Genomic DNA, 72089 nt, shown 5'->3' on the forward strand with positions numbered 1-72089 from the left:
CAATTATAACTCTACCGTATACTTTTCCTGGTATACTCAGTAAACTTATTCCTCTATAATTTTTACAATCTCTTTTGTCCCCTTTCCCTTTATATAAAGGGACTATACATGCTCTCCGCCAATCCCTAGGTACCTTCCCCTCTTTCATACATTTATTAAACAAAAGTACCAACCACTCCAACACTATATCCCCCCCTGCTTTTAACATTTCTGTCATGATCCCATCAGTTCCAGCTGCTTTATATATATATAATATATATATATATATATATATATATAATATAAATATATATATATATATAATATAAATATATATATATATAATATAAATATATACATAAAAAGACTTCAAGGAAGAATATTTGGATATATATATATATATTTTATTTTTTTTTTTTTCAACAAGTCGGCCGTCTCCCACCGAGGCAGGGTGACCCAAAAAAGAAAGAAAATCCTCAAAAAGAAAATACTTTCATCATCATTCAACACTTTCACCACACTCGCACATTATCACTGTTTTTGCAGAGGTGCTCAGAATACAACAGTCTAGAAGCATACACATATAAAGATACACAACATATCCCTCCAAACTGCCAATATCCCAAACCCCTCCTTTAAAGTGCAGGCATTGTACTTCCCATTTCCAGGACTCAAGTCCGACTATATGAATATATATATATATATGAATATATATATATATATATATATATATATATATATATATATATATATATATATATATATATATATATATATATATATATATATATATATATTTGTCTCAGATATGCAAGATTTGACCTTAATGGGTTTAGTGCTTTCCCTTGATTACAGTGAATAAGTTTACTCAGTGGAGCAGTTCTCTAGGGACTGCCCTGTGTTGGATGTCTAAGTGGTCATGCTAACCATATTTCAAATAGCTTTTTTTTTTACACCAGTATGGACTACTGGAAGTGTCGAGACTCAATAACTGAACCTAACATATTCCTCATTACCCCTGAAGTGAGGCACTTCTGATCTAAGGAACTGAAACTATCCTCCTTATTACTTTTCTGCAATATACAGATGATATAGTTTACATGTAATAAAATAGTTAGGCACAAGCACTTGGTTTTGATTATAATAATAATAATAATTGTTAGATCACTAGAATGTGGTGCATTTCAGGCAGACTTATTAGGCATTGTATAACCTTATGAGTTTAGTGCTTCTCCGTAAGTATAACAATAATAGATAATTGAGAGACCATAAGGCTTCTCTAGAAATTGCCTTGGTGTTGGTGGAAGCCACATAACATCCATCAAGTGATTCAGGGAGACAAGTTACCATAATCACACACTAAGGTGGAAAGTATGTCCGTATATATATATAATGTTAGTGCTATGTGTTAAACACTCCCCATTACTGTAATAATAGCAACAGTGCACATTAAAAGCCATTAACTATGTCAGTGTGTGTGATCATGAATCACAGCTTAACCTTGGTTTACTGTAGCAAATCATATACTCGGCTTTCACTTATTTCTGCATGCTGTATGACCCTTTCAGGTTTATCACTTAATAATAACAAATCTTAGGTTAATGTAGTCCTTGACACTGAGTGATTTGTGTGATAGAGCATGTATGTAATTAATGCACCCTAATCTAAATAAGTCACTTTGATGTTTTGGGTTATTCTAGGCAATTTACATATATTATGTAAGATAATTGTAAGCATCCAAATTTCATGTAATTGTACCTGAATAAACTTAATGTATTAATGTAGACCTACAAGCTGTCTTGTAGATGTGCAATTTCATTTCTGCATAAGGTCATTGTTTTTTCAACTGGGCAAATGTTTATTTTCCATTGTGTGCTGCTGTAATCTTGTGGCTACATGGAGTCTACGTGGAGAGTGTTCCGAGGGTTAACGCTCCTGCAGCCCAGTCCATGACCAAGCCTCATAGTGGATCAGGGCCTGATCAACCAGGCTGTTACTGCTGAACACACACAAACCAAGGTGTTTGTGTGTGCTGACCACACAAACAGAATGTCAGTACCTGATCAGCCTGACTGATCAGGTACTGACATTAGGTGCCTGTCCAGCTCCCTCTTGAAGACAGTCAGGGGTCTATTGGCTATCCCCCTTATGTATACTAAGTAAGTGAGAGGCAGTTGAACAGTCTTGGGTCCCTGACACTTATTGTATTATCTCTTAGTGTGCTCATAGCACCCCTCCAGCAGCGCTGTATAGCCCTTGTGGCTTAGCGCTTCTTTTTGATTATAATAATAATAATAATCATGTGCACCCCTGCTTTTCATTTGGGGGATGTTGCTCAGCTTGCAGAGTTCCACAGGATGGGCATAAAGATATTAAACTAAAATTACAAATGTTTATTTTTCATATAAGAAGGATTCACAGCAACATTATGCTGCTGCACTCATTTATCTGACATTTTATAATGTCAAGTCACGATCTAGCTATGTTTATCTAACCCAAAAATGATGTTTTTTTCCCACCATTATGAATCACAGGATAGTTTTTCTGCCATTTTTCATGTCATAGTCCCTGTAGGATGGTCTTTCCCTGTCATACTCCATCAAACAGGATGACTGTCATGTCATTGTCCCTGTAAGTAAGTTTATTCAGGTATACACAAATACAGTTACATAAATTATCATACATAGCAGCATATGTGTAGAGAACCTGGGATAACCCAGAAAAGTCAGACTGAGTAACTTATTTCCATTGGGGTCCTTTTATTACCCTATTGTTATAATATAAAGGAGATATAATGGGAATAAGGTAAATTGAGCTATATTTCTGTGTGTGTTAGCTAAAAATATAAAAAAACCATTCTTACTTTCTGTTGCTACATTCATTAGGATGTAGGATGATCTTCCTGTCATACTGCATCTCTGAGTGTCTGTGGTTCGATCCCCGGTACGGGTGGAAAGGCTGGGAGCATGTTACTTTAAGACACCTGCTGTCACTGTTCACCTAGCAGTAAGTAGGTACCTGGATGTTAGTCACCTTACACCTGCTGTCCCTATTCACCTAGCATGTTAGTCGATTGCATAATCAGGCACTTACTATACAGTATGTCATTGGTGTCAGCTATGGTCTGTATAAGTTGTATCATGTACTTGTAGCAATAAAGATTATTATTATTATGTATTATAAGTTACTGTATCAAGGCATCCTCTTTGAAGGAATATGGATATGTAAATCCTGGTTTAAGTTAAACAAGATAAAAAAAAAACATTTTTTTTATTTATGCAGTACCAAAAACAACACTAGTATGCAGATTCAGTTCTGGCAAACTAATCCTAATGCCTAAATATAACTTGAAATTTATACATGGACTATTAAATAGGCCTCCATGTGAAGGCAGTTAACTACAATCAGTGATGACCCTAGAGGGTTCAGCGCTTGGTTTTGATTATAATACAAAAAGAATTATGAGGCCTATGCAGCCAGGAGAAAAACCCAGAGGCTGGGCCAGGAGCTAAGATGCAACCGAATCTTCTAATTAGCTGGGCTGACTGATAAGATAAGGAGATAGTATATTTATCTCGGGAGTTTACAGGTGTTCCCACGAGCCGCAGCGCTGCACAACCCTTGTGGTTTAGCGCTTCTTTCTGGTTATAATAATAATCCCACGAGCCACAGCTGCTCATATACAAAATTAACTCCTGTCCCGATTAATTTGCATACTATTGTATATTACATTGGTTTCTTAATTACCTAAAAACTCGGTAAAAAAAATCTACATTGAATCCACAGCTCATTTGCCAGCTAAGAGCTGTCACTCTCAGCAGTAGCAACAGCAGTAACAGCAACGGTATTAACAACAGTAATAACAGTAGCAGTAGCAGCATCAACAGTAGCAGTAGCAGCAACAACAGTAGTAGAATTAGTAACAGTAGCAGCAACAACAGCAGCAGTAACAACAGTAGCAGCAACAACAGTAGTAGCAGCAACAGTAATGACAGTAGTAGTAACAGTAGCAGCAACAACAGTAGCAATAGCAGCAACAACAGTAACAACAGTAGCAGCAACAACAGTAGCAGCAACAACAGTAGCAGCAACAACAGTAGCAGCAACAACAGGAACACCAGTGCTAACAGAGTATTAAAAAAAGAAATAACCCAAGGAGGATGGAAATACCACTGTAAACCATCATTTTTTCCGTTTAAATGATCATTTTAATATCCATATCACAGATGGGACATTGATTAACACGCCTTCATTTAACACGGTTCGTTCCCGTGTGAAACCTTCTTCAGTAATTAGAATGGCAGGCTAGAATCGAAATATATAGCTACTTGCTGGTCCAGGTTTCACTGGTCCAGGTTTCACTGGTCCAGGACTCACTGATCTGAGTGTTACTGTGGTGGACCATGGTACCAGTGACTTCTGGCTTACTGGTCCAGGACTCACTGGTCTGAGTTACTGTAGTGGACCATGGTACCAGTGACTTCTGGCTTACTGGTCCAAGATTTACTGGTCTGTGTTACTGTGGTGGACCACGGTACCAGTGACTCCTGACTTGCTGCTATGACTCAACCCCTGCAACCACTCACTTCTTCGTGATTGCAGGGGTTGAGTCATAGCTCCTGGTCCCGCATCTTCGGTGAGTGGTAGCTGCTTTGATCAGTAACAAAATATTTTTCCAGCACAAGAGTTTAGACAGGCTCTAGATCGAAGGAATTAGAGCTTCTCTCCCCTTCCTTGGATCATACCTCATTACCTCCCATTTCCCAGGTGATGTATGGCCCTTACGGACCTAGTGCTTCCCCCATAAATATAATAACATAGAATTTTGACTAGGCAGATAGCTTCCACAGGCGCCTCAATGGCTGTATGGCACCTGTACACCACATAAAGAATAATTTTATACCCATTATTAGGGTTTTTGTAAACAAAATGTAAACAGGGAATAGCTGACGCAAACTTTTTTTTCCCCAACTGATTAATTTTCACAGTATTGTATTGACTTGTGGCCACGTAAGCATGATAGGTTAGGAAATTTAACACACTGGAAATCCTGTTTTTTAGAAGAGAGTTTCTTTATTTTCTTTCTGCATTTTGTGATTTTTAACATCCCACCCCAAAGACTGACACCCTGGCTGCAACACATATTGGTTGCTTGGTTAATTGAGGTTAAAATCTATCTACTACACGAGGGTCATTAACCCAGAAAGAAAAAGGCACAATACCACGATACGTACAATATACAAATACTCGCACATAGAGATACTTAACACGATGTTTCGGTCAGACTTGGACCATTAACAAGTCACACACTAACACAAAAAGGTAAGGGAGACAGTATATATATATATATATATATATATATATATATATATATATATATATATATATATATATATATATATATATATATATATATATATATATATATATATGTCTTTAAGTTTCTTTCTCCTATTAACCCAGAGTAACCCAGGCAAACCACTATGGCTTATTTCTATTGGGGTCCTTGAATCTTCTTCCCCAGGATTCCACCCACAACGAACAGCTAACACCTGGTTACCTATTTGTTGTTAAATTATCATAACCAGGCGCTAAACCCGTAAGGGTCATACACCGCTGCTGCTGTTGTTAGATGAGCAGGGACATACAGTGTAAGGAATCACTACCCGCGTTGCAGCTTGTGCGGAGTTCGAACCTAGGTCCTTTCAGATGTGAGCCGAAGGTGATACCTCCTGGGCCACGAGAAGCCACAGGCATATAACATACCAGTGAGATAAGTAGTGATGTACCCTTGTCCCATAGCTCGGTCGCTAGCGCACTCAATTCACACACTGTTGACCGCGGTTCGATCCACGGTACGGGTGGAAACTTTAGGACGTGTTTCCTTAAGACACCTGCTGTCCCAGTTCACCTATCAGTAAAATAGGTACCCAGGTGTTAGTCGACTGGTGTGGGTAAGTAAGTTTATTCAGGTATACACAAATACAGTTACATAGATTATCATACATAGCATATGTGTAGAGAACCTGGGATAACCCAAAAAAGTCAGTGTTGAGAAATGGCATTACCAGTTAAGTTTAAATATAGGGAAACTTAACTTAGAAAGACAGCTCATCGCCTGCACAGCCGCCCCTGCAGACGAGGTCTTGAGAAGCTGTCGAAGTCATCTCTCAACGGGCTGTAAAGAGTTATAATTTGTAAGATTATAAATTACCCCTAGGGGGTGTTATGTCAGCATATTTCATTCACTGATTGCTGACAAATTACATACTTGTTTGGACTTAAAAGTCCGCACCTTACTGCCTACTATAGGTTGATTACAAACTCCTTGCGACTCAAGAACTGCGCAGTCCCCCGTACTACAAGAAATTCGTAACCTACCTTGCTCTTGTAGCATGAGCTATGGTGTTCTTCACACCTTCGACAGATATCGGTGACTTGATAGAAGCTGAAATGTCCTTGGATGTCCACGTCTTCCATAGTCTAGGAATACGCACACTGGTACACTATGTTCCACAAGATTTGTCTTTATTGTTCACAGTCTTATCACTAAAGAAGTTGATCACACTTCTCTTAAGTGTATTGTGTTTTGTGAGACACTTTGTTCACACTAACCCACAGATCAGTGTTCTTTGTTGGTTATCCTGGCATCAGTGTCACTCTCAGTATAGTCAAAAGTAATCTGAAAACGCCACAACGCCCCACGCCGTCACTGCCCCCAGCACAAAGGAAAAGCTGACATAGTACTTTTGCTTCCTTGCCACTTCCTCGATAAAGCAAAGCAGAATGTTTGATTCTTGCTGTCTTAAGCATAGACAACAATGTCCACTATCTTTACTATGGTAATAAAGTGGGAGCAGGATTTTCCTTAATTGTCCTGCTAAGGTAAGAGATGTACTGTCTCTTATTAAAATACACTCTGCAACACTGGACTGCAAGGAGCGGCGGTCGCTTGACCACAGGTCGTATACTGGTACTGCATCTGGGATCAATTACTTGCTGTAACAGTAAACAAGATATTTGCCCCTTCTGAGAGGGCTGGGCCCCTCAGGGCTGAAAGGGGCTGAAGGGGGCTGATACCCCCCTCCTGGAGAAAATTTCTCCACACTGGGGGGCAGCGGAGGTTTGCTGCAGGTGAACTATTCATCGCTTAACATTAATTTGATTTTCTCACTCGCCACCACTGCTGCTTGTCTTTTCTGAACAGCTTTAGTCTGTGTGGTTTCTGGAGAATCACTAATTTTGTTTTCAACACTGTGTAATTCTCACGGTACTAGTTTATTTATTGTCCGCTTATTCACTGCACCTTTGCTCAAAACATCAACTGTCCTGATGATTCCATTTGCATCACATAGTGACTTATTTCCATTGTCGCTTCTTGTTGATTCTCCGGTATTCTCCCGGCCCGGGCCTTTTCCAAGTGGTGGCCCGGCCTTGGCTCCCTGTCTTCGGAGTGTCTGAGATCTAAGTCTCCCATGGGAGGAGGGACAAGTACCCCCTCATCTTTGGGACCAACTGTCCCCAGGCCTAGCCACAAGCTAGGCCTCTCTGGTCTGCCATCCCCGCCCCAAGGGGACTAATGGGAATGACAGTCTTGTGAGCTACAAGCTCTGGCTCAGGCACCTACCCTACTCGAGAAGGGTTGGGTATGGTGTCGATTTGTGGGTCGCATCCTGGGACAAAACTGACCTAATATGCGGGAAATATTCTGCATAACAAGCAGCTTTCTATAGTAATATGTCATTGATGTCAACTATGGTCGTATATCTTGTACATGTACTTGTAGAAATAAAGATTATTATTATTATTATCAACTGTAGCCAGTGTTGAGGTATGTACTAGGCAAGAACTGAGAGACTACGAGTTTCTCTGTAATTATCTGCTGAATTGTGCGAGTTTCAGCAATTACTGTTATTACTGGGGTGGTTCACCAAGTTACCTAGTGTATGTATAAGTTTTGAGGAGTATGTATCCTCGTGTACATATGTCCTGATTAGTATTAATATGGGGGAGCTCTAAACTCGTAGGGATTATGCAGCGCCTGTGGGGAAAGGGGATGGAAGGCAGTCAGGCTTAATTCAGGGAACTGGAGCACAGATCCAATTCCCTAGATCAAGAGCCCCTCACCAGCGTCAAGGAACCTCCGTCGAGGGGTCTTCATGTATATATCCTGAGCAGTATATATACACATAGGGGATGTATAACACAATGTATATTGTGTATATGTATACATCTGGCTGTCTTCAAGAAGGCACTGGACAGGTACCTGAAGTCAGTACCTGACCAACCGGGCTGTGGTTTGCACGTCAGTTTGCGTGCAGCCAACAGTAACAGCCTGGTTGACCAGACCCTGATCCACCACTAGGCCTGGTCCCGGACCGGGCCACGGGGGCGCTGACCCCCCAACCCCTCTCCAGGTATAGCTCACTACATAGGTACAATTACTGGTGCTCACGTATCCTTCAAGGCTATGTGCCTGGGTGCCCATGATGGGCTCTTGAGCCAAAGAATTGAAGCTACTCTTCCATTACTTGGATCGAATGTGACTGCCTCACATTCCATTGTTTTCTGACGTGTTTTAGTTTATGAAATGATAATGCGGATAAACTTCGTAAAATTATATTTTGAGAGGCATCGGAACCTGACCAGCCGGGCTGTGGCTCGTACGTTGGATTGCGTGCAGCCAGCAGTAGCAGCCTGGTTGATCAGGCTCTGATCCACCAGGAGGACTGGTCACAGACCGGGACGCGGGGTCGTTGACCCCCGGAACTCTCTCCAGGTAAAACTCCAGGAACTGTTGTATGGGCGCGCCTATGGCAAGACAGTGATGGAGTGAGCAATGGTTGAAGTGTTTTTTCTTTTTTGGGTCACCTTGCTTCGGTGGAGAACGGCCGTATATATTATATATATATATATATATATATATATATATATATATATATATATATATATATATATATATATATATATATATATATATATATATATATATATATATATATATATATATCAGGTAACTGCTGCAAATAAAACATGTATTACCCATTTTAAAAACCTTTAATGAATTGTGATTATAACTTGATACACCAGAATGTCATAGGCCTATGTATGAATAGACAGGAAATATTGCACCCAGTCCTTTACCACTAAAACCATTTGTTTAATATTGTATAAGGTATACACACCAATTCAGATGTAATTTTTATTTTCTGCTTCAAGGGAGAATATAACGACTTGATAAGATACGGAAGTTACAATGTCATTGTTACTGGTGTGAATTTAATGTGTATTATTATTGTTTTCTTAATTTATTGCTCAATCCGCTGGGGAATGGAAAGCAATGAAGTTTGATCCAAGGGTAAATTATTCCTTGGAAAATACATTTATTAGTTTCTGCCAAAGCTATGGGTAACTTTAGGCCTATCTACACGGTACATGAACTCCGCCACGTTGTAAAACCCCTGATATTCCACAGTTTCTGGGGTGGTATCGTAGTGGTAATGTCCTCCATATTCCTTGCCATAGCCGTGAGAATGCTCCAGGCGGAGGTCCATCCCAGGATCTCTGGACACTAAGGTAGACAGGAACACCATCGGGGAAGGCAATTCAAAGAAACGGAGCCATTGATTGAGCTCATCTTCGCAGCTGATAGGTGAGGAGGAGAAGTCAGGCATTACGTGGCACTTAGCTGATCCTTGTACCATACGAAATGTCCCTCCTAGACCCACTGCTTTATCGCCATAATGGTCAGTCAGTGCTTGTCGCAGACACGTCACAAAATTGAGGCTCCCGGTACGTTTCTTGGCCAAAATCCGAAGAACCTGACCAGTACGGCCCTCACAAGCAAACATGTTCAGCATGAGAGAACATCCAGTTTCACTTTCAGGTAACTTAAGCAGTTCGTTGTTTCCTGAAGAGTCAATCTTCGCAACACGGGAACCATTCGAAGCTGTCTTCCCAGTTAAAGTGTTCGCCATTAACTCGCTGTTGACACCAATATACTCGTGTGGACCTGCGCCCGCGCCTATCACGAAGGCCTCCGGTAGGTCTACAGATGCAGCAAGTTCCTTTATGTTATACACTTTATCCTTGAGTGGACTTGGAAGGAGATGTGGAACACCACCTACGTCACTCAGCCTAGGTGAACCACACAGTCCCTTTCCTTCCAAACAGAACGGTTCCTGAGACAAATCAGGACATTCAACCACAGACACATGCACTTCAGCAAAATTCTTCTTCAAGCCATTCTGTAAAACAGAAGCCACCTCCTCCAGCGGTGGAACATAAAGGGGCTTTGCTTCAACTGAGATAGACATAGCTGCACCTCTCCACTCTCTCTCTTCCCGTAAGCTACTGAGAGAGTAACACCAGTGTAGCTGAGGTAGCACTCACAAACTAGGACAGCAGCCACATACTTGTGGCTAAATAACAAACAAGAAAGGAAACTTATAATGTAGTGTTACCAGCCAACCATCCAATACTTGAAAGAAAATGATCCACATTGACCGGTAACTATATTATACTTGTATGTGAGTTTTATTCAAATTCAAATTCAAATTCAAAGTTTATTCTCTATAAGGATTACAATGCTGAGTTTACATTATTATTATTATAATAAAAAAAGAAGCGCTAAGCCACAAGGACTATACAGCTCTGAGTTTACACCCCTCAAGGAAGGTTCCTTGATGTTGGTGAGGGGCTCTTGATTTAGGGAATTGGATCTGTGCTCCAGTTCCCCGAATTAAGCCTGAATGCCTTCCACATCCCCCCCCCAGGCGCTGTATAATCCTCCGGGTTTAGCGCTTCCCCCTTGATTATAATAATAATCTGAGTTTACAGAAATTTGGTTATTGTTTGGTTTACATGTAGTAAAATTGTGATTACAGAGTGTACCACTAGAACGCTTAGCATGGCTAGGCATTTCGGGCATACTTAGTTTTATTCTTAATTGTAAAATATTACAAATTATGAGGTAAGTTGGACTCGTTTGCCTTGGGTTCAACCCCCCACTGTTCCATGGTTTATTTTGGGTAAGTTTATTTAGGTATAGGTACACATAAGCACAGTTATCAAGGACCCCAATGGAAATAAGTCACTGACTTTTTTGGGGGTTATCCTAGATAATTTACACTATGTAAGATCATTGTACTTATGTATACCCGTTTCAACGTACTTATTTACTTACAAACATATGTGTCAATTACCTAGGTCAGAGTGATTTATTTCCATTGAGGTACTGCATAACGTACTAGATTATATACAATAGTCTTGGCACATACACACACACACACACAGGATATACTACATACACCGAGAAATGTATGTATCTGGGTATATACACCAAGATTTACTATTAATCCCTCTTTTAATTTATTAAAGTATTCTTTACTGGTAGTCACCAGGTAACATCCAGCCTTAATGACAATCGCGTAGTAGATAGGATTTAAACCTCATTAACCAACCATTAACTTTAAGGTACATACGTGTTAGAAGCATACACATAAAGTGTATTATATAGATTTAAATTAGAATAATCCAGTTAAATCAGTGTTACTAAGTGTCCCGTAGTTCAGTTGGTAGCGCACTTAACTCGCACATTTAGGTCCGTGATTCGATCCCCGGTGGAAACATTAGGACGTGTTTCCTTAACTCTTCATGTTCACTCATCAGTATAATAGGTACCTGGGTGTTAGTGGACTGATCTGGGTCGCATCCTGGGACAAAACTGACCTAATTTGTGGGAAATGCTCAGCATAACAAGCGGCTTTCTATATAGTAGTATGTCACTGATGTCAGCTATGGTCTGTATACCTTGTACATGTACTTGTAGAAATAAAGATTATTATTATTATTATTATTATTATTATTATTATTATTATTATTATTATTATCATCATCATCATCATCATCATCATCATCATTATTAAAGTTGTCGTTAAAGAATACAGTGACCTTGTGAAAAACAAAATGGATCTATAACTTCCTAACAAATAGAACTGGCTACAGTGAAAAGTTCTGTTCCACAAGGTACAGTACTGGTTCCCATCCTGTTCCTCATCCTCATACCTGACATAAACATACATGTAAGCCACAGCACCGTGTCCTCCTTTGCCGATGATACCAGAATTTGCCTGACAGTGTCATCCATTGAGGACATTGCAAATCTCTAAGCGAACATTAACCAAGTCTTTAAATGGCCCTCAGAAAACAATAAGAAGTTCAGTTAGGGCAAATTTCACTTACTCCGCTATGGAAAACTCGAGGAAACATAAATGGGATCGGAGTATAAAACAAATTCCAACCACACAATAGAGCGAAAAACTAATGTGAAGAACCTGGGAGTGATAATGTCAGAGAATCTCATTTTCAAGGATCAAAATAATGTCTTTATTACATGTGCTAGGAAAATGATACCTGGAGTCTACCTGGAGAGAGTTCCGGGGGTCAACGCCCCCGCGGCCCGGTCTGTGACCAGGCCTCCTGGTGGAGCAGAGCCTGATCAACCAGGCTGTTACTGCTGGCTGCACGCAATCCAACGTACGAGCCACAGCCCAGCTGGTCAGGTACCGACTTTAGGGTGGATAATGAGAACCTTCAAAACTAGGGATGCCAAGGCAATGATGATTCTTTTCAGATCGCTTGTTCTCTCTAGGCTGGAATACTGCTGTACACTAACGGCCCCTTTCAAGGTAGGCGAAACTGCAGACCTTGATAATATACAGAGAACTTTCTCGGCACGTATAAGTACGATAAAGCACCTAAATTACTGAGAACGGTTGAAGTCCCTTGACCTGTATTCCTTGGAACGCAAGCGAGAAAAATACATGATAATATACACTTGGACTATCTTAGAGGGTCTAATCCAACATCTGAACAAGAAAATCACTCACTACGGAAGCAAAAGACTCAGCAGGCGACACAACATCCCGTCAGTGAAAAAGCAGTGGCACCACGAGTACACTAAAAGACAACATAGTAAGTGTCAGGGGCTCAAGACTGTTCAACTGCCTCCCAACATATATAAGAGGAATTACCAATAGACCCCTGGCTGGCTTCGAGAAGGTGCTAGACAGACACCTAAAGTCAGTTCCCGACCATTACATATCAAGGAACTGGAGAACAGATCCAATTCCCTAGATCAAGAGCCCCCTCATCAGCGTCAAGAAATCTCCATTGAAGGGTAAGAGGAAAAAAAAAGGAAAAGATGAGGCCATCGCTTGAAGGTCATCATTCAGGGGACACTTAACAATATATACAGAGCTATACGGAGTACAACGAGTGTGTTACAGAGTATGTAATTCTACATTGTGTTTTAAAATGATGGACCCGATTTGAAATATATGCTGCTTTGAACTGGGGCCATGTTTTGAAACAGCCTATAATGTTAGTGCTGGTTACTACCGCCATCTACCTCTTACATTCACCACCATTGCCTCTCGTATATTTTTTTTAATTATTTAAGTTGCGTTGTTGTTATATGGGATCGAGGTCTTATATTATTAATGGTTATATTATTAATGTTTACATGGCCTCTTTGCGGTTGATAAGAGTTTGGATAGTCTTATATATTGCAGGAGCCTTAATTGAAGAATTATATATATATTTTTCATTAAATATAAGATATTTTTGTGGTTATGATATACATCAGATATTAACTGATTCATATATATATATATATATATATATATATATATATATATATATATATATATATATATATATATATATATATATATATATATATGTGTGTGTGTGTGTGTGTGTGTGTGTGTGTTTACCTGGAGTTTACCTGGAGAGAGTTTCGGGGGTCAACGCCCCCGCGGCCCGGTCTGTGACCAGGCCTCCTGGTGGATCAGCGCCTGATCAACCAGGCTGTTGCTGCTGGCTGCACGCAAACCAACGTACGAGCCACAGCCCGGCTGATCAGGAACTGACTTTAGTTGCTTGTCCAGTGCCAGCTTGAAGACTGCCAGGGGTCTGTTGGTAATCCCCCTTATGTGTGCTGGGAGGCAGTTGAACAGTCTCGGGCCCCTGACACTTATTGTATGGTCTCTTAACGTGCTAGTGACACCCCTGCTTTTCATTGGGGGGATGGTGCATCGTCTGCCAAGTCTTTTGCTTTCGTAGTGAGTGATTTTCGTGTGCAAGTTTGGTACTAGTCCCTCTAGGATTTTCCAGGTGTATATAATCATGTATCTCTCCCTCCTGCGTTCCAGGGAATACAGGTTTAGAAACCTCAAGCGCTCCCAGTAATTGAGGTGTTTTATCTCCGTTATGCGCGCCGTGAAAGTTCTCTGTACATTTTCTAGGTCGGCAATTTCACCTGCCTTGAAAGGTGCTGTTAGAGTGCAGCAATATTCCAGCCTAGATAGAACAAGTGACCTGAAGAGTGTCATCATGGGCTTGGCCTCCCTAGTTTTGAAGGTTCTCATTATCCATCCTGTCATTTTTCTAGCAGATGCGATTGATACAATGTTATGGTCCTTGAAGGTGAGATCCTCCGACATAATCACTCCTAGGTCTTTGACGTTGGTGTTTCGCTCTATTTTGTGGCCAGAATTTGTTTTGTACTCTGATGAAGATTTAATTTCCTCATGTTTACCATATCTGAGTAATTGAAATTTCTCATCGTTGAACTTCATATTGTTTTCTGCAGCCCACTGAAAGATTTGGTTGATGTCCGCCTGGAGCCTTTCAGTGTCTGCAATGGAAGTTTTGTATTTATTACATAAAGAGTATAGCTTATTTCTTCATAGTGACTTATACTTTTCATAGAAGTATATTTTGAGTTAGACGAGGCAGAATTTATTAAACAGACAGACGAGAAGTTTTTGATTTGTCTCCCAAAGAGAAAATATTTGATCCACATGTCAGTGAATGAGCGCCATATATCACCTTTTTATAAGCCACAGAGAGCCTATTGTTGTTGATTCAGCGTGAGGTATATGGGTACTTCTACTGACCTATGTATAATAATAATATTTCTACAAGTACATGTACAAGGTATACAGCCCATAGCTGATATTAATGACATACTACAAAATAGAAAGCCACTGGTTATGTAGAGCATTTCCCGCAAATTAGGTCAAATTTATCCCGAGGATGCGACCCACACCAGTCCAATAACACCCAGGTATCTTATGGTGTCTTATGGTGTCTTATGGAAACACGTCTTGGTATTTCCAGCTGTACCGGGGATCGACCCCCGGACTTCAGTGTGTAAGCTGAGTGCGCTAGCAATCGAGCTATGGGACATCTATATGGTTGCAGGGGTCGAGTCATGCTCCTGGCCCCGTCTCTCTGCTGGCCACTACTAGCTTCACTCTATCCTGGCTGCGTGAGCCCTATCATACCTACTCTTAAAGTTATGAATGAATCCCTTATCAACAACTTTGTTCTCTAGGTAGTTCCACTTACTGACTACTCTAAAGCTGAAGAAGTATTTCCTGACATCCATGTTACTCATCTGTCTTTTCAACTTCCATCTGTGCCCTCGTGTGCCAGAACCCGCCTCTCAAAAAAAAAAAAAAAAAGACTCACCCTGTCAATTCCTCTCAATATTTTGTTCATTGTAATCATATCAACCTTATTCCCTCTGTTCTCTAGTGTTGTTAGGTTTAACTTCTCTAGTCTCTCTTCAGCTCTGGGACTAGTCTCGTAACAAATCATGACACTTTTCCCAGCTTCTGTACATGCTTTATTAAACTGGTTCTATACTGGAGCTGCATACTTTAAGATGGGCCTGACATATGCTGTGGAAATGGTGGCGAGTGTTTCTTAAGGTTCCTGAAGCTACCATTCCATTTGTTATTTGCCAGTCCCACGTTGCTGCAGGAGTTATTTAGTTGATGTGTGCCTCAGGCGAAATGCTCGGAATTATGTGCACTCTGGGACTCTTCTCTTGCAGGTAGATTTGCAGACTTTGTGCCCTCACGCTTGTACTCTGTTCCTGGTCTTCTTTGCCCTTTTCTGATTTTAATAACTTTGCATCTGCAAGGGTTAAATTTTAATAGTCATTTGTCAGACCAGTCCCGCAGCTTGTCCAGGTCCATTTGTAATCTTTCCTGATGTTTCCACTGATTCACAGAATTCTTCTGTTCTCTCTCAGAGCCCACTTAGAAATATTGCTTAGTCCCGTTGCCATTAGTGTATGTACTCGTTGCTGAGCTCTCCCTCTTTGACTGTCAATATTTCTTCATTCCACTGAGATTACCTCCTTAAATCTTTTATTTAGCTCCTCGCAGACTTCCTGGTCATTCCTAGTGACTCCCTTCCATACTTATGACCTGGTCCTCTACAATTATTTTCTTTCTGATGTGATTGTATAGCAACTTGTGCTTAAATTTGACTTTCCAACTATGTTTAGTTTAATATATTTATTATGTACCCCATACCCATCCTGTGGGCGGTACAGATGCATATAATTGGTCCAGGGACTGTACCCCAACATTAGAGGTGCATAATGAGTTCAGGGGCTGTACCCCAACATTAGAGGTACATAATGAGTCCAGGGACTGTACCCCAACATTACAGAGGTACATAATGAGTCCAGGGACTGTACTCCAACATTAGAGGTACATAATGAGTCCAGGGACTGTACCTCAACATTACAGAAGCCCATAATTTGTCCAGGGACAAATTACAGAGGCACATAATGGGTTCAGAGGCTGTACCTCAACATTATAGAGGTACAATGGTAATATGTCACTGACTTTTTTGAGTTATCCTAGGTACCTACACATATGCTGCTATGTATGATGTTCTATGTAACTGTATTTGTGTATACCTGAATAAACTTACTTACTTACCTGAATAAACTTTACACCTGTTGTCCATGTTCACCCATCAGTAAAATAGGTACCTGGGTGTTAGTGGACTGGTGTGGGTCGCATCCTGGGGATAGAATTGACCTAATTTACGGGAAATGCTCAGCATAACAAGGGACTTTCTATACAGTTGTATGTTATTAATGTCAGCTATGGTCTATATACCATGTACTTGCAGAAATAAAGATATTATTATTATTATTATAATATTAGTACAAGGGTTCAAGGTCAGAGTTTTGCTGGACCTTAACAACCTCAACAACACATACAAATTTAGGTCAGATTTTCGACATCTTTTGTTCTTCAGTTTTCATTATCAAAAAAACGGTCCAAAACAGTATCATTACTGGTTGTTAATGCCGTATTATCAAAATTTATTAATGTGAGTCACTTTATAAAGGCCTACGGGCGTTTTGATTATTGTAAATTTTGCAGTTTATTGGAATGAATATTAATTTTAAGGTTTTATATTGAGGCTCTTGTGTCAAGGGATTGGAGCTACTCTCCCTTTCCTTGGAACAAACCTAATCCATTTCCCAAGTGATGTACTCACCTGTATGTGGTTGGAGGGTCGAGTCACTGCTCCTGGCCCCTACGTGTTTATCACTTTTCCCCCATAGATATATCACTTGTTCATTATATTTGTATTATATAATATAAACTAAATAATCTTTCTTTCACTTGGAGTTACAATATTCAATTTTTTTTATTCATATTCACAATGTTTTATTAGTGAAGGGCTCTTGATCTGAGGAATTGGAGCTGTCCTCTCCCTCCTTGGATCAAAGCTTGATTACTTCTCATTCCACTGGTGCTGTGTGCCCTCGTGGGTTTAGCACTTCACCGTGAATATAATAACAAAATACTGTGTAGACGTCAACACTTACCGTTAATTCTTATTTAATGTGCTAAATTATTTATTTTTTAATGTAATTTAAATATAATGTACTGGTTGTCATGACTACTATGCCTGTGACATACCTGGGACTGGTTTTGAGAGGTTTTTCTATTTCTGCAACCTAGTTGACCAAGCTGTTGCTGCTGGCTGCCTGCTGACCCGCAAATCTATCATAAGCTGGTTGATCTGGCACTTGTTAGAGGTAGTATTTGTCCAGTTTCCTCTTGAAAACTTCTACACTTGTTCCAGCAGTTTTTCTGATATTTTCTGGTAAGATGTTGAAGAATCTTGGACTACTGATGTTGATATGGTGTTCTCTTATAGTGTGCATGGCACCCCTTCGTTTCACTGGATTATTTTGCACATTCTCCCAGTTTTCTCACTCTAGTATGCTGTTATGGCAGTGTGCAGATTTGAGATTAGGCCCTCGAGCATCTTCCATCTCTCTTTACGCTCCAGTGAGTAGATGCTTTATTAAATGGCAAAGAGAGAGATTGGTGTGAGAGTTACAGAGAGTCAGGAAGGGTTCTAGTAGGCTGTCCCCTCAAGGAAGGTTCCTTGATGCTGGTGAGGGGCTCTTGATCTAGGGAATTGGATCTGTGCTCCAGTTCCCTGAATTAGCCTAAATACCTTCCACATCCCCCCACATGTGCTGTATAATCCTACAGGTTTAGCGCTTCCCCCTTGATTATAATCATAATAATCTAGAAGGCTGTAACTTTGACAGATTCAAAGGTTTTAAACATTCCCAGTGGTTTAAAAGTTTTATTGGTTCTATGTGGGTTGTAAATGATCTCTGTATCTGTTCTAGCTATGATATCTCTCCTGCCCTGAATGTTGCTATAAACACTTAAGTGTAATCCAGTCGAACAAGCACAAGCAAAGTTAAGACACTTGTGCAACATCTGGATATCTTTATTGTAGACGTTTCGCCATCCAGTGGCTTTATCAATACAGATTCTTGGACATAATAAGAAAACAGAAGGACTATATACAAAAGATATTGCACAAGTGTCTTAACTTTCATCTTGCCAGTACAGTGGACCCCCGCATAACGATTACCTCCGAATGTGACCAATTATGTAAGTGTATTTATGTAAGTGCGTTTGTATGTGTATGTTTGGGGGTCTGAAATGGACTAATCTACTTCACAATATTTCTTATGGGAACAAATTCGGTCAGTACTGGCACCTGAACATACTTCTAGAGTGAAAAAATATCGTTAACCGGGGGTCCACTGTATTGTATACCTGTCTTGCACAAGCACAAGCAAGTTTAATATCGCCATCACTAGCAGTATTTCCCTTGTTTTGAATTGTCTCATTATCCACCCCATCATTTGTCTAGTTTTCGTGACATTTGTAAATGAGTTCTTACCAAAGATCAAGTCAAAGCATAACCTGAGGACTTTTGTTATTTATTCTTCTTTATATGAAGCCAAGAATTCCATTAGTTTTATTGAGGGGATGTATGTACATATACCTTGTAAGAAAGTCATTCAATCTGTTTTTTTCATGTTGTGTTCCTTAAGGCCTCTTCCCAGTGATGTGACCCAATGTGGTTGGGTGACACATATTAATTATGTGTATTGTAATATGTACCTCTGTATATGGCTTGCCTAAATAAAAAAAAACTCAGCTAAGTAAATACAGTACTACATATTTGCTGATAGTCCTTACAGCAGTTGTCAGTACAGTATTATGATTTATTATTATAATCAAATAAAGTGCTAAACCAACAAGGTGTAGGTACAGTAGAACCCCCGTATCCATGGTTTCAGTTATCTGTGGTTTGCCGTGACCCAAAAATAACCCTTGATTTTGACCTTTTTGATACCCCGTCTCTTGTCCGCAAAAGTGCAAAAGTAGTGATGTTGGAAGTTCTTTCAAGCCTAAGAGAAGCCATAAAGTGCTTCCCATCCACAGTATCAGTATCCGCAGAAGGTACCTGGAACATATTCCCTGCGGATACGAGGGTCCTACTGTACTGTATTTTACTTTTAATTAAAAGTTCTCCGATGCTGCAGATTATAAAAGCTAAAAGATAGAGAAAGATTGGGAAAAAATAGCTGTAGAGGGCTGCCAACACTAGCAGTCTAGTTGACGAGGCAGTCAACCCCCCAAAAGACAGCCTGACCTCAGGTCAGGCTGTGAGGATATCGTGGAAAAGCTTTTGAAACCAATCACAGGCTTATGTATATCACAGGTATAATGCTGCCAGATTCTCTCAGTATATACTAGTTATAGGGAGATTTCTCTTAGTTAATCATCCCTTGGGCTACAGTTCTTGGCTGGTATAGCCTTTATATATACAGGAGGGCCCTGATCTAGGTTTGCAACTTTCTGCTAATACAGTGGACCCCCGCCTTACGATATTATTTCATTCCAGAAGTATGTTCAGGTGCCGTTACTGAACGAATTTGTTCCCATAAGGAATATTGTGAATTAGATTAGTCCGTTTCAGACCCCCAAAAATACACGTACACAAGCACTTACATAAATACAGTGGACCCCCGCATAACGATTACCTCCGAATGCGACCAATTATGTTTACCTGGAGTTTACCTGGAGAGAGTTCCGGGGGTCAACGCCCCCGCGGCCCGGTCTGTGACCAGGCCTCCTGGTGGATCAGAGCCTGATCAACCAGGCTGTTGCTGCTGGCTGCACGCAAACCAACGTACGAGCCACAGCCCGGCTGATCAGGAACTGACTTTAGGTGCTTGTCCAGTGCCAGCTTGAAGACTGCCAGGGGTCTGTTGGTAATCCCCCTTATGTGTGCTGGGAGGCAGTTGAACAGTCTCGGGCCCCTGACACTTATTGTATGGTCTCTTAACGTGCTAGTGACCCCTGCTTTTCATTGGGGGGATGGTGCATCGTCTGCCAAGTCTTTTGCTTTCGTAGTGAGTGATTTTCGTGTGCAAGTTCGGTACTAGTCCCTCTAGGATTTTCCAGGTGTATATAATCATGTATCTCTCCCTCCTGCGTTCCAGGGAATACAGGTTTAGGAACCTCAAGTGCTCCCAATAATTGAGGTGTTTTATCTCCGTTATGCGCGCCGTGAAAGTTCTCTGTACATTTTCTAGGTCGGCAATTTCACCTGCCTTGAAAGGTGCTGTTAGTGTGCAGCAATATTCTAGCCTAGATAGAACAAGTGACCTGAAGAGTGTCATCATGGGCTTGGCCTCCCTAGTTTTGAAGGTTCTCATTATCCATCCTGTCATTTTTCTAGCAGATGCGATTGATACAATGTTATGGTCCTTGAAGGTGAGATCCTCCGACATGATCACTCCCAGGTCTTTGACGTTGGTGTTTCGCTCTATTTTGTGGCCAGAATTTGTTTTGTACTCTGATGAAGATTTAATTTCCTCATGTTTACCATATCTGAGTAATTGAAATTTCTCATCGTTGAACTTCATATTGTTTTCTGCAGCCCACTGAAAGATTTGGTTGATGTCCGCCTGGAGCTTTGCAGTGTCTGCAATGGAAGACACTGTCATGCAGATTCGGGTGTCATCTGCAAAGGAAGACACGGTGCTGTGGCTGACATCCTTGTCTATGTCGGATATGAGGATGAGGAACAAGATGGAAGCGAGTACGGTGCCTTGTGGAACAGAGCTTTTCACCGTAGCTGCCTCAGACTTTACTCTGTTGACGACTACTCTCTGTGTTCTGTTAGTGAGGAAATTATAGATCCATCGACTGACTTTTCCTGTTATTCCTTTAGCACGCATTTTGTGCGCTATTACGCCATGGTCACACTTGTCGAAGGCTTTTGCAAAGTCTGTATATATTACATCTGCATTCTTTTTGTCTTCTAGTGCATTTAGGACCTTGTCGTAGTGATCCAATAGTTGAGACAGACAGGAGCGACCTGTTCTAAACCCATGTTGCCCTGGGTTGTGTAACTGATGGGTTTCTAGATGGGTGGTGAGCTTGCTTCTTAGGACCCTTTCAAAGATTTTTATGATATGGGATGTTAGTGCTATTGGTCTGTAGTTCTTTGCTGTTGCTTTACTGCCCCCTTTGTGGAGTGGGGCTATGTCTGTTGTTTTTAGTAACTGTGGGACGACCCCCGTGTCCATGCTCCCTCTCCATAGGATGGAAAAGGCTCGTGATAGGGGCTTCTTGCAGTTCTTGATGAACACAGAGTTCCATGAGTCTGGCCCTGGGGCAGAGTGCATGGGCATGTCATTTATCGCCTGTTCGAAGTCATTTGGCGTCAGGATAACATCGGATAGGCTTGTGTTAATCAAATTTTGTGGCTCTCTCATAAAAAATTCATTTTGATCTTCGACTCTCAGTCTGGTTAGCGGCTTGCTAAAAACTGAGTCATATTGGGACTTGAGTAGCTCACTCATTTCCTTGCTGTCATCTGTGTAAGACCCATCTTGTTTAAGTAGGGGCCCAATACTGGACGTTGTTCTCGATTTTGATTTGGCATAGGAGAAGAAATACTTTGGGTTTCTTTCGATTTCATTTATGGCTTTTAGTTCTTCCCGCGATTCCTGACTCCTAAAGGATTCTTTTAGCTTAAGTTCGATGCTTGCTATTTCTCTGACCAGTGACTCTCTACGCATTTCAGATATATTGACCTCTTTTAGCCGCTCTGTTATTCTTTTCCGTCGCCTGTAAAGGGAGCGCCTGTCTCTTTCTATTTTACATCTACTCCTCCTTTTTCTTAGAGGAATAAGCCTTGTGCATACATCGAGTGCCACCGAGTTAATCTGTTCTAGGCATAAGTTGGGGTCTGTGTTGCTTAGTATATCTTCCCAGCTTATATCGGTTAGGACTTGGTTTACTTGGTCCCACTTTGTGTTTGTTATTGAAGTTGAATTTGGTGAAAGCTCCCTCGTGACTAATCTCATTATGTCAGTCTGGGGCTCCGCGCATACATGACTGAACCTCAATTATGTTGTGATCTGAGTATATTGTTTTTGATATGGTGACATTTCTTATCAGATCATCATTGTTAGTGAAGATGAGGTCTAGTGTATTCTCCAGTCTAGTAGGCTCTATTATTTGCTGGTTTAAATTGAATTTTGTGCAGAGATTTAAAAGCTCGCGTGAGTGTGAGTTTTCATCAGAGCTGCCTCCTTGTGTTATTACTGCAACAATATTATTTGCTATATTCCTCCATTTTAGGTGCCTTAAGTTGAAATCCCCCAGGAGCAAGATGTTGGGTGCAGGAGCTGGAAGATTTTCCAGACAGTGGTCAATTTTTAACAGCTGTTCCTGGAATTGCTGGGATGTTGCATCTGGAGGCTTGTAGACTACCACAATGACTAGGTTTTGGTTCTCGACCTTTACTGCTAAAACTTCCACTACATCATTTGAGGCATTTAGCAGTTCTGTGCAAACAAGTGACTCTGCAATGTACAGGCCAACCCCCCCCTTTTGCCTGTTCACTCCGTCACATCTGTATAGGTTGTAACCTGGGATCCATATTTCGTTGTCCAAGTGATCCTTTATGTGGGTCTCAGTGAAAGCCGCGAACATTGCCTTTGCCTCTGCAAGCAGTCCACGGATGAAAGGTATTTTGTTGTTTGTTGCTGGCTTTAGACCCTGTATATTTGCAAAGAAGAATGTTATCGGACTGGTGGTATTGTTGGTACTGGGGGGGGATTTTTTTTCCGGCATTAGTATCTGTATCTGTTGGTTTGGAGTGGAGGCCATCGACTGTGGTTCCACTCCAGGAATGACTGGATTTGGTGTACGATTTCTGCCATTTCCTGCCAGTTTTTTTTCCTTCCTGGCACTAAAAAACCTCTCCCTCTTGAGTGGCTGTGGCTACCCAGGTTTTCCCATGGCCTGGATGTTTTGTATCTTTTTGTCCCCTTTAGATGGTATGCCTGGCAATTTAAGTTATAGCACAGTCTTTCCTGTACTGAAGAGGTACACAGTTCAGGGTGAAAAAGCTTACAGGAAGGGAGTTTGCATTTTCCTGTTGTCATATGGGCATGGCATTTTCTAGGGTGGTCATAGTTGCACGTCCCATCTGTTTTTCCAGATTTCCCATGCCAGCAGATACCGAGTGCATAGTATGTGCACAGGCTTGGTTTCCGTTTGCCTTGGGTTTCTGTGACTGTATTCCCTGTTGGTGCATGTTTCCCTGTCTTACTTCTATCCTCCCTAGCACCAACAATGGAGCTCCCACCAGTTGTTTTTGGTAATATATCCTCACTATTGCTAGTGGAGTCCTCTTGTTTGCTATTTCCTGCGGTATTTCTAGTTTGCAATATTGGTTTTATCTTATCTTTGACTACACTTGTTTCCCTACTATGGCTCCTGTCCCCTATGAGGTCATTTATATGTATTCCTTCCTGCGTGTATTTATGTAAGTGCGTTTGTATGTGTATGTTTGGGGGTCTGAAATGGACTAATCTACTTCACAATATTCCTTATGGGAATAAATTCGGTCAGTACTGGCACCTGAACATATAGAGTGAAAAAATATCGTTAACCGGGGGTCCACTGTACACTTACATAATTGGTCACATTGGGAGCTGATCGTAAGGCGGGGGTCCACTGTACAGTGGTTTTCAATTATACCCATTCTTCATTTATTCAGACTTCCTACAATAAATATATTAACTACCCACTATAAGCTAAAAACAAAAATATTTTAAGGTAAGTAAGGTGTGAACTGTATACACATTTTTAAGGCCTAACTTTATTATTCAGTCAATACAAGGCTTTTATATGCATTTGAAAGTGAAAAACGGCTGTTTCACTTTACATTGATTTTTGCTTCACAGCAGTAGCCCAGAACCTAACCTAGAATATAGTACAGTATGTTCAGGTGCCAGTACTGACCGAATTTATTCCCATAAGGAATATTGTGAAGTAGATTAGTCCATTTCAGACCCCCAAACATACATGTACAAACGCACTTACATAAATACACTTACATAATTGGTCGCATTCGGAGGTAATCATTATGCGGGGGTCCACTGTACTTGCATACAGTATTTCTATCTTTGCAATGTCAATGCAAATGCTGTATTCATGTACAGTGGACCCCCGGTTTACGATATTATTTCATTCCAGAAGTATGTTCAGGTGCCATTGCTGAACGAATTTGTTCCCATAAGGAATATTGTGAATTAGATTAGTCCATTTCAGACCCCCAAATATACACGTACAAACGCACTTACATAAATACACTTACATAATTGGTCGCATTGGGAGCTGATCGTAAAGCGGGGGTCCACTGTATTTGTATGAGTTTTGTTAGACTAGATGGTGACTACAAAACTCATTCAGTGATACAAATTCTGTTTTACATCAAATATTTTAAAGATTGCTGCATCATTAACTTTTTACTTATTACAGATTGAAGATGTCAGAGCTATTTGGTATGAGTCAGCAGCCGCAAGACTTTTCACAGTTCATGCTGACAGCAAGTACTATTGGTGGTTGAGTTCCAGATGGATCGAGCAACTGTTGATAACATGAACAAGGAGAGCAAATAAGTATATTTAGGTATAGGTATACATAAGTTTAATTATCAATACAAAGTATAAATTACCCAGGATAACCCAAAAAAAATGCCAGACAAAGTGACTTATTTCCATTGGGGGTCCTAATGAGAGAGAGAGAAAAAATTTCAGTTTCATTCTGCTATACTAAGATATTCTGCTAAAGCTACCAGTGATCTAAAGTCTTCAAGTATGTTTGATTGGATGAAATGATGTATTGCTTATAAGTTCGAAGAGAAATAAAAGTAAAGTGGACACAAGTGCAAGACATTTATTGTGTTTTCTCCAGGAGCTTTATCAAGCCTGGAGAGCTTTATCAAGCCTGGAGAGCGAAACGTTGCCACAATAAATGTCACATTAGTTGCACTTGTGTCCTTTTACTTTACATATTGTCGGTAATTCTACCAACTTTATTACAGAAATAAAAGTGGCAGAAGAGGTTTTATTGGGATCTCTACATAGAACGAAATGTTGTCGCAGTAAAATTTTCTCTGCAGCTTGTGTCCCAATTAAACTTTCTCTTCGGCTTGTGTTTTTTCTTCATATGTTTTAATTTCTGTACTACCTGTTTTTAAATTTTATTTTGATCACTTACCCCCTGCAGATGCTTAGATAAAGTCTCTAACTACTTTTTCATATCAGATTGTGTAGGCTTTTTTTTTTATATATCTGTGTCAGCTCGCAGATATCTGGAGACATTATTTCCTCCATACTCCTTCCTCCAGTCTTTCACTGCCTAATTTTTTTTTTTTATCACCTTTCCTTCTCTTATATTCACTCTTTATTTCCCATTTTTTTACATATATTTGCAAATATGTTTGTATGTTTTTTTGTATGGAGAAAATTTTGTTACCAAACTCGTTGACCGATGACAATTTCATCTCGATAAAATGTTTTGAAAGTAATGCATCTTTGATTTTTTGTAGATTGAGGATGTGGTTGTTATTGGTTTGAATCAGCTGCCACAAGACTTCACATTCGTGCTAGCAACAATTGCTATTGGTGGAGGAGGCTCAGATGGATCAAGCAATGGGAGATTGCACAGACAAGAGCGAGCCTATAGAAGTTTATCATTTTCATTCAGCCGCTACAACTGCTATTGATCTAGATTCTTTAGGTATGTTTTAGTTTAAATATTTTGATTTGGGTCTCTTATTTTGCCTCAAATACAATGGAAATAAGAAGGACCCCAATGGAAATAAGTTACTTTGACCTTTTCTTGGGGTTATCCTACGTAATTTACACTATGTATGATAATTATACCTGTGTGTACCTGTGCCTCAAAAAACTTACTAGCTGTTTTTTAATGCATCTCTATTTTAATATGGTACTAGATATGTATCCTTTCCTATACAGGGTTAGTAAGTTTATTTAGGTACAGGTACACATAAGTACAATTATCATATACAGTTTAACATATGTGTAAATTACTTTTGATAACCCCAAAAAAGTCAGACAAAGTGACTTATTTCTATTGGGTTTAATTATTTGGATCACTGAAATTTTTTTATCTTCCTAATTTCTGTATAATACAGTAATCTGAGAAAGCCTTCACACATTGTGTACAGTATTAAAGAGCTTAGAATATAGAAATACAGTAGAGTTAACAGTAACACATCTGAGTAAAAATTTTTGTGAAAAACTGTACCTAAGTTTGAGTTGTATGGAAGGAAGACTAGTATAACGCACGCTAAATTTAGGGGAAAATATACGTCGTTTTGCTTTGCAAATACATCAGAGTATAAAGCAAATTCCATCCACACAGTAAAGCGAAAAACTAATGTAAAAGACCTGGGAGTAATCATGTCAGAGGATCTCACCTTCAAAGACCATAACATTGTATCAGTTGCATCAGCTAGAAAAATAACAGGATAGATAATGAGAACCTTTAAAACTAGGGATGCCAAGCCCATGATGACATTTCAGTTTGCTTGTTCTATCTAGGCTGGAATATTGCTGCACACTAACAGCACCTTTCAAGGCAGGTGAAATGGCTGACCTAGAAAATGTACAGAGAACCTTCACAGCTCACAAAACTGCAATAAAGCACTTTGGTTACTGGGAACACCTAAAGTTCCTCAACCTGTACTCCCTAAAATGCAGGTGGGAGAGATACATGATTATATACACTTGGAACATCCTAGAGGGATTAGTACCAAACTTGCACACGAAAGTCACTCCCTATGAAAGCAAAAGACTCAGCAGACGATGCAACATCCCCCAATGAAAAGCAGGGGTGCCACTAGCACAATAAGAGAAATGCAATAAGTGTCAGGGGCCCAAGACTGTTCATCTGCCTTCCAGCATACATAAGGGGGATTACCAGTAGACCCCTAGCTGTCTTCAAGAAGGCACTGAACAGGCATTTAAAGTCAGTACCTGACAAGCCAGGCTGTGGTTCGTTCATCGGGTTGCATGCAGCCAACAGTAACAGCCTGGCTGATCAGGCCTTGATCCACCATGAGGCCTGGTCACAGACCAGGCCACAGGGGCATTGACTCCCAAAACCCTCTCCAGGTATACATCATATCACATTAGAGCATGCTATGAGATACTTTCCCTCCATGTTGCAGTTACCCTATAGAAGAGACCGTTGTATTTAGGGAGAGGCCTAGTTTCATCCTCGATGTAAACAACATCCCAGACTGCCAGTTAACTGTGTGTACGTGTCCTATATATAAAGTCATTTATTATTCCATTGATTTTTAACCTTTTCGATACCCTGTCTCTTGTCTGCTTATTGACTATAGCATCCAAGAGTATCCTGGAAGTGTTGGGATATGCTATCTGTCAAAAAAATGACAGAAATAAGAAAAAGGTTTAATAATTACAAATGAAATCTTTAAAAAGATCTTTATTAACAAACAGGAAGTTATAAAGCAATAAATCCTAAAATGAATGTAATAAAGTTATAGATAATGCTAATAAGTTCATGCAGTTAGCTTCATAGGTGTTGAGGAGTCACACACAGAGATAACACTCAGGATGAGTTGTTCATCTGCCAAATGAAGAATATTTTTCTTCCTGGGAATGAACATGGACAGACAAATGGCTGAGGATTGTAGCTGGGTACTATTGGTCTAGGTCAAGTGTTACCTTGCCACTTCTGAAGTTTTCTTCCCATGACTTCAGTGTTCATCTCACAACTTCAACAGTATATCAACACACAGAATTACAGTTGCAACTTAATGGCTGCCCGGATCCTTTCTCCCTCTCCGTGAATCAAGCTAGAGAAATAAAGACTTAAGAATAATGAAATTTGGTGTTCAGCTGTTGATAAGATAGACATTAAACATTACATTACACAGGAGAACAAAAATTCACAATACCGTGACTGGAACAATGCACACATAACCTGCACTTAGGAGAAGGAAACTTGTGATGACATTTTGGTTTGACTTGAACCATTAAGGTCAGGGTCAAGGGTAGGCTTTGGGTTACGCTTTAGCAGTTGTTTACAAACATTAGAACTGCTTGGAGACATCATCTTGTGTCTAGCATGATCGTGCACCTGATATGCCAATTAATCTTGTACTTTCTCACAGTTATGATTGGTACAGTGGAACCTCAAATATCGAACTTTCTTCGTTCCAGACGGCTGTTCGAGTGCTGTTACCGAACGAATTTATTCCCATCAGGAATAATGTAAATTAGATTACTTCATTTCAGACCCTCAAAAGTACACTTATAAAAGCACTTACAAAAATACACTTACATAATTGGTTGAGTTGGGAGCAGTTCAATATTTGAGGTTCCACTGTATTTTATTAGTTCTTGTGAGATGATCTCTTTAACCCGTAAACGGTCCAAGCAGATCTACGTTCACATGTGTAGTGCTACAAAAGTAGATCTAATTTTTTTTTACATATTTTCAAATATAACTAAAAAAAAAGTAGATCAAAGTTTATTTACACATTTGAAAATGTAGAAAAACAAAAAGATGATCTACTTTTTTTTTACATACTTTCAAATATTGAAAAAACGTATAGTATATACGTTTGGACCGTTTACGGGTTAATGGCTTTTACACTGCCTTTCAATTCCATTTACTTTATTTTCCTTTTATTAGTTCATTTTCATACTGTATTATTACCTAGGCAATAATTTCTATAGATATGCAGTTCAACATGGATTAATTAATATTCTTTTTAAATAAAAATAATGTATGATAATTGTACTTGTGCCTAAATAAACTCACATGTTTGCCAAATACAGTTTATTCCTTCCAGTTAAGAAAGGAAGGAGCTGATGCTGATGGAATATCAATTATCATCAAAACTAAGAGCTAAACCCATAAGGTCATACAGCAAGACTGATGGAAATTGATTTGAACAAGAGGAAAGAAGAAAAATGCTTCAAGAATCAAAATTGGACCTACTGAAAGCCCAGTACTCATAAGCAGTCAGTTTTAAAATATAATTCTGTTGTATTTCTGGTATAAAGTTCTTCGGAAGGCAAATAGTTAATGACCAACTGCCTTAATTATCATGATTTTCTGGCAATTTATAGTAATAATAATGATTTTTGGTTGTAGACTAGATTATAATTTTGGTCTTCATGATAAACTCGAAGTTGAAGAATGAGACACTTGTGCAACATTTGGGAATCTTTATTGGGGAAACATTTCACCAGCCAGTGGCTTCTTTAGTCCAATACAGAGAACTGACGGAAGACAAGGAGTTCGATGTAATCAGTCCCTCAGTCTTGATATCCTAAGTAAATCATCTTTATAACATACATAATCAGAATTTTTATCAGAACATTAATGCAGGAATCAGTTGTAAAGAATTAAAGTACCATAGTAATTTTGACCAGATTGATAATTTTTATCATTTAGGCAGTAGAATCATAATGGTGACAGTAATACATAAGCATTCATATTCAATTTAATGACAAAAATATACACTTCGTATTTAGGAGATATATAGCATTAATATTGAAGCGCTTGACAGGTAGTGGAACTTATGTATCATATAGTTACATATTTTGGGGCCTTTTATATTCACAGTTTGTCAACAGGCTGAAATATGCAGTATATTAAAGAAACCAATGGCTAGATCTATAGGTGCACTTGTGAAAATGTAAATGAGGTTTAAACTTGACAATTTCTTGATCTCTATGTTTGTTTTCCAGTCTGGAGAAGAGATCACCAGAATGACGAGAGCAGGACTGGCTGATGGACCATAGTAAATGTGCTAATCTTGTGGTAGCAACTCTCACACCCCTGTATAGAGCACTGCTGATGACAGTAAGGAGTATACAAGGTTTATGTTTTGTTTTTTGTTTTTTTTTGGATAGGCCATAAGTGTATGTTTATTGGGGATTACTGGGCAGCAGGTGGCACAGTTTTTGGCCTTGTGTGGACTTCAGTAATATCTTTATACTTTAGCTGGTAAAGACCTTTGTCTCCTTGTTAACAATGTGTTAGGTGATGACTTCATAGTTGTTAGTGTGACCAAGTGTATCCTCTATCTCGTTAGCACTACTGTCCCCGATGACCATTATTTCACTTTCGTCAGTAGTCCTGATTCTTATGTTGGAGGTTCTCGGCTAGCTTACCGAGAGCTTCAATACATTGTTCAAATAGTGAGATATAGGGGTCTCCTGCAAGGCTACAGCAGGAATGTTTTGTTGAAATCAGCATGTGTGCTTGTGGTTCCTTAGTATCAAGTTTTGTTCTGTTTTGTGATTCCCTCTAGCAAACCGTAGTCCTCGGCTAAGTGCCCCTGAGTGTCAGAGCAAAGAAACTGGTGATAATGGATGATCATCAGGCGTTTTCTCCAGGAGCTGTTTGTACATAAATTACACAGAATGCAACATGCCCGAGTTTCAGTTGTTCATTTATAATAAGAGACCTGTCTAATGTAGTTGCCCATGTTCTGTGGTAATATGTAAGGGAATCTACAAATAGTCAGTGTCCTGAAGGTGTACTGGTGTGGGTCTTGAGGTGACCATTTCATTCACAAATTTGATACATTGCCACTGGACACAGCCAGCAACATTAGACAAAGTTCTTATCGTAAATGAACAACAAAAACTCAGGCATAGTTGCATTCTACATAATTTGTATACAAACAGCTCCTGGAAAACCACCTGAAGATCATCCATTATCACCAGTTTGCCTTTGCTCTGACACCCAGGGGCCCTCAGCCTAGGCTTGCTAGAATCACAAAACAGAACAACACAGATTTGATACCAAGGAACCACAAGCACACATGCTGATTTCAACAAAACTTTTCAAACAAAACAATTCTGCTGTAGCCTTGCAGATCCCTATATCTCACTGTTTGAACAATATACTGAAGCTCTCAGTAAACTAAGAACCTTAACATAAGGATCAGGACTACTGATAAATGAAATAGTGGTCATCAGGGAGAGTAGTGCTTACAAGATGACGGATGCACTTGATAACACTAACACTTACGAAGTCATCACCTTAACACACAGTTAACAAGGAGACGAAGTCCTTTACCAGAAAAGCTATAAAGACATTACAGAGGCCCACACAAGGCCAAAAACTGTGCTACCTGCTGCCTAATAACTCCCAACAAGCACACGTCTATGGCCTTACCAAAAAGCCATAGACCTTATATATTCCTTTATTGTCATCAGCAGTGCTCTACACAGGTTGGTGAGAGTTGTTGCCACAAGCTTAGCTCATTTACTAGGGTCCATCAGCCAGTTCCACTTTCATCATTTTGGTGGTCTCTTCTTTAGACTGGAAAACAGAGTTCAAGAAATTGACAAGTTTAGACAACTTACTTTTTCACAAATACACCCATAGACCTAGTCATTGGTTTCTTAAGTAGCCACTCCACTGCTAGCCTTGAAAAACAATTTTCAAAAATTTTGACTTCTTGTCTTTTGGAACAGCCTTCTTCAGTCAATACAAAGGGATGGACAACGAGTATATTTATACGAGTGTGTGGCCGAGTCAGCGAGTCACTGCATGGGTGGAGCGAGATGAGGGCACTGCAAGATGACTACCAGTCCTGTACAAGAATGGTATACAATACCAACAAGATGAAATTAACACACACGTGCAACATCTGGGTATCTTTTTTGTAGACGTTTCACCATCCAGTGGCTTTATCAATACAAATTCCAGGACATAACTTGAAGACAGTAGAACTGTATACAGAAGATGAGGTAATCAGTCCCTCAACCTTGGAGCTGGTGTGAAGAGCACTACTACTACAACTAACCCATCTCTTTGGGTAGGACCTACTTCCACTGGGGAATCCCGCCTACCAGTGACTATGCCCTCGTCTGCTACACGCCCCCTTTCCACCTGACGTTAGTATAAAAGCGCCAGGCTCCATGCTTCTACTTCAGAATCTTTACGACTATAGTGCTCTTCACACCAGCTCCAAGGTTGAGGGACTGATTACCTCATCTTCTGTATATAGTTCTACTGTCTTCAAGTTATATCCTGGAATTTGTATTGAAAAAGCCACTGGATGGCAAAACATGTACAATAAAGATACCTAGATGTTGCACATGTGTCTTAATTTCACTACCAGTCCTATTGATGACCTGTTAATGCAAGATAAGTTGTACTAAAGGTTTGGCTAAACAAGACTCCTTGACTCTGTTGGATTGTACTGTGTGTACAGATCACAGCAGATTCTTTGACCAGCCGACCATCTTTCCAGAACATCAAATGTGTGGTCTTTTCTCTATGTATTAGGCAAGTGTTATTTTTGTTGCAAATCTTGAATGCATATTTTTCTTGCATCCTGATCTGTAAGGAGTGTTAGGTCTTCCCATGTACTTCTGGCCACAACCACCTCATGATATGATGTACATACCTGAAAATAAATGGTATAAAATACCGACACAATGGAAACAAACACATATGCAGTTTATTGTGATCCTTTATTGACAACGTTTCGCCCACACAGTGGGCTTTTTCAAGTCACAAACAGATCTACCTGGGGTGGAAGGAACGGGAGTATTTATAGTCAGGTTCAGAATGTTGAGGTCAGGTGGAGAATGCTGCATCTGATGATCTGCTGGGTGGGGTTATAGAGTCTTGGGTAGCTTGGCAGGGGTATTGGACAAGTTGTGAGTAGACCTTCTGCAGTGTTCTATGTTCTTATGTGGGATAGCGATGAAGAAGTTTCTTGGCAAGTGGTTCAGCTATGTTATAGAAGCCATTGTTCTGGTTGAAATTGTTGGTTATAGAGATAAGCGATGATTCCAGGATTCTTCGGTATTGAGTGTTGTCTTCTGTGGCGATAAGTCTTGAGTTTCTGTAGCTAATTAAATGGTTGTGTGAATTGCGATGTTGTACACAGGCATTCCTTGTATCGTCAGTCCTGCTTGCGTATTGGTGTTCTGAAATACATGTACGTGTTTGGAGGTCTCTTGATGTTTCGCCCACGTATAATTTGTTGGTCATTACAAGGGATTATGTATACCCCTGCAGAGGATGGAAGCTTGTCCTGTCTACTACTGGTGATGTCCTTGATGGTCGTGGTTGTGGAGGTAGATACTTGAAATGATGTATTGGAAAAGATGTTGGAAACATGTTTGGCAATGGAGTTGGTGGGGAGGACTATGTATCTCTTCTCGGCAGTGTCTTCTCTGGGTGTGTTGAAGATGTTTAATGCCCGCCGTCTGCAGTCTCTGATGAAGTGACGAGGATAGTGGAGTTTAGAAAATACTTGTTCAATTATAGTGCATTCTTCCTTGAGGAACTCATTGCTGCAGATTCTGAGTGCGCGCAGGAAGAAGCCTATAATTACACCACGTTTAGTTTTGGTGTCGTGGTGAGAGTAGAAGTGGAGAAGATTGTTTTGGTTGGTTGGTTTTCGATAGACTTTAAAACGAAGTTGATGGTCAGCTTTGCAGAGAAGAACATCAAGGAAAGGAAGAGTGTTGTCTACTTCTTCAAGTGTGAACTGGATTGAGGGTTCGACCTGGTTGAGCTTGTCTTGGAGAGCTTGAACGTTGAAGCGCCTGGGAGTTATGAGGAGAATGTCAACACTCTTCCTTTCCTTGATGTTCTCTGCAAAGCTGACCATGAACCAACCAAAACGATCTTCTCCACGACACCAAAACTAAACGTGGTGTAATTATAGGCTTCTTCCTGCGTGCACTCAGAATCTGCAGCAATGAGTTCCTCGAGGAAGAATGCACTATAATTGAACAAGTATTTTCTAAACTCCACTATCCTCGTCACTTCATCAGAGACTGCAGACGGCGGGCATTAAACATCTTCAACACACCCAGAGAAGACACTGCCGAGAAGAGATACATAGTCCTCCCCACCAACTCCATTGCCAAACATGTTTCCAACATCTTTTCCAATACATCATTTCAAGTATCTACCTCCACAACCACGACCATCAAGGACATCACCAGTAGTAGACAGGACAAGCTTCCATCCTCTGCAGGGGTATACATAATCCCTTGTAATGACCAACAAATTATATGTGGGCGAAACATCAAGAGACCTCCAAACACGTACATGTATTTCAGAACACCAATACGCAAGCAGGACTGACGATACAAGGAATGCCTGTGTACAACATCGCAATTCACACAACCATTTAATTAACTACAGAAACTCAAGACTTATCGCCACAGAAGACAACACTCAATACCGAAGAATCCTGGAATCATCGCTTATCTCTATAACCAACAATTTCAACCAGAACAATGGCTTCTATAACATAGCTGAACCACTTGCCAAGAAACTTCATCGCTATCCCACATAAGAACATAGAACACTGCAGAAGGTCTACTCACAACTTGTCCAATACCCCTGCCAAGCTACTCAAGACTCTATAACCCCACCCGGCAGATCATCAGATGCAGCATTCTCCACCTGACCTCAACATTCTGAACCTGACTATAAATACTCCCGTTCCTTCCACCCCAGGTAGATCTGTTTGTGACTTGAAAAAGCCCACTGTGTGGGCGAAACGTTGTCAATAAAGGATCACATTAAACTGCATATGTGTTTATGTTTCCATGTAGATACCTGCATTGCTGGTGATCAAAATGACTGCCTACAAGCTTGGTCAAGTCTTTGATGATACAGGATGTACTGGTAGCAACGCCTATGTTACTCCTGGAGAAAGCAAGTGCAATATATCCTGCAGTGGGGCTTGTAGGAAGGATGAATATTCTATTTTGGTCTAGTTTCACAGAGATGAAAACTGTGTGTACGACCCACGCAGTACACTTGTTGCCATGTTTTAACATGCTGACAAGATCTGCAGCCTAAAATACCTTTATGAAGAGTGCAACATTCTAAAAGGACATTTCAACTCTAAAATTTACATGTCATCCAGAACAACAGGGACCAATTACAAATTCTTTACTTAACCTATACCAGAGATAAGATACAAATGGAAACTTCCTACTGGCCACACCTCAGGATGTTACACCTGCCCTCTTCAAGAGCAACATAGGTGTTGCTACCATCACATCCATCACCATCAAAGGCTTAACCAGGAATAATAACAACCCCCTTGACCACACAGTGCAGGTGTCTGTATCATACTATGCTGTGGTTGTGACTGGTATTACATGGGGGAAATCTACAGCATACAGATCAGGTTACAAAAATTACTGTGTACAGAACTCTCAGCGTGAATTTTGCCTGCTTTATACATAGGAATAAGACCACACACCTGATGTCTTCTAAAGATGCCCAGCTGGTCATGAGGAAAAAAGATAACTTAGCACAACTGCCTGGAAGCTGCTCTGATCTGTATACAAAATACAGTAATAGAATCGTGGTGCTTTCAGTTCAGTCAATCTTTTAGCCCAACTTCTCTTGCAAACAAGTTATTAACAGACCAGTAGTCCTACAGTGCCTCTCTCAAACTCCAATACCTTGACCTCACTGACCCCACCACTTGCCTGACTGTTCTTGTATATGTTTCTTGTTCATTCGTGTGTATTGACTGAGGCTTGTTTCACAGACATTTGTCTTCCAAGTGCCTCTGCAAATTGTGTCTTATCTTTTTCACTTGTCTTTGTTAGCCTTCACTTCCATCTATACATTGCTGAAGCACATGTCAACTTATCATTTGGATAGACTTGGTTTTGAGTTCCTTTGACGTTACTTTTGCAGTCGATTAATCTTTTTCCAACAATTCATTCACATCATTATCTTCAAAGGCCACGAACTCTCGCTGTACTTGTTGTTGCTACAGTTTTTTTGGATGCGACATCCTAGCAAGGAAAATGCAGAGAAATTATTTTTCGCACATCACAAGTGCTTCCTAGCCATCATTTATGGGTGACTGGAGGTACAGCATCCCCTGACACCAGTGTAAGTGCTTCTACAATGATAAATTTATGCCTGAACTCTGGCACACTAGTCTCATTTGTCATCCATTTCTGTGTAGGGTTTTGTACATGAAGTGGCACTTAAATGTCTTAATAACTTTTTGATCTAGATGCTGTATCAATCATATTAGATAGTAAAAACACAAGGTTTGCATTTTGGTCCAGAAGCTTTGATTGCAGGATGAGAGAATTTTCAAGGGTGAGGAGAATCTCTAATACTCAATTCTTTCTGGTTAAATATGTGCATCTTCACTGCAGGAATAAAACATTAGTTGAATCATGCAACAAACGGCCTCAGTCATCCACTGCTAAATAGAGGGCAAACAGGCTTTGTTTTTTCCTTTCAGTGGACTGGGATTCTCTGCACACTAAGCATAGGATTGCACTGGAAACTGTCCATTTAATTCACAGACATAAGCCTCCTGAAGTGATCCTTGGCTGCCTTGAAAGTTGATGCAAAGTTTTCTTGCTTGGTAATTCAAGTTCTTTGTGCACTGTTAGAGCAATGATTTTCCAGTGGTCCATTTCTGACTCGGCTATTGTTTTAGTGGTAGTTCCTGAAGTTCTCTTATTCTTGAAGTTGGTAAATCATATACTTCATCATAATCCAGTCTCATCAGCATTACACACTTTATACTGCATAAGATTTTCCTACACTTTTAATTTTTTTGTTACATGGTAAGAGTTTTCTGTACAAGTTACACTTGTATGCTGATCAGTCTATAGTGTACTCAGTAATAACTCAAAAATATCTTCTGCAGGTATGAGGATTATCTGCAGTAGCAGCACCAGCAGTAGTACCAGCACCACAGGATGAATGAAGATACTCTGAAATAACAAGAGGAGTCTGTAGAAGCCATGAGGAAAAATTGCCATTAGTTTTGTAAATTTATTTATTAAATGGAGCCTAAATTAAATTTTTTATTCTAAACCATTTGCTGTACTTGGTTTACAGATAATTTTACAAGCAGAGCAGCTTGCATTAATTCTTGATGTAACTCAAATTCTCCTTTGGAAATGATGGATGCAAATTATTTATATGGAAATAAGAACATTGTAAGGTATTATCCCTTCAAGGGAAGCTCCTTGATGCTGGTGAGGGGCTCTTGATCTAGGTAATTGGATCTGTGCTCTAATTCCCTGAATTAAGCCTGAATACCTTCCATTCCCCCCCCCTAAGAGCTGTATAATCCTTATGGGTTTAGCACTCCCATGATAATATACTAATACACACAAACCAAAATTCTTCTTTCAATAAACCGGCCATATTCCACTGAGGCCGGGTGGCCCAAAAGGAAAAACAAAAGTTTCTCCTTTTAAATTTAGTAATACATATGTATGTACAGGAGAAGGGGTTACTAGCTCCTTGCTCCTGGCATTTTAGTCACCTCTTATGACACACATGGTTTACAGAGGAAGAACTCTGCTCCACTTCCCCATGGAGAAAAAGACCGTAGGTCAGCTAGACGCTACTGTCCAGTTTGACCCCAAGGTGAGGCCAAACCAAAATTATACTAAAATAAACTCACATTAACAAGAAAAAAAACCTGAGCTGGTTACAATTCAACCAATTAATTATACTTCAAGTTTATTTAGGTACAGGTCCACAAAAGTACAATTATACATAAATGTGTAAATTACCTAGGATAAACCAAAGTCAAAATTATTTGTTTCTATTGGAGTCTTTGTAAAGTCTTATAAAAAAATGATTATAATAAAAATAATGTAACGTATTATTATTTAACCCTTAAACGGTCCTAACAGATCGACGTTCAAATTCGTATTGCTACAAAAGTAGATCTACTTTTTTTTTACATAGTATTTTCAAACAAAAAAAAAGTAGATAAAAGTTTTTTTTACACGTTTTCACATGTAAAACAAAAAAAAAAGATTACATTTTTTTACATACTTTCAGATGTTGAAAAAACGTATATATATGTTTGAACCATTTAAGGGTTAAAGCCTACCAGTAAGTTACAGTACAAATCAATCACGATTGTAACCTTGAAACTTAAAATAGCTAAGCAATTCAACTGTATGAAAATCAGTACAGCAACATCGTATCGAAAGAGGGTTTCCTGGCTGCCCAGGAAACCTTATCTCGTCTGAAGTGCTTCCTACCTACTCGTCTGAAGTGCTCCCTACCTACTCGTCTGAAGTGCTACCTACCTGCTCGTCTGAAGTGCTCCCTACCTGCTCGTCCGAAGTGCTCCCTACCTACTCGTCTGAAGTGCTACCTACCTGCTCGTCTGAAGTGCTCCCTACCTACTCGTCCGAAGTGCTCCCTACCTGCTCGTCCGAAGTGCTACCTACCTGCTCGTCCGAAATGCTCCCTACCTGCTCGTCCGAAGTGCTCCCTACCTGCTCGTCCGAAGTGCTCCCTACCTGCTCGTCCGAAGTGCTCCCTACCTTCTCGACCGAAGTGCTCCCTACCTTCTCGTCCGAAATGCTCCCTACCTGCTCGTCCGAAGTGCTCCCTACCTGCTCGTCCGAAGTGCTCCCTACCTGCTCGTCCGAAGTGCTCCCTACCTGCTCGTCCGAAGTGCTCCCTACCTGCTCGTCCGAAGTGCTCCCTACCTGCTCGTCCGAAGTGCTCCCTACCTGCTCGTCCGAAGTGCTCCCTACCTGCTCGTCCGAAGTGCTACCTACCTGCTCGTCCGAAGTGCTACCTACCTGCTAGTCTGAATTCTCCCTACCTGCTCGTCTGAAGTGCTCCCTACCTGCTCATCTGAAGTGCTATCTACCTGCTTGTCTGAAGTGCTGTCTACCTGCTCATCTGAAGTGCTGTCTACCTGCTCGTCTGAAGTGCTGTCTACCTGCTCGTCTGAAGTGCTACTTACCTGTATTTAACTAAGCCATTTTCTCTATCATCAGCTCTGCCACTGCCATTTTACCCCAACATCCAGACGCTGCTGATTCTTTGCACCGCTCTGGTCCTCACCTGCTCTGCAGGGAGATCCTTCAATCCTCTGATGCAGGCATCAAGAACAACAACAGGGATTGTCCCACAGTCATCCACAATGACATTTCAGAGGAAGTCAGTGATGTCACTGACTTCTTGTCATGGGAGAGCGCAATGGCAAACTTGATGTTCATGCAGATGACCACAAATCTGCAAAGACGTGATAATTTAAACACAGTGTTAATGAGCTCAAAAGTGGCAATGGCTTTTTAGGCATATTATACATGTAATAAAAATAAAAATTCACAAGTTAAACATGCTTTTTACCTTTCTCTTTTCAAGAGTTTATGACACAAAGTTTACTTTGACTAAGTTACCCAATGAATATATTTTTATGCATCCTAACATCTACTGTGTATTGCCTCAGAAAAGTCCCCAACACTAATCAAATTTCAATTTTGGTGGTTTTATAATGTAAACTCTCTCTACCAGAACCTGGGTTCATTGGTGCCAACTGTAAAATACTGTCCACATTAAAACATTTAATTTAGAGAAAAAATCGCAAAAGTTTTCCCTCAATGCATATAACTATAAATAGCCTGAAATATACAAAATTGCTACCACATATGTTCATAGAATGGAGTTCTTGATCCAAAGAACTGAACTTTAACCTCCTTTTGATTAAACTTTTATTACTTTCCAGTACCCAGGTGCAATATGACCCCTACAGGTTTACCACCTCCCCTAAATAAATTAGAAAATAAATGACTAGGCGTATTCTCAGAAGTGCCTGGGACATAATCTAGTGACTCTCTCTACTACCCTCAAAATACATATAAATAATGGAAGTCCTCAGGTTATACCTCATATATATCTGGCAAGACTTCATTTAGAGACCAAATAATCATAACTATGATTTTTAAAGAGGTGGAAGGGTAAGCCTGCGGAAGTCCTCAGTCAGATGACCTAAAACTCCAGCTGTGGGTCATAATATGACTAACACCCGCATCAGGAAACACTTGTCCTGTTTCCTGACAAAATATTATACCCACTTACCTCATTTACATTATGCTGCTAAGATCTGATCTCCATAAACAATGGACATAAATTCTGCACAGTTCTGGTCTCCATATTACAGAATAATAATGATAATCTTTATTTCTACAAGTACATGTACAAGGTATACAGACCATAGCTGACATCATTGACATACTACTATATAGAAAGTCCCTTGTTATGCAGAGCATTTCTGGCAAATTAGGTCAATTTTGTCCCCAGGATGCGACCCACACCAATCAACTAACGCCCAGATACCTATTTTACTGATGGGTGAACAGGGAAACATACAGTGAAGGATGACCAAGTTGATCCCATGTACCAGAAATCTGTCCTGCGAGGATACATTGAGGGGCCCCGATGTACTCTAGAAACACACAGAATTAAGAAGGGGGGAAGATATGTGCTAATGACTACCACCAAATGACCAGGTGCGGCATTACCCTCTCTTCAGTGGAGAATATATTGCAAATAAGAGACACTTTCCTTCCTCCCATTTCTCTTATGTGCTGTTACCCTTACGAGTTTAGCTTTCCTGGTAGGCAAGGCTTTCGCCTTGCGCCTTTTCGGCTTTTGCTTGCCTACCAGGAAGGCCCTTGCCGAGTGTCCTGGTTCGATTCCCGGCAAGGAAGGAAAAAATTGGGCGTTTATTATTATTATTATTATTATTATTATTATTATTATTATTATTATTATTATTATTAAAGATTAGCCGGTATTCTCCCGGCTCGGACCTTTTCCAAGTGGTGGCCCGGCCTTGGCTCCCTCTTTAGGGAGTGTCTGAGACATAAGTCTCCCATGGGAGGAGGCACAAGTACCTCATCTTTGAGACCAACTGTCCCCAGGCCTAGCCACAAGCTAGGCCTCTCTGGTCTGCCATCTCCGCCCCAAGGAGGCAAATGGGAATGACAGTCTTATGAGCTAAAGGCTCGGGCTCAGGCACCTACCCTACCCTAGAAGGGTTAGGCATGGTGTCGATCGGCGTTTACTTACAAATATTGTCCACGCACCTGGGTTTAAGTCGACTTATGTCGCATCCTGGGAACAAAATTGACCTAACTGCCAGATTATTATATTATAATCAAGGGGGAAGCACTAAACCCGTATGATTATACAGCGCCTATGGGGGGATGGAAGGCATTCAGGCTTAATTCAGGGAACTGGAGCACAGATCCAATTCCCTAGATCAAGAGCCCCTCACCAGCGTCAAGGAGCCTTCCTTGAGGGGCCTAACTGCCAGAAATATTCTACATAACAAGGGGTTCTATGTATTAGTATGTCACTGATGTCAGCTATGGTCTGCATAATATGTACTTGTAGAAAATTAAACTATTATTATCATTAAAGGGCCCCTCCTCCTAAAACAAAACAAAAAAAAAAATCTATGGCTAACTTTATCATAGTTATCCATTAAACAATTAAAGAAAACGTTTACAGGATTTTTTCATAAAAAAAATGACAAATATATGGGTGTCTAAAATAATTTGGATTTTATGTCTAATTTGTCGAAGACAGGATAAGATAGTAAGTAAGTAAGTAGATTTATTCAGGTATACACAAATACAGTTACATAGAATTATCATACATAGCAGCATATGTGTAGAGAACCTAGGATAACCCAAAAAAGTCAGACAGAGTGACTTATTTCCATTGGTGTCCTTTTACCTTATTATTATAATATAAAGGTTATAATATTTTCTTATTATTCTACAATGAAGATAACATCTTATTATCATACTAAAAAGATGCCTTTGGTTTTACCAATGTCTCTCCTACCCAAGACCTATTTATTTACCTCACAACCTTAAGTAGATGCTGACCTTAACCAAACTAGCCGAGCGATTTACAAGACAGTCTTGAAATAAAGCGTTATTTTTAGATTAATATTTTTATTATGCGGTCCATACCCATCCTGTGGGCGGTAGGCAGATTACGAAGGCACATAATGGGTCCAAGGACTGTACCTCAACATTACAGAGGCCCGGTGGCCTGGTGGCTAAAGCTCCTGCTTCACACACGGAGGGCCCGGGTTCGATTACCGGCGGGTGGAAACATTCGACACGTTTCCTTACACCTGTTGTCCTGTTCACCTAGCAGCGAATAGGTACCTGGGTGTTAGTCGACTGGTGTGGGTCGCATCCTGGGGGACAAGATTAAGGACCCCAATGGAAATAAGTTAGACAGTCCTCGATGACGCACTGACTTTCTTGGGTTATCCTGGGTGGCTAACCCTCCGGGGTTAAAAATCCGAACGAAATCTTATCTTATCTTATCTTATATTATTATAATCAAAAAGAAGCGCTAAGCCACAAGGGCTATACAGCGCTGCAGGGTAGGGAAGGAAGCAAGGGAATTGGATGGCAGAAGGGAGGGGGGATGATCAGCAGGTTACAGAAAACAGCGGGGCAGGGGATAGTACGGGGGTAGAGGGTAGCAAGAGATACAAGTAGAAAGGGCTGAAAGTATCAGAATTTGTGAAGTAAGTCAGTCGTTGTCAAAAAGTCAATGAGAGAGTCCGGATGAAAGGTGGGTCCATCAGCGAGAAGGGAAGGTAAAGAGAGAGCAGCGGGGCGAAGACGACGACAGAGGTAAATTCTGCGTGCTCGTTGATAAAGTGGGCAGTCCAACAGAATGTGGCTGACTGATAATGGAGCTTGGCAATTCTCACAGAGAGGAGCAAGACGCCTCTCCATGAGATATCCATGAGTAAGACGAGTATGGCCAATGCGAAGACGGGAGAGAGTAGTCTCCCAACCTCGACACTGGTGATAAGAAGACGGCCAGTAACCTATACTCGGTTTAATAGACTGAAGTTTGTTGCCGAGCATAGTAGACCAACGTTGTTGCCAACGGGTGTGAAGGTGGGAAGATATTACAGCAAAATAGTCCGTACATGGAATACCTCTATAAGAAACTGGTAGGTCATGTACTGCTGACCGCGCAGCAGTGTCTGCCTGTTCATTGCCCTGTACGTCAACATGACCAGGGACCCAACAAAAAACAATATCTTTATGCTTAGTAAAGATGCGGCGTAGCCAAAGTTGGATACGGAGGACTAAGGGGTGAGGTGTATCAAATTTTTGTATAGCCTGTAAAGCACTAAGGGAGTCTGAGACAACCACAAATGATGACACAGGCATAGATGCAATACGGATAAGTGCTGTAAGGATGGCATATAATTCAGCAGTAAAAATACTAGCTGAAGATAGTAAATGCCCTTGTACGACGCTGTCCGGAAACACTGCTGCGAATCCTACGCCGTCAGAAGACTTAGAGCCATCTGTGTACACAGCAATGGCATGAGAATGAGAGTGAAAGTGGTCAAGAAAAAGAGAGCGGGAAGCGACCGTAGACAGTTGGGCTTTCGAGCAAGGGAGGGAGAAAGAACAGACTCGAACAGCTGGAACTTCCCAGGGGGGTAGGGAAAAGTGAGATGCTACATGTACATAGAAAGGTGGTAGTTGAAGAGAAGACAAGAGCGAATGAAGGCGAAGAGAGAAGGGACGGAGTAAGCAGGGGCGGCGAACAAATAAAGAATGTCTACTAATATCAGTGACCATTCTATAAATGGAAGGATTGCGGAGATCATGAGAGCGTACATAGTAGCGCAGGCAATGGGCATCACGGCGATCGGATAAGGATGGAACGTTCGCTTCTGCATAGAGGCTTTCGACAGGGGAAGAGCGAAAAGCACCAAGGCATAAACGTAATCCTTGGTGATGAATGGGGTTAAGGCTAGAGAGAGTAGCAGGAGATGCCGCTGAATAGATCTGGTCACCATAATCAAGTTTCGATAAAATAAGGGTGGAATGTAGGTGAAGGAGGGTTCGACGATCAGCTCCCCACGAAAGATGAGCAAGGGTTTTAAGAAGGTTCAGCCGGCTGTGACAAGTTGCCTTCAGAGAGGTAATGTGAGGTTTCCAGGATAACCTACGATCAAAGAGGAGGCCCAGAAACTTGACTGTATCACGTTCAGGGATACGTGAGCCATAGAGGTACAAAGGATGATCAGAGATGACAGAGCGTCTAGTGAAAGTGATTTGGTGGGTTTTAGTGCTGGAAAATTTAAACCCATGTGTGGTGGCCCAATTGGAAACACGGTCGACTGCATGCTGGAGAGAAACTGTAAGGAGGTGACAGTCAGCGCCTGCACAGGCAATAGCGAAGTCATCAACATAGAGTGATGACCAAATATTTGATGGAAGACTAGAGGCCAAATCATTAATAGCAAGGAGAAAAAGTGTTGTGCTCAGAACACATCCCTGGGGGACACCTTCAGCTTGGACAAAGTCCGGGGAGAGCACATTATTAACCCAAACACGGAAATGCCTGTCAGTTAAAAAGTTCTTAAGGAAGGATGGTAGATTGCCTCGAAGGCCTAAGGAGTGGGCTTGGGCTAAAATATTATACCTCCAAGTTGTGTCATATGCCTTCTCAAGGTCAAAAAATATGGCAATAACTGAGTGGTTATTCGCAAAGGCATTACGAACATACGTATCCAAGCGCAGTAAGGGGTCTATGGTAGAACGTCCCTTACGAAAGCCATATTGACGAGTGGAGAGACTGTTGTGTGTCTCTAAATACCACACTAAACGTCTATTTACTAGACGTTCCATTACTTTGCAAACTGCACTGGTAAGAGCAATGGGACGATAGTGGGAGGTTTCATGTCCCGTAGTGCCTGGTTTGCGGAAAGGGAGAACAATGGCGGATTTCCACAGCTGTGGAAGAACTCCTTGTGACCAAATAAGATTGTAAAGGCGTAATAGGACTGCAAGGGCTGACTGATGTAAATGTTGTAGCATACGAATATGAATGTCGTCGGGCCCAGCTGCCGATGATCGACAAGCTGAGAGTGTTGCCTCCAGTTCTTGAAGTGTAAAAGGCACATTATACTGTTCTTCTCTGAGAGAAGAAAAGTCCAAGGGTGCTAACTCTCTGGCAGACTTTGAGGAAAGAAATGAGGGGCATAGATGGAGTCCCTGAGAAATACGGACCAGATGATTGCCAATTTCATTGGCAACATCTAGTGGGTTTGCTATATCAACACCGGCAACCCGCAGAACAGGAGCCGGGTCAGGAGAATATTTACCACTCAGTTTTCGTACTTTTTTCCAGACTGCACTCATAGAGGAAGCAGAGGTGATGGTGGAGACATAATCTCGCCAGCAAGTGCGTTTAGCGTCACGGATGACACGGCGAGCGATCGCACGCTTCTGTTTAAAATCAAGGAGTCGCTCTGTGGTTCTATTGTACCGGTACCTGCCCCATGCAGCGCGCTTCAAACGTACTGCACGAGCACAAGCAGGAGACCACCAAGGCACGCATTTCTGAGAATGCCTGCCCGAAGTTTGGGGTATAGAATGAGAAGCTGCGGTGAAAACGGAGGACGAGAAGAGGTGTAAAAGCTCATCGATGGAGGACGAAGAAGGAACCTCTTTAAAAACAGTCAGGTGTGAGTAAAGGTTCCAATTTGCCCGATTAAATTGCCAGCGTGGGGTGCGAAGAGGTGGCGAATATGAAGGGGAAGTAAGAATGATTGGGAAATGATCACTGTCATGCAAGTCCGGGAGAACAGACCAAGTAAAGTCCAATGCGGCGGAGGAAGAGCAAACTGAGAGATCGATGCAAGAGAGAGTATGAGTCCGAGGATCAAAATGGGTGCGAGTACCTGTATTTAAAACATGGAGGGGGTGGGTGGCAAGAAAAGCCTCTAACTGAATTCCACGGGAATCACAGTGAGACCCTCCCCAGAGGAAATGGTGGGCATTAAAATCACCAAGTAACAGAATCGGTGGCGGTAATGACGAAACAAGGAAGGCAAAATCCGGAATAGATAATGCCCGAGAAGGAGAGAGATATAAAGAACAGAGCGTATACCACCTATGTAAGTGGATACGGGCTGCTGTGTAATGCAGCGAAGTATGAATAAATAGCTGATGGTACGGAATATCAGTGCGGAGAAGAAGGGCACTTTCATTAAAGGTCCCATCAGGAAAAGGATCTGAAGAATACAATAAATTATAGCCTGAGATGTGAGAAATAACAGCAGAGTGTAATTTTGGTTCCTGTAAGCAAACACCAACAGGGGCAAACTGGGAGAGTAACATCTGAAGCTCACCCCGATTACCCCTGAGGCCGCGTATATTCCACTGTAAAAAGGCCATGATTGGCAATGATAAAGATACTTGAAATCCGCAGGTAAGGGTTCCTACGGACTAGAAGGGTTAGAAAAGTCCACATGCGGAGGCAGTGGAAAATGTTCAAGCAGCGAAGGAACGGTGCGCTGTGAAGAAAGGAGTTGCGCAGATGGAGCAGAGGAGAGAGAAAGAGCGGAAGGTGGATCAGTGTCCATTGATGGTTTGGTCTCTGCAATATATTCAGAGATTGCTTCAAGTGTTTCGGAATTCAGAGATGTCGTATGGGAGACAATATTGGGAATGGTAGGGGGAGGATGAGTAAAGATTGGAACTGTATTGGACTGTACCAAGGTAGGGGGGGGGCGAAAGGGTGGAGGGAACTGGAGAAGCGTGGCAGGGGACAGAAGAGACAGGAACCTGGGAGGTGGCAGAAGAGGAAGAAACTTGGGAGGGAACAGGGGAGGAAGGTACATTACGAGGAGGAGGGTGAACCTCTGCACTTGTAACTGAGCCAGTGAGAGGGGAAGAACTAGGGACAGAGACAGGGAGGGTAAAATGAGGAGGTGGAAGATGGGTAGGAGGTGTTACCGGACCTTTTTTTGACTTTTGAGAAGTAGAGGGACGATTGGGAAGAGGTGTCGTACGAGGTCTCGTCGATACTGAGGCTTGTAAGAGAGAACTCGAAGAAGCGAGATTAGACTGAGGCGTTGAAGTAGGGACGTCTGAGCCGAGGACAGCAAAAGGATTAGATACAGGAGTGATTATGGGAGAGGTAACCACAGAGGTGGGTGTAGAAGATGGGATACCAGAAGTGGGGGGACGTTTTGAAACACGGGAATAAGAAACACGTGGGAGTCTCCCTTGGAGGCGGAGATGAGAAACTGCCATGGCATAAGGGAGACCTTCTGTCTCTTTGAGGTAACGGATTTCCCGCTCGTTTAAATAGACCTGACAACGGCGAGAGTACGAAGGGTGAGCCTCATGACAGTTAAGGCAAGAGGGAGATCGATTGCAAGACGTATTAGAATGGTCATCGGCACCACAGACTGGGCATTCGGCGATAGATCTGCAATATTTCGCTGGATGGCCAAATCGCCAGCAATTTCTACACTGTTGTGGTGTAGGGATCACCTTTCGAACTTGTAACCGATGTCCTGCTATATAAACGGAGGATGGGAGTTCTCGGCTGTCAAAAGTTAAACGAGCCACATTGCTAGGGTATCGTCTCCGCCCACGGGCAGGAAGAACGTAAGTGTCTACCTTGAGGATTGGGAGATCTTGGAGTTCCAGCTGTTCTAGAATGTCGGTGCCACATGTCTGGAAATTTTGTTGAACTATGGTATGGGGCAGAATAACGGTACCACTACAAGAATTGAGGGAATGATGTTTTTCAAGGGTGACAGGAACAGTATCTATATGGGAAAGACGAGAGAGCTCACGAGCCTGGGTAGCATTCTGTACGGTAATGATGCGCGTACCGCTCTTAAGAGCATGAAAAGAAATATCTTTACCAACATGGCGTAGGAGTGCCTTGCCAATACTATGGTCAGAAAGATAGGCAGTAGAGGAAGTTGGTCGTAAAGTGAAGAATTTAGTCCACTGTTCAGTCTGAAACTGAGCGTGGAAAGGTAGTGAAGGACGTGTCGATCGTTTCTGAGAAGAACGAGAAGGTGAAGGTGGAGAAGTATCATCAGCAGGTAATTGTCGTTGACGTTTAGGCGTGGGACCAGAGTTGGTCCGACGTGGAACGGGTCGGCGATTTGAAAATTGCCGCACCGTAGAGGGAGAGGCCGGAAGCATAGTCAGAGGAGAGCGAAGGTCTGATAAATCGAAGGAGTCAGTCGAGGCCTCAGTACCTGAAGCGGGTGAGGAAACAGCACCGGCAATAGGTACAGAGGCATGAGGAATGTCTGAAGAGTGGTCCAAAGACGAGGCGGGGTCAGAACGGGGTGCGGTATCAAGAAGGGGCCCGGGGGTACCAGGTTCATGGACTAGGGCTGCCATGGTTAGGTTACTTCTTTCTTTTTGTTTTTAAGAAAAAAAAAGAAAGAAGAAAAGAAAATAAAAATAAAAAAAAGAAAAAAAAAAGGGGGGACCGGGGAGGGATAGTTCCTAGGAGGAATGAAAGGGCCAGAAATCTCCCTCCGCGCCCAAGAGGACTCGACACCGCTAGTAGCGCAGATGCAGCATGGAACCCGTGCCATACCCTACCCTTCATGCCAGTAAACCAGCAATCTGGGATAGCAACCTCACATCTGCCGAGCTACCTCGGTGGACAAAAGAGAGGGCGGCCGGATATCCGCCACAAAGCATACCTCCTTCAGCCACCACCCCCGGAATCCGAAAGGTGGCTTCCAGAGATACACCCGTCGCCCAAAAGACACCCAAAGCTACTCCGGGATACCGGAGAGGGATCGGGACATCCCTAGGCAATCCAGATTCCACGGCAAACTACGCCACCGCCAAGAAACCTCAACGGAATGGGATGGACCCCGGTGTCCTTTCCCCTACCTAGGAACTAGCGCGCCTGTGGGAGAAATCACGAAGGCTAAAAAGAGGAAGGGCAAAAGGGAGGGGTGAGGAGGAGGAGGAGGAATGGAAAAAGGGGAGGATGGGGAGGATGGGATAGGGGAGGGGAGAATGGGGGGTAATTAGGTTCGGTCTGAGGAAGAAGACCGACAGGGCTAATTCCTCAGACCAAGAGCCTCTTCACCACGCCAAGGAGCCCCCCTTGAAGAGGATCTTATCTTATAATGTGGCCCGGTGGCCTGGTGGCTAAAGCTCCCGCTTCACACACGGAGGGCCCGGGTTCGATTCCCGGCGGGTGGAAACATTCGACACGTTTCCTTACACCTGTTGTCCTGTTCACCTAGCAGCAAATAGGTACCTGGGTGTTAGTCGACTGGTGTGGGTCGCATCCTGGGGGACAAGATTAAGGACCCCAATGGAAATAAGTTAGACAGTCCTTGATGACGCACTGACTTTCTTGGGTTATCCTGGGTGGCTAACCCTCCGGGGTTAAAAATCCGAACGAAATCTTACATCAACATTACAGAGGTACATAATTGGCCCAGGGACTGTACCTAAACAGTGCTCTATTTGAAGCAGACTGCACTGAGGGTGGACATCTCCATCACTCAATTCACTGAGATTAAGATGTAAACGTACAAATCATATTTCAGAATGGTGTAGGTTAATTTATGCACAAACACACACCAAAGTCAAAGTGACTTATTTCCACTGGGAACAGCAAGTGTACGAGTCCCGTGGCTCAGTTGGCAGCACACAGCTCACATACTGAGTGTCCGTGGTTCGATCCCCAGCACGGATGGAAACATTGCGTCCTGCTCCACTTCTGGTTAGTGTGACTTTGTAAATGGTCAAAGTCGGACCGAAACGTCGTCGTAAGCTTCTCTCTTTTATGTGCGGGTTATTTGTGTATCATTCCAGTCACGGTATTGTGCCTTTTTTGTTATTAATTGCTTATGTTTCCCTACACCTACTGTCCCTGTCCACTTAGTAAGTAGGTACCTGGGTGTTAGTCAACTGTTGTGGGTGGCACAACAGTTGACTAGATTTAAGAACCACAGTGAAAATAAGACAGTCCTCGATGACGCACTGACTTCCCTGGGTTGTACTGGATAGCTAACTCCCCCGGGTTAAAAATCCCCACCAAAACTATCTTCTAAATGCTGATTATATTCTGGAGAGAAAATGTTACCGGTGTACAAGACACATTCTATTTACATCACTTCACATTAAGTTGAGGCGCATTTTTATCCATTTTGGGTCCAGGAAATGTAGCCTAACATTTTGTTAGCTAAGCAAGTACAGTAGCAAACCAGTTACAATAAAGAGAAAGCTCTGATCCCTTGGAGCAAGAGACCTTCACCAGCATCAAGGTACCTCCCCCCCTCCCCCCTCCTTGAAGTGTCTGAAGATGTTTCTCTCAATGTTTGGGACGCATTTATTAAACATCAGGAACATTAATTTTAAAACGTTTCGCTCAGGGCGAAACGTTTCCGCTCCTTTACGTTCCTTCCCTTCCACTTATCGGCTCTTTGCCTCTTCCACCGACGACAGTTTAAAAAGCGATACGAGTAATGTTCTGGAAACTAAGACGTTTCGCTCACCAGGAGCTTTATCCACCCAGTGTTTCGCTCACCACGAGCTTTATCCACCCAACCTTTCGCTCACCAGGAGCTCTATCCACTGAACGTCACCAGGAGCTCTATCCACCGAACGTTTCGCTCACCAGGAGCTTTATCCGCCCAGTGTTTCGCTCACCACGAGCTTTATCAATCCAACGTTTCGCTCACCACGAGCTTTATCAACCCAATGTTTCGCTCACCACGAGCTTTATCCACCCAACGTTTCGCTCACCAGGAGCTTTATCCACCCAACGTTTCGCTCACCACGAGCGTTATCCACTCAACGTTTCGCTCACCACGAGCTTATCCACCCAACGTTTCGCTCACCACGGGCTTTATCCACCCAACGTTTCGCTCACCACGAGCTTTATCCACCCGACGTTTTGCTCACCAGGAGCTTTATCCACTCAACGTTTTGCTCACCAGGAGCTTTACCCACCCAACGTTTCGCTCACTAATTCAATTCACATAGAATTATAAAGCTCCTGGTGAGCGAAACATTGAATTAATGAAGCTTCTAGTAGGCGAAACGTCTGCTAATAAAGATTACCCGAGATTTTCTGTGGATCCCTCTTTTTCATTCTGAATATGTATCCCTCTGTGTATGTATCCCTCTGAGTATGTATCCCTCTGAGTACATGCATCCCTCTTTCTGAGTATGTATCCCTCTTTTTCCGAGTATATCCCTCTTTGAGTGCATGTATCCCTCTTTCTGACTATATCCCACTTTGTGTGTATTTATCCCTCTGAGCGCATGTATCCTTTTCTCTGGGTATCCCTATTTCTGCGTGTATGTATCCCTCTTAGTGTATATTCCTCTTTCTGAGGGTATGTATTCCTCTTTTCCGAGTGTATCCCTCTTAAGTATATCCTCATCTAAGTATATCTCACTTATCCAAGTATATTCGTAAAATTACCAATTCTCAGTAAAAGGTAATCAAATACCAATGCAAAATACACTAAAGCAATAGGAGAAATTCTGGAATTTAACTAATAACATCAACTAAGTTGTTAGGAAGTTAGCGAGACAATAATTCGCTACGAATAAACTAGCATTAACGTCTTTGGTCACTCATGACAAGAATTTTTTCTCAACTCACCGGCTGGTAAACGGAGCTGACGTCAGGAACACTTGTAAACACAAATGTTTATAGGTATCCACCACACGATTTGTCATTCGGTTGAGGTTAATTGGGTTTTATAATCTGTTTACTACAAGGACTCCAGTGGAAATAAGTCTGATTAGTTTTGGGTTATCCCGGGTAATGTGCACATATGCTGCTATGTATGATAATTTATGTAAGTGTATTTATGTGTACCTGGTCACAGACCAGGCCGCGGGGGCGTTGATCCCTCTCCAGGTATATTTGAATAAACGCGGGGGCGTTGATACCCTCTCCAGGTATATCTGAATAAACGCGGGGGCGTTGATACCCTCTCCAGGTATATCTGAATAAACTTACCACACGAGGGTCATTAAGGCCGCACGTCACCTGCACACCACCAAATCGAGAATGATTTAATTCCTAAAACGCTGAAAGGAATAACACACCTTTCCGTGTGTGGGTATATATGCTGTGTGTCACTCAGGAGGGAGGTCAGGCAGTGTTTACTAGTGTTCCTTGGCTCACACTGACTCAACTTGGGTCAGTCATGGATGGGTGCCAGTCAACACCTCACTAGTTAACACAGGCGACAACTACTGTTCAACCAACGCTTGACTACTCTCGTGTATCCCTTCCCCCCCCAAAAAAAAAAATATTTATACAAATGCAACACGTATAGCTATTTACGATATTGTTTTTTAGGTAACATGATAGTTACAGTAAAAGGAAGTAAATGACTAAGTACAATTAACAGATTCCCACTACATAAACCCTGGACCAGGCAAAATCTTGCTAGACTTGACAATGCTACTTGCTATGCTTGACTTGCTACAATGTTGCTCATTGGTGACCCCGCGTCCTGGCTGGCAAAGCTCTCGCTCCACACGCAGACCCCTCAAGGAAGGTTCCTTGATGTTGGTGAGGGGCTCTTGATTTAGGGAATTGGATCTGTGCTCCAGTTCCCCGAATTAAGCCTGAATGCCTTCCACATCCCCCCCCCAGGCGCTGTATAATCCTCCGGGTTTAGAGCTTCCCCTTGATTATAATAATAATAATAATAATAATAATAATAATAATAATAATAATAATAATCCACACGCAGAGGGTCCGGGTTCGATTCCCAGCGGGGTAAAAACATTTCGACGCGTTTCCTTATACCTGTTGTCCTGTTCACCTAGCATCAAATAGGTACCTGGGTGTTAGTCGACTGGTGTGGGTAGCATCCTGGAGGACAAGATTGAGGACCACAATGGAAATAAGTTAGACAGTCCTCGATGACGCACTGACTTTCTTGGGTTATCCTGGGTGACTAACCTTCATGGGTTAAAAATCCGAACGAAATCTTATCTTATATATTTTAGAAATTGGTAGTTTTGCACACACACACAGGAGAGATAAGGGGGGATATGATAACGACATATAAAATACTGAGAGGAACTGACAAGGTGGTCAGAGACAGGATGTTCCAGAGATGGAACAGAGCAACAAGGGGTCACAGTTGCAAGTTTAAGACTCAGATGAATCACAGGGATGTTAGGAAGCATTTCTTCAGTCACAGAGTTGTCAGGAAGTGGAATAGTTTGGGAAGTAATGTAGTGGAGGCAGGATTCATAGATAGCTTTAAGATGAGGTATGATAAAGCGCATGGAGCAGAAAGAGTGACCCAGTAGCGACCAGTAAAGAGGCGGGGCCAGGAGTTATGAATCGACCCCTGCAACCACAATTAGGCGAGTACACACATTAACCAAAATACAATGGAAAAAGAACAACATAGCTGCCATCTCAGAGTCTACATCTCAAATGCTTCAAGTCATGTTAGACAACTGTCAATGAATAAAAAAAATGAACAGTGATTCGAACCGTGGTCCTGGATGGTAGCTACCAGTGTATAACACACACACATCTCTTAGTGTATACACATAGATATACACCCATCAGTGTATATATATACATTAAGAGATGCCTCTCAATGTATACCTGTATATCCTGCATAAAACATGACAATTAAAACAGTCACGGCTACGATAGGACTTGCCAGTGAACAAATATAATGCTGGAAATGATGAAGATAATGTCACCGGTGGAACGGGAACTTTAGCGTATAATTAAGCCAATTCGAGTCACAATTACGGATTAACTGGTTAGTAAAACAAGCGAGGCACGCCCAGCTGTCAGCGCGATGATAGACCTGTCACCAGCCCATTGACTATCTGTCACCAACACTGCGAAATTGCCTTAGTTCTCCCTGATAGCTGTCTGTGCGTAGAAAATTGGATAAGGGGAGACTTCGCTTTTCTATATATGCCTTTGTCTTATATTAACAATAAATTAACAATGATAACTATATTATTATTTGTTAAGGTGATATGTATGTATAATAGTTGGTATAATTTATATTTACATAGTTATTCCAATTTTTGGGGGCGTAAGTTTTTAATGGTAAACTTATCCATTTTCTACACTTCCTTTCCCCCTCCCCCATTTTTATGTAAATACACCGAGAGGTGTATTTAATCCCTATACATGTATATGGGATTACAGTATTTTTGTTTCATGGTAATAAGGTTATGTGAGGCCTTAATGATCCTCCTGTAGTCGATAGGCTTTAAACTCCACTAACCAAGTAATCTAAGCTCTCAACTCGCTCCACATCTGTAAATGAAAATCCTCTAAGGGGTCAGGACCTGTAACTCAACACCTTTAAGAGGACCAGACACTGCAATAATGGCACTTGTACATCCCAAGAGCAATTTAGATCTTACTCTAAGACACACTAATTTTGAAGTTTGAAGTCTATCAGAAGAGGCATTCTTCAGCAGTCACATGAAATCTGATTTCTAGTTTTTTCACCATTTATATTACATTAGAAAACTGGCATATACACGACGCAAGACTAATCCGAATCCTTCTCTAAGATACGTCAATGTTAAAGGTTGAAGTCGATCCGAAGAGGCATCCTCCAACTACTGGAGGATGATCAATATCACAGTTTGTTTAACAATGGGAAAACTACGACTAAACGCCTCTCAGTGACAGAATAAACTTTCCACTGGGGAAAAAAACACACCAGGGATAAAAGTTTGAAGCAGACCAGAAGAATCATTCTCCAGTTATCACGCAGAGCCCAACATTTCCAAGTGTACCAAAAAAGCTCCAGCTGTGGGTCATCATGTGACTAAGACCCGAGTCAGGAAACACTTGTCCTCTTGCCTGACAAACCTGACCTAACCTAACCAAGTGTATTAACTATGTTAGTATACTGACAAATCTCCACCCAAACATCTCAAATATCTAAACATCCTAAATTTGCAGAATAATATTGTTTGCAAAATATCCACCAGCCGCTGTCAATCGAAGTCGTCCAGGTGAGACACAGCCAAAATATTTCGCAGAAATACACCATTTTATTAAGCAGAATTGTCCGATTTGCGTCTACAAACTCCAGTAAGAATCCCAGCCTTCCTCTGAGCAGGATACTCCAGTGTACAAAGTTTGATGCCGATCTGATTAACCTTTCTTCAGTTATCTCACAGAAGCTAAAACCGGGAATGTTCTATATAACTCCTGAACATTACAGTAGTTGTATAAACCTCGCCATAGTTACAGTACACTAGCGTTGAAAATTTCAAGCCGATCGGATGAGGCGTTCTCAAGTTCTAAAAGAAGCTGACAAACAGTTAAAAGTATCCCTTCAGGGATACCTAACAAAGGTGCGAAAAGGAAGAGATAAGAGAAGACAACACCTAGATGATACCAGGAGAAACCAGACTCACAAGCATTGAAGTCTCTTGTCTGAGTCTGTGACACCTGTGTGCAAGTGTGTGTGTTAATATTTCCCATTCAGTAAACGCTAGTAAGGTGTAAACAAAATAGCCGGAAGCACTTCCTCTCTCTCTCTCTCTCTCTCTCTCTCTCTCTGAGGCAGTTAAGAAACATTTCCTCTCTCTCTCTCTGAGGCAGTTAAGAAACATTTCCTCTCTCTCTCTCTGAGGCAGTTAAGAAACATTTCCTCTCTCTCTCTCTGAGGCAGTTAAGAAACATTTCCTCTCTCTCTGAAGCAGTTAAGAAACATTCCCTCTCTCTCTCTCTGAGGCAGTTAAGAAACATTTCCTCTCTCTCTGAGGCAGTTAAGAAACATTCCTCTCTCTCTCTCTCTGAGGCAGTTAAGAGACATTTCCTCTCTCTCTCTCTCTCTCTCTGAGGCAGTTAAGAGACATTTCTTCTCTCTCTCTCTGAGGCAGTTAAGAAACATTCCCTCTCTCTCTCTCTGAGGCAGTTAAGAAACATTTCCTCTCTCTTTGAGGCAGTTAAGAAACATTCCTCTCTCTCTCTCTCTCTGAGGCAGTTAAGAGACATTTCCTCTCTCTCTGAGGCAGTTAAGAAACATTTCCTCTCTCTCTCTCTCTGAGGCAGTTAAGAGACATTTCTTCTCTCTCTCTCTGAGGCAGTTAAGAAACATTTTCTCTCTCTCTCTCTCTCTCTCTCTGAGGCAGTTAAGAGACATTTCCTCTCTCTCTCTCTCTGAGGCAGTTAAGAAACATTTCCTCTCTCTCTCTCTCTCTCTCTCTCTCTCTGAGGCAGTTAAGAGACATTTCCTCTCTCTCTCTCTCTCTCTCTCTCTCTCTCTCTCTCTCTCTCTCTCTCTCTCTCTCTCTCTCTCTCTCTCTCTCTCTCTCTGAGGCAGTTAAGAGACATTTCCTCTCTCTCTCTCTGAGGCAGTTAAGAAACATTTCCTCTCTGAGGCAGTTAAGAGACATTTCCTCTCTCTCTCTCTCTGAGGCAGTTAAGAAACATTTCCTCTCTCTCTGAGGCAGTTAAGAGACATTTCCTCTCTCTCTCTCTGAGGCAGTTAAGAGACATTTCCTCTCTCTCTCTCTGAGGCAGTTAAGAAACATTTCCTCTCTCTCTCTGAGGCAGTTAAGAGACATTTCCTCTCTCTCTCTCTGAGGCAGTTAAGAAACATTTCCTCTCTCTCTCTCTGAGGCAGTTAAGAGACATTTCCTCTCTCTCTCTCTCTCTCTCTCTCTCTCTCTCTGAGGCAGTTAAGAGACATTTCCTCTCTCTCTCTCTCTCTGAGACAGTTAAGAGACATTTCCTCTCTCTCTCTCTCTCTGAGGCAGTTAAGGGCCACTCAGACGAGGGCATTAAATCCCTGGTAACAATCACTGGTCGTGATGGTTACTTAACTACACCGAACCACTATTTATGTCTCTCTAACGAGCGTTTTTACCTCAGTAATGAGTCACGTGATCTCCGGTGCGTCAGGAGAGCTGAGGCTGGTGAAGGGCTCTTGATCCAGGGGGTGGAGACATCCTCCCTTTGTTTTCCCTTTAGCTAATGTATGATCCCTCTTGGTTTAGCGCTTCCCCTGAATATGATGGAGATATAAACTGAGGAAACGAATTAAATTGCCAGTCCTGTGGACCAGGTGGACCGGACTGTGGACCAGGTGGACCGGACTGTGGACCAGGTGGACCGGGCCGTGGACCAGACAATTTAGCAGAAGGTGGACAGGGTCGTGGACCAGACAATGGACCAGGAGGTGGACCGAACCGTGGACCAAACAGTGAACCAGGAAGTGGACCGAGCCGTGGACCTGACAGTAGACCAGACAGTAAATCAGGTGGACCGGACAGTGGACCAGGGCAATGGACCATTGAAACGATCTTCTATTAATTAGAACGGTCGGTAGTTTGGCCTGAGACCGATGGGTCACCCATCTTGATGGTAATTGCTGTCGTAATGACTGGTTAACACTGGCTGACTGTCAGCAGGACTGACAGTTGACGGTCAGGGCGGCGCTGCGAGACACAACTACCATTGACTGATAATAACTAATAGTTTTTTTTGTTGTATCCTCTGTTTGGATAGTTTGATAGTTTTATTACACGTTTCTATCCTTCCCCGAGGGGAGGTCTCAACTTCCTTGAATCAAGAGCCCTTTGCTGGTATCGAGGTACCTTCGGAGAATCCTGGGGACGATGTTTCACCCCCAGGAGAGGTTTTCCAAATCGTGGAAAATTGCTTCTTTTGAGCGACACGTCGTCCAAAGGTTCGAGTCTGTTGTACCGCTCCCATCCTCCCTTTACGACGTTTCGCCCTTGAAATACGGTCTCAGATTAATGAAAGTGAAGTGGCCAGTGCCCCGCCATTACTCCATTCCGTAATGAAACTGATTATCCTAATGACTGACTCCATGGAGGCTACTGCCGCCCCTCCGTCCCCTCCATTTCCTCCATTCCCTCCATCTCTTCGAAAAGTTGGAGAAACATAAAAGCATTCAGATAACCTCCTTGGAAGTCCTTCGTCAGGAATACCTAAAAAAAAAAAAAGGTTGGAAATCAAATCTGATTAAAAATAATGATGTGCGTGTTTGTAAACACACCATCAGAGAAATGTTGTGGTGATACCAACGAGATATGGAAGACGACATTTGTGTACAGTTCAGGACATTTATTCTAGGAATCTTTCCCTCCTTTAATAAATGTCCTCAAGCAAATGTTCGTCTCACAACTGTCCACAAGCGTCTTTTTTCCCACAACACAGCATCAATTGTTATTTGTACTGAGACTACGTACGGTTCTTTCAACTTCGTAGATTCTGTTCTCTAGTTAGCTTTCACGTTCCACTTGTATTCCGAACATAGTTCTTGAATTTAGAACCTATTTATTACTTCTTATGTTTTTGTTAGAGTTATTCTGCATAATAACTACGTCTGTGGATTTACATTATTTGTTTACGGTGGCAGCTGGGTGATGTACACGACACATATGTTTAACACCTGTGTGTTTTTATGATAGCCAGGTGTTGCACATGTGTGTGTCTGTCACCTATGTTTGCATATCTCGGTCTCTCAGAGACGTCCATGGCTTAGGTATCTCTCAGATACAACCATCGTTTAGGTATCTCTCAGATACAACCATGGCTTAGGTATCTCTCAGATACAACCATGGCTTAGGTATCTCTCAGATACAACCATGGCTTAGGTATCTCTCAGATACGATCATGGCTTAGGTATCTCTCAGACACAACCATGGCTTAGGTATCTCTCAGATACAACCATGGTTTAGGTATCTCTCAGATACAACCATGGCTTAGGTATCTCTCAGATACAACCATGGCTTAGGTATCTCTCAGACACAACCATAGCTTAGGTATCTCTCAGACAACCATGGCTTAGGTATCTCTCAGACAACCATGGCTTAGCTATCTTTCAGACATAACCATGGCTTAGCTATCTCTCAGACACAACTATGGCTTAGGTATCTCTCAGATATAACCATGGCTTAGCTATCTCTCAGACATAACCATGGCTTAGCTATCTCTCAGACATAACCATGGCTTAGGCATCTCTCAGACACAACCATGGCTTAGCTATCTCTCAGACATAATCATGGCTTAGGTATCTCTCAGACATAACCATGGCTTAGGTATCTCTGACACAACCATGGCTTAGCTATCTCTCAGACATAACCATGGCTTAGGCATCTCTCAGACACAACCATGGCTTAGGTATCTCTCAGATATAACCATGGCTTAGCTATCTCTCAGACATAACCATGGCTTAGCTATCTCTCAGACATAATCATGGCTTGCCTATCTCTCAGACACAACCATATCTCTCAGACATAACCATGGCTTAGCTATCTCTCAGACATAACCATGGCTTAGCTATCTCTCAGACACAACCATGGCTTAGCTATCTCTCAGACACAACCATGGCTTAGCTATCTCTCAGACACAACCATGGCTTAGCTATCTCTCAGACACAACCATGGCTTAGCTATCTCTCAGACACAACCATGGCTTAGCTATCTCTCAGACAACCATGGCTTAGCTATCTCTCAGACATAACCATGGCTTAGCTATCTCTCAGACACAACCATGGCTTAGCTATCTCTCAGACACAACCATGGCTTAGCTATCTCTCAGACATAACCATGGCTTAGCTATCTCTCAGACATAACCATGGCTTAGCTATCTCTCAGACATAACCATGGCTTAGCTATCTCTCAGACATAACCATGGCTTAGCTATCTCTCAGACATAACCATGGCTTAGCTATCTCTCAGACATAACCATGGCTTAGCTATCTCTCAGACACAACCATGGCTTAGCTATCTCTCAGACATAACCATGGCTTAGCTATCTCTCAGACACAACCATCTATAAATGATCGTGTTACATGTATCTTTGCTCGATCCTGTCGGCATCTCGCCCCTGGACAATCTGTCGTCTAGAATTATATTGCATCCTGCTATAAGCAATAATTCAAAACTCGAAGACACGAGTGTATAAAACACAGTCACTGTATCTGACAACGGGAGTAACGCTATAACGTGTGATTACACAGGTAACGCTGCAACGCCAGAATATATGCGTTAGCGGCCAATTATACACGAAGAGAAGTTTTATGTCGTAACACCACCGCTCTGTAATTATATTAATTTCTCACTGGGAGTGAATGTATCATTAAGGGCGATGCGAACAAATTAAAACAAAAATATTCGCAGAGGGAAATTGAAAACGAGCGAAATGACTTAACATCTGGGGGTCGTCTGCCTCTTGGTTAATTTCGCTAGCCACTCGTTCAGTTGTTTACAGTAATTAGAAGGCAATCAAAGGGAGGTATCGACACGTAAGGAAGCTTCCCAGTCCATCCAGGGAGTATGAGGGAGTGTTGCTCCTTGGCCAGTGCGCAGCAATCACTCTATAAGGGAGAGTAACCTGCAACCATGCTAATAGGATCGTAGACTTGAAGGGGCCACGGCCGGCCACCTCACAGAATCCAATCATATCTGGGAGCCGCGGGGCAGGTTTTAATTCTGTCTGGTAAATTACTTCATCCTCCATCACCAGTGGTGGGGCGTTCGAAAGCGGTAAAGCCAATTTTTTTCTCTCTCTCACTCTCTCTCTCTATCTCTATCTTTCCCCCGTCGCTATCCGTCCTGAAACACAGGCTCCCTACCGAAGAATGTATCTCCCTTAATGTTGAGAATAGTTCTGGAATATCGCCACTTCAAAATGCGTATCAAAAGACTGCCATTTCCCTACAGTAGCCACACGCAATAACATCAACATTCAAACACAGGAACTAGGGGATATTACCGACGGCTGTTACTCTTAGAAATATTTCCCGAAGGCGGAGAGAGAATTAATACACTCTTGTGCCACCTCCGACAGACCTAACCAGAATAGAGTTTTCAGACCTGAGGCTACGATACTCCGGCTGCCTCCTTCCTTCCTTCACCATCATAGAAAAATTAGGATTTTGTGTTTGTTGACTTCTCATCAGACTAGAAAAAAATATATATAGATATTAAAAAAGGAAATTCACTCGGTACATCAATGTCCATAATTTTTATCAATGTAAAAATGACGAATTAATTCTCTCTCACACGCATTTATAATATATGTATATATATGTATATATATATATGTATATATATATGTATATATATATATGTATATATATATGTATATATATATGTATATATATATGTATATATATATATATATATGTATATATCTGAAAGAATAGAGAAATTCCAAGCGCTTTCGTGACTACATACACGAAAGCGCTTGGACATGTGGTTGTTTTGCATATTCTGAAATCACCTGTTTACTGTGATCTTATTGCATATATATATATATATATATATATATATATATATATATATATATATATATATATATATATATATATATGTGTATATATATATATATATATATACATACATACATGTATATATATATATATATATATATATATATATATATATATATATATATAATATATATATATATATATATATATATATATATATATATATATATATATATATATATATATATATATATATATATATAATGTGTGTTTGTATATGTGTAAGGGTGTTTGTGTAAATGTTTGTGTGTGTTTGTGCCTGTGTGTGAATGTTTGTATGTGAAGCGCTAAACCCACACGTGTCATATAGAGCCCGGGAAGTGGAAGGTTTGATCCAGGAAAGGAGAGCAGCAGCTTCATTTCCACGGATCAAGACTGATGGGCTGAGGGCATCGACTCCAGGCTGAGGGACTGATTACCTCACACGCCTCATGTTTCACCGTTCTTCTCTGTAGTGGACTGAAGAAGTCACTGGCTGGCGAAACGTTTCCTCAATAAAGATTCCTAAATACTGCACAAGTGTCTTATTTTTCAACGTGAGGGTTGAGAAGTTGTGGAGGCTGCGAACACTAATTCTTCAGGTGTCTTAGGGGGGCTGGATGAATGATGGTGAATGAGTTTTCTTCTCCGGGACACCCTACCCTGGTCTAAGACCGCCTTCGGTCTAAAAAAAACCACATCTTACGTGGAAAACATGCGTGGCGTTCCACTTTACGTACTCCCGGTGATAAAAACACAAGGTCTCATACACCACCATTCTTCCCTGTGTCTCTAATTACCTTCGAAAACTGTCGTAAAATTTAAATGATCAAACCAGAGCTGCATTCACGAACGTAGATTATAGAGCGGTGTAATTATACACCCACACGAGGCAAGGCCAGAGGGACGTAGTGCTGGAAAAGGGTAAGAAAAACAGGAATAATGGTATAATTTCTCCCCGTGTTGCCGGACCCCCTGCCGGGTGAACCCGGTCGGAATACCGTCCTCGGCCCTATATCATTTCCACAAAGATTGGACTCGTTTTTTTACTCCTGTGGCTGCGAGTTTAGCACTTATTTGTAGCGTGTGGATGAGCCATTTCGCTCGTGTCTTAACGTACACAGGTGCCAAGCTTATAGGTAGATAGCGAGCCGTAGAAGCTGTCTATCAAGGCTTTCTCACAGCTATCCCTGGAAGCGGAATCTAATCTGCTGAAGAGGTGGTTTTTGCCGTGTCCCGACGCGGCCGCTGGAGGATTTACGAGGGACGGGGAACAAGGCAGAGCTGTAGGAACCTATCGTAAAGCCGGCTGACGAGAAGCAACTTCGACAGGACATAAAGTCGAGGGTGGGGTGGTAGGGATAGTAGTAGTAGTAGTAGTAGTAGTAGTAGTAGTAGTAGTAGTGGTGGTGGTGGGTGGTAAAACTGGTGGTGTTGGTAGTGATGGTAGGTGGTAGTTGTGGTGGTGTTGGTAGTGATGGTGGCAAAGGTGTTTGTGGCGATGGTGAGGCTGGTGGTACAATGTGGTTGATGAGTGTAGGTACTGGTGGTAAATGGTGGTGATGATGATGGTGTTAGATGGTAGTAGCAATAGTGGTAGACATAGTAAGAAGCTAATAAAGTGGTCGTAGAGAGCCACTTACAACATAGCCCTCTTATTAACCAAAGTGGCAAACCCACTGGGAGTGAAAGGTTTCACCAGGGTTTCAGCCTGGAAAGGAGGCTTCACCAAAGTTCCATTATAACTACGTCACCAAGGATGACTCCTGACATCACCCACCCACATCCATCCTCCCAGTTGACAAAACACAAACACCAGGGCAGTCATGACAACACCATCCACACCTCTCCAACATTCAACAACACCTCTGTCAACATTCAACACATATTACAACACAAAGTACAGGTTGAGCTCATTCCCACAAAATCTGCCACAAAAGCAGCCCGAGACCACAGAGAACAGCAACACAAGACCACAGAGAACAGCAACACAAGACCACAGAGAACAGCAACACAAGACCACAGAGAACAGCAACACAAGACCACAGAGAACAGCAATAAACAGCAACACAAGACCACAGAGAACAGCAATAAACAGCAACACAAGACCACAGAGAACAGCAATAAACAGCAACACAAGACCACAGAGAACAGCAATAAACAGCAACACAAGACCACAGAGAACAGCAATAAACAGCAACACAAGACCACAGAGAACAGCAACACAAGACCACAGAGAACAGCAACACAAGACCACAGAGAACAGCAACACAAGACCACAGAGAACAGCAACACAAAACCGCAGAGAACACCAACACACAGCTACATATGAAGACAGAGAACACCAACACACAGCAACACAAGACCACAGAGAACACCAACACACAGCAACACAAGACCACAGAGAACACCAACACACAGCAACACAAGACGACAGGGAACACCAACACACAGCAACACAAGACCACAGAGAACACCAACACACAGCAACACAAGACCACAGAGAACAGCAATAAACAGCAACACAAGACCACAGAGAACACCAACACACAGCAACACAAGACCACAGAGAACAGCAATAAACAGCAACACAAGACCACAGAGAACAGCAATAAACAGCAACACAAGACCACAGAGAACAGCAATAAACAGCAACACAAGACCACAGAGAACAGCAACACAAGACCACAGAGAACAGCAATAAACAGCAACACAAGACCACAGAGAACAGCAATAAACAGCAACACAAGACCACAGAGAACAGCAACACAAGACCACAGAGAACAGCAATAAACAGCAACACAAGACCACAGAGAACAGCAATAAACAGCAACACAAGACCACAGAGAACAGCAATAAACAGCAACACAAGACCACAGAGAACAGCAATAAACAGCAACACAAGACCACAGAGAACAGCAATAAACAGCAACACAAGACCACAGAGAACAGCAACACAAGACCACAGAGAACAGCAACACAAGACCACAGAGAACAGCAACACAAGACCACAGAGAACAGCAACACAAAACCGCAGAGAACACCAACACACAGCAACACAAGACCACAGAGAACGCCAACACACAGCAACACAAGACCACAGAGAACACCAACACACAGCAACACAAGACCACAGAGAACACCAACACACAGCAACACAAGACCACAGAGAACACCAACACACAGCAACACAAGACCACAGATAACACCAACACACAGCAACACAAGACCACAGAGAACACCAACACACAGCAACACAAGACCACAGAGAACACCAACACACAGCAACACAAGACCACAGAGAACACCAACACACAGCAACACAAGACCACAGAGAACACCAACACACAGCAACACAAGACCACAGAGAACACCAACACACAGCAACACAAGACCACAGAGAACACCAACACACAGCAACACAAGACCACAGAGAACACCAACACACAGCAACACAAGACCACAGAGAACACCAACACACAGCAACACAAGACCACAGAGAACACCAACACACAGCAACACAAGACCACAGAGAACACCAACACACAGCAACATAAGACCACAGAGAACACCAACACACAGCAACACAAGACCACAGGGAACACCAACACACAGCAACACAAGACCACAGAGAACACCAACACACAGCAACACAAGACCACAGAGAACAGCAATAAACAGCAACACAAGACCACAGAGAACAGCAACACAAGACCACAGAAAACAGTAACACAAGACCACAGAGAACACCAACAGACAGCAACACAAGACCACAGAGAACACCAACACACAGCAACACAAGACCACAGAGAACACCAACACACAGCAACACAAGACCACAGAGAACACCAACACACAGCAACACAAGACCACAGAGAACACCAACACACAGCAACACAAGACCACAGGGAACACCAACACACAGCAACACAAGACTGCAGAGAACACCAACACAAGACCACAGAGAACACCAACACATAGCAACACAAGACCACAGAGAACACCAACACACAGCAACACAAGACCACAGAGAACACCAACACACAGCAACACAAGACCACAGAGAACACCAACACACAGCAACACAAGACCACAGAGAACACCAACACACAGCAACATAAGACCACAGAGAACACCAACACACAGCAACACAAGACCACAGGGAACACCAACACACAGCAACACAAGACCACAGAGAACACCAACACACAGCAACACAAGACCACAGAAAACAGCAATAAACAGCAACACAAGACCACAGAGAACAGCAACACAAGACCACAGAAAACAGCAACACAAGACCACAGAGAACACCAACACACAGCAACACAAGACCACAGAGAACACCAACACACAGCAACACAAGACCACAGAGAACACCAACACACAGCAACACAAGACCACAGAGAACACCAACACACAGCAACACAAGACCACAGAGAACAGCAACACAAGACCACAGAGAACACCAACACACAGCAACACAAGACCACAGAGAACACAACACACAGCAACACAAGACCACAGGGAACACCAACACACAGCAACACAAGACCGCAGAGAACACCAACACACAGCAACACAAGACCACAGAGAACACCAACACACAGCAACACAAGACCACAGAGAACACCAACACACAGCAACACAAGACCACAGAGAACACCAACACACAGCAACACAAGACCACAGAGAACACCAACACACAGCAACACAAGACCACAGAAAACACCAACACACAGCAACACAAGACCACAGAGAACACCAACACACAGCAACACAAGACCACAGAGAACACCAACACACAGTAACACAAGACCACAGAGAACACAACACACAGCAACACAAGACCACAGAGAACACAACACACAGCAACACAAGACCACAGAGAACACCAACACACAGCAACACAAGACCACAGAGAACACCAACACACAGCAACACAAGACCACAGAGAACACCAACACACAGCAACACAAGACCACAGAGAACACCAACACACAGCAACACAAGACCACAGAGAACACCAACACACAGCAACACAAGACCACAGAGAACACCAACACAAGACCACAGAGAACACAACACACAGCAACACAAGACCACAGAGAACACCAACACACAGCAACACAAGACCACAGAGAACACCAACACACAGCAACACAAGACCACAGAGAACACCAACACACAGCAACACAAGACTACAGAGAACACAACACACAGCAACACAAGACCACAGAGAACACAACACACAGCAACACAAGACCACAGGGAACACCAACACACAGCAACACAAGACCGCAGAGAACACCAACACACAGCAACACAAGACCACAGAGAACACCAACACACAGCAACACAAGACCACAGAGAACACCAACACACAGCAACACAAGACCACAGAGAACAACACACAGCAACACAAGACCACAGAGAACAACACACAGCAACACAAGACCACAGAGAACAACACACAGCAACACAAGACCACAGAGAACAACACACAGCAACACAAGACCACAGAGAACACCAACATATAGTAAATCCTTTGACTTGCAATACTGACAGGCAATTACGGACGTATTCCTTTGTTTTAAGACCTCGTTAGAGGTTTGAAGCCAACCAGAAGAGCCATTCCCTAGTTACTGAGTGCAAATCAGTATCACAAACAACAATGCAAAACCCTTTGTTAAGTTTGAACCCGACCAAAAGCGCCATTCTCTAGTTATTGTTAGCATACTTGAACCGTTCGCATTAACACATAGCAAAATCGTAAAAACACAGCAGAGAAAGGTATAATAGTGACAACGTTTCGCTCGGTGTAATGCTGTATACAGAGTGAAATGTCGCAGTGAAAGCATCCTGTGTGCTCCATTGTTACCTTCGAAACTCCGCTGCCTTTGTATGTGTTAAACAGCACAGTGTAAATACCAGGATCGCGTATCCCCGCGTCAAGTATATCTGTGTCAAATATCCCCGTGTCAAGTATCCCAGTGCTATATGACTGGAGATAGTCAAGGAAGACAAGAAGATTCTCCTGGCTTATCTGACAGCAGGTCAGCCAGACACCTGGTCAACCAGATACCTGACAGGTCAGCCAGACACCTGGTCAACCAGATACCTGACAGGTCAGCCAGACACCTGGTCAACCAGATACCTGACAGGTCAGTCAGACACCTGACAGCAGGTCAGCCACACACCAACATAAAGACACTAGAAGCAACACATGAATAAATAATGAGACTAGAAAGGCGTTAAGATACAAAATGAGTAGATATAATTTTTTTTTTATTATTTTTATTATTAAAGATTAGCCGGTATTCTCCCGGCCCGGGCCTTTTCCAAGTGGTGGCCCGGCCTTGGCTCCCTCTTTAGGGAGTATCTGAGACCTAAGTCTCCCATGGGAGGAGGCACAAGTACCTCCTCATCTTTGGGACTAACTGTCCCCAGGCCTAGCCACAAGCTAGGCCTCTCTGGTCTGCCATCCCCGCCCCAAGGGGGCTAATGGGAATGACAGTCTTATGAGCTAAAGGCTCGGGCTCAGGCACCTACCCTACCCTAGAAAGGTTAGGCATGATGTCGATCTTTTTCTTTTTTTTTTTTTTTTTTTTTTTTTTTATTATTATTAATTATTCGCCGGTATTCTCCCGGCCCGGGCCTTTTCCAAGTGGTGGCCCGGCCTTGGCTCCCTCTTTAGGGAGTGTCTGAGACCTAAGTCTCCCATGGGAGGAGGCACAAGTACCTCCTCATCTTTGGGACTAACTGTCCCCAGGCCTAGCCACAAGCTAGGCCTCTCTGGTCTGCCATCCCCGCCCCAAGGAGGCAAATGGGAATGACAGTCTTATGAGCTAAAGGCTCGGGCTCAGGCACCTACCCTACCCTAGAAGGGTTAGGCATGGTGTCGATTTTTTTTTTTTTTTTTTTGTTTTTTTTTTTTTTTTTTTTTTTTTACTATGCATAGTATTTAAAATTAAAAATATTTTTTTTTAATTTAAAAAAAAAAAATTTTTATATAATTTTTTAAAATTCATACATAAAATACAATATATTTTAATAAAATTATATATATAATATTTAGTATAAATATTTTTAAGAACAGTAATTATATTTAAAAGCAAAATAAGGAAGTTACATAAATTAGAGTGTACTAATATTTACATTTTGAAAAGTATCTATATGGTAAACTAAAGTAAATTATTTAAAAATGAAAGATAGGGAGTGTGTAAATTTACTAACGCAGCAGTGGGCGTATCAGCAGTAGCTTGGCGTATGTCACGATAACTCACGCCTCCCAACACGCACAAGCCAAGCCTCTGAACCTCCTTGCTGACGTCAAGGTCACCACCTGCTTGACAGGTGGTGCAGGTGGTGGAGCACTGATGCACGGAACTTGTGGTTCTCACCGACTGTTCTCTGGTTGGTGCACCTCTGCAACCTGCATATCTCCCTGCACTTTAGTTGATTAACCGGGACATGAGCTGCAACATAACATCTGGTGGTGGCGAGCTCCGCATTCATTCTGTGGTTTTTCCATTATTATCTGTGGCCCAGACACATCCTTACGGGTCAGATACAGTTTTTTTAGGCACTAGTCAACGCCTCCATATAGACTGATGCCTCACCTGGAGGATATGTAAGTGGAGGCAGTCCCAACATGGTGGAGGCTGAATGGAGTCCCCCATTCCATGTCTTCCACCAAATATGGCACCGATCACTGACCACAAAGATGGTGGTTGGAAATTCAATATTTGGCTCACACAAAATCCTCCAACTTGACTCACGAAATCGTAATGACACGATTGCAAACAAACCATACCACGGGCGGGATTTGAACCCGCAATCGTGTCATTACGATTTCGTGAGTCATGTTGACGGCAGTGAGGGGACTTGAGCTAGAGTTCGTCACGGCCATGCTAGCTGGAGATTCGTCTGTAAAAACTTGCATTTGTGGTCACAGTGGTGCCTATGCTAACTTTCCTATGGTGTAGAAATATACCTAGTTGGACGAATCTTATTGTGGCTAGCTGGTCCAGTGGCTAACGCGACGGTCTGGAGTTTTGAGACTCTCTGACCGCGGGTTCAAATCCCGCCCGTGGTAAGGTTTGTTTCCTCCAACTTTTTCATAAAGGTACTAAGGCCTCGTCATAGATTAGATTTGCCACCGAAGTGGATAATTTATTGTGCACCTCATATCCATCCTGTGGATGGTAAGGTATATGGATGCTCAAAAGGCCTAGGAACTAGGCTTTACTAGGCTTTACTAGGATTTACTAGGATTTACAGGAGTACATCTGTATCTACATCTGCAGTTCGCTTAACTGTTACAAGCAAATTTAGAAAATTTGCTTATTATATAAGGCATTTTATTTTCATTAATAAGATATCTTAACATGTCACATAGGTTATTATACTGTCTATATTCCTCAATAAGTGGACCCTGATAGGTATCGTTTTGCTTCAGATTTTTCAGTGCTGTCAGTGAACGCATTGAGCGTCACAGCCAAAGAAAGCATGTAGTCCAATGAGAGTGTTAGACGCTCACTTTCATAAAGATAGCAAACATGTTGATATATCGATGCCATGTAAACAAACCGTACCACAGGTGGGGTTAGAACCCGCGATCAGAGAGTCTCAAAACTGTTATGTGCTTCACACACGTCTGATGCAGATGGTGGAATATTTTCTTGAGGAAGAAAAAGGCACAATACAGTGACGGGATTAATACACAAATATCCCGCTTCTCTCTTTCTCATATGTACGGGATATTTGTGTATTCAGCTCTGAGTGCTTTTGCAAGCTCATAGCACAGGAGGAATTTTCAACACTCATCTGAAGAAGAAAGTCTTCTTCTGGAGACATCCTCCAGTTCTTCTTTGTCTAGGCTTTTACCTGGGTGACAGCAAGAGCATCTATACCTAACACGTGTGTAAGAGTTAGGTATCTTTATTCCAGACTATGGAGCAAAACTCGTCTCCAGGCTGAGGGACTGACTATCTCAAAACTACATCCTCAGGGGTGATGGACTGATTACATCGTCTTCACATCTCTACTGCTTCTGCTAACTCTTCTTTCTGTACTCGACTGAAGATGCCTAATGTGTAGGCGAAACGTTTCACAATAAACATTCCTAACTGTTGCACATGTCTTATTTGTACCATTTTCATATTCATCTATACCTGGTACCAGTCTAAATGTAAGGACAGTCAGAGGTGCCACAGTCAGACTGAGAAACAGTTCTCTGATACAATATAAACAGTTAACCTTGCACACCTTTCCTCAGTAGCATCATTGACCTCCTGTGACAAGAAGAGCATCATGTGTGTACAGACAGTAAAAGCCTTCAGCCTTAACCTCTTCCCTTCTGGCAATGACGAGCATTTTTCTGTCCAATTTCCTAACTCGCAGCTTTCCCGGTTTTTCATCTGCTCTTAGGTCAGTCTGCATAGTTAAGGTCCTCTCATATGTTTTGCTCTCTCAAGAATTTACTAAGTTTCTCACAGAAGATTTACTTCGCCTCTAAAACTGCGGATTAGTGCGGGTCTTTGACTCACTGACTTTCTTCAAACTTCAGATATGGATTAATCTGTAAGATTTTCTTTGGTAATAATGTCACGTAATTTATTCATGGTCATGATGCTCTGATATTTCTTGTGGTAGGTCTCCTGTACTAGGCCACCTGTGACAGGTCTCCTGTAGTAAGCCACCTGTGACAGGTCTCCTGTAGTAAACCACCTGTGGTAGATCACCTGTGGTATCTTCCTATCACTAGGACAGCACGGTCTATGATATCAGCACCTCTCAGGAGGATTTTTAAGTAGCCCACACTGTTAGGTGTGGGCTACTCAGGTGATACCAGATTTGAGTCTTGACCATCTACTGCTAGCTTCTTGTCCATCCACTGCTAGCTTAACATAAGAACACAAGAAATGATGAGCACTGCAGCAGGCCTACTGGCCGCAACTAAGCAAGTCCTTTTCTAAACCAACCATCTCCACCCACTCACTTGTCCAGCCTTTTCCCAAAATTTCCCAAGAATTAACTTCTAAATACCTCAAATACTAATCAAACCCAGCCCTTCTCACTCATATATTTGTCTAGACTATCCAATGGCAGTTTTTCTACCCAACACAATCACATTAACTTGTCCCAACATTAAAGTCCTCTGACTGTATAATCGCTGCTTCCAGTCATCTTCTAGTTCCGGCTTCTTTCTCTGTTACCAGCCTGGGGTTTGAGGCATTAAAATGGAGATCAAATTTCAACAATGTGGCTACAGACCTTGTTTTTTGTAATTCCACTGCTGCACATCCTGCTCGCTCTCAGGAATGACCTTACAAGCATTTCTCTGGCCGTCTTCTGGCCGTGGTGCTAGAAAAAAAAAGATTTCGCTTTTTCTTTGGTTGGCTTCTCATCTCTCTGTTTTGTTATATTACCAGCAGTATCTCTATTATTACGGCCACGCTAGCTGGAGATTCGTCTGTAAAAACTTGCATTTGTGGTCACAGTGGTGCCTATGCTAACCTTCCTATAGTGTAGAAATATATCTAGTTGGACGAATCTTATTGTGGCTAGCTGATCCAGTGGCTAACGCGACGGTC

General features: G+C 42.0%; 1 protein-coding gene and 2 long non-coding RNA genes across 7 annotated transcripts; 1 reads left to right on the forward strand and 2 right to left on the reverse strand.

Annotated features, from left to right (window-relative positions):
• The first annotated feature begins 8372 nt into the window (after positions 1-8372).
• LOC128703764 (uncharacterized) lies at positions 8373-37407 on the forward strand. Of its 4 annotated transcripts, none has more exons than XR_008409364.2 (5): positions 8373-8396; positions 25035-25184; positions 26107-26297; positions 29410-29581; positions 37252-37407. It is a non-coding gene; the product is annotated as an uncharacterized lncRNA (long non-coding RNA). The 4 variants fall into 4 exon arrangements; XR_008409363.2 differs by lacking the exon at positions 8373-8396 and adding an exon at positions 17040-17082; XR_008409362.2 differs by lacking the exon at positions 8373-8396 and adding an exon at positions 17054-17187.
• Positions 9018-10412, reverse strand: LOC128703762 (ester hydrolase C11orf54 homolog). The gene has a single exon (XM_053798555.1). It carries the CDS (start codon positions 10293-10295, stop codon positions 9366-9368), a length of 930 nt encoding a protein of 309 aa, XP_053654530.1. The 5' UTR covers positions 10296-10412; the 3' UTR covers positions 9018-9365.
• LOC128703765 (uncharacterized) lies at positions 33854-52425 on the reverse strand. Of its 2 annotated transcripts, none has more exons than XR_008409365.2 (3): positions 52292-52425; positions 39331-39602; positions 33854-37318 (listed from the first exon to the last, which is right to left on the reverse strand). It is a non-coding gene; the product is annotated as an uncharacterized lncRNA (long non-coding RNA). The 2 variants fall into 2 exon arrangements; XR_008409366.2 differs by having other exon boundaries at positions 52203-52418.
• Between the last annotated feature and the right edge of the window lie 19664 nt (positions 52426-72089).

Source organism: Cherax quadricarinatus, chromosome 87, assembly GCF_038502225.1.
Source record: "Cherax quadricarinatus isolate ZL_2023a chromosome 87, ASM3850222v1, whole genome shotgun sequence".
Lineage (NCBI taxonomy): Eukaryota > Metazoa > Arthropoda > Malacostraca > Decapoda > Parastacidae > Cherax > Cherax quadricarinatus.

Coding starts and splice junctions, on each gene's coding strand:
- LOC128703762 (XM_053798555.1), bottom strand. CDS start 10,295: ATGTCTATCTCAGTTGAAGCAAAGCCCCTTTATGTTCCACCGCTGGAG.